This window comes from Manihot esculenta, chromosome 9, assembly GCF_001659605.2.
Source record: "Manihot esculenta cultivar AM560-2 chromosome 9, M.esculenta_v8, whole genome shotgun sequence".
Classification (NCBI taxonomy): Eukaryota; Viridiplantae; Streptophyta; class Magnoliopsida; order Malpighiales; family Euphorbiaceae; genus Manihot; species Manihot esculenta.
In genome coordinates, this window is record NC_035169.2 from 29,098,048 (window position 1) to 29,170,136 (window position 72,089).

The 72,089-nt window shown below is 40.5% G+C and overlaps 1 protein-coding gene and 1 pseudogene across 1 annotated transcript; both read right to left on the reverse strand.

The window, feature by feature from the left end:
- Nucleotides 1-5,379: 5,379 nt before the first annotated feature.
- On the reverse strand, nucleotides 5,380-6,042 carry LOC110623287 (annotated as a pseudogene).
- A 3,314-nt stretch (nucleotides 6,043-9,356) lies between these two features.
- Nucleotides 9,357-29,492, reverse strand: LOC110608437 (exopolygalacturonase). Its single transcript, XM_043960178.1, has 6 exons — nucleotides 29,306-29,492; nucleotides 29,013-29,245; nucleotides 10,690-10,752; nucleotides 10,310-10,609; nucleotides 9,675-10,190; nucleotides 9,357-9,584 (listed from the first exon to the last, which is right to left on the reverse strand). Exons 1-6 carry the CDS (start codon nucleotides 29,490-29,492, stop codon nucleotides 9,357-9,359), a joined length of 1,527 nt encoding a protein of 508 aa, XP_043816113.1.
- Between the last annotated feature and the right edge of the window lie 42,597 nt (nucleotides 29,493-72,089).

Below are 72,089 nucleotides of genomic sequence, written 5' to 3' on the forward strand. Positions count from 1 at the left end.
TTTTTACAGACCCAGACAAATATAAAAAATTAGTAGGTAAACTACTTTACCTTGGAGTTACCAGGCCAGATATTTCCTATGCAACACAGCATCTCAGTCAGTTCATGCAGCAGCCACAATAACAACACTGGGATGCAGCTCTCCATGTACTTTGTTACTTAAAAGGCTACCCAACATGAGGCTTATTCTTTCCAGCTCAAAATAATTTCAAGATCCGAGCATTTTCTCCGATGCAGACTGGGCTTTCTGTCCAATGACCCGAAAATCACTCACCGGATACTGCATCTTCCTCGGTCAATCATTGATATCCTGAAAAATAAAAAAATAAAATACTGTTAGTAGATCATCAGCAGAGGCTGGATACAGAAGCATGGCGATTATAGTGTGCGAACTGAAATGGATAACTTATATATTAAAGGAATTTAACATAGAACCGGAGCTTCCCATTCCTCTGCACTGCGACAACCAAGCAGCTCAGCATATAGCGGCCAACCCCATATTCCATGAAAAGACAAAGCATCTGGACATCGACTGCCATATTATACGTGACCAATTCTCCAGAGGTTTCATCTCAACAGTGCATGTGCCATTCCGATAGCAGATCGCCGATCTGTTCACGAAACCCCTCGATGCGACACAATTTCACAACCTCTTGTCCAAGATGGATTTACCCAAAAACTAGGGCATCTCCATCTTGCAGGGAGCTGAAGATATAATATACCCAAGCCAAATGCCACCGCAGAAGGGAAAGTAAGAAGCACGATCTCAAAGCCAAACAAAGTCATAAAGAAAAAAGTCAAACGACGCCATAAAGTAGAAACCAAAACTACACCATTTTATTTATAAATGTAGCATACCCTAGAAATTTCCATAATAGTATAGAGAACCCCAAGCTGTTAAAGTTTGCTAGTTTGTTGAATTTCATTTTTCCCTCTCAAATGAGTATATAAGCAAGAATCTCAATCAATGCAAATCATCCTTTCATTTCCAAACTACCATTGCTTTTCTCAACACCTAAGCCCAACCAATTAACCTTAACCCTAACTTGGTTTGGTCTCCAAACATAACTTGAAAATCCAAAAAAGCATAGAACACGCAAGATCCTACTAGTCCTGCCACCAACCAAAATCCCACTGCCAACTACAACTGACCTCAACCCACAATTGATGACGGAAAACCAAGCAATCTCACCTAAGCAAAACAATAACAGCCAGCCATCGCGCCATTCGTTGAACAAGAAACAAGTCAAGAAATGGATATAGCAAGCCCCATGCAAAACTAGAAGACAACCGAAAAGCTACAGTATCCAATGCTAACAACAGCTAAGACCATGGACCAGTCCATGGTGTTTCCGATCAAGCATAATTATGGAGCCACCTTAAGGAGTTATGTGGCACTGATTATCATTGGTCCATCCTTGCTCCAACGAAAGCCAGCCAGGCCAAGAAGACACTCTTTCCCAACCAAAAGAAACTCACTCGACCAAAACAAAAAAACAAACTAACAAAACCCAAAATGAATCTTGTACACATAGTAGGCATCCCCGTCGGACCAAAACTAACTAGAATCGTCCAAAACCAAGTTAAACTTATATTGAAGTGAATATTGATTTTATACTCATTTTTTAAATTTTCTTAGATATATTATAAATTGTAATAAATTATAATTATATTATAAACGATTAAAATTGTAATTTATATATATATATATTGGAATATATACAAACTATTCCTATCTTTTATGTATCTATTATTTTTAATAATTTTAGTTGAATACAATAAATCCCTTTATCATTATTAATTATAAAGTGCACTCCTATATTTTATAAATATGTCTAGTCTTTAAATCAAGGACAAAGCGATTCTGAGAACTTGTTGATCATTTTAGCCAGCTGCCATTGTTGGGCAAAGAAGAACCTGCACACTTTAGGATGAATTTTTAAATGGACATTTATTTTCCGTTTCACGGTATGTCTAATTTTAGTATTTCTAAAAATAGGTTAAAAATTTCTAATACCTCAAGCATATATTATATTTTTTTAGTTTAGATTTCATAGTTATCCTTATTAGCTTATTTCCCTTATTAAGATAAACTATTAAAATTTTGAAAGCAAATATTATTCTTAAGTAAGCTGATATTATTATCATGAGCAGGCTCGCGAATAAACTCGTTAACAGTCTCATTAAATAAGCTAAGATCATTATCATGAGAGAAATAAACTCAAACCCTACATATATTTTCATAAGCCAAACCTAAATTTTTTAAAGTTTAGCACTATATAGTTTAGTTACACTCTTAAACTTGCATATATTTGAATGGTTAAGATTTAAAAGCTCATCTTTATAAGTTTATGAGCTAATTTGTAGATGTACTTATTTAAATATAATTATTTTAGTTTTAAACTTATTAGTTTTAAACTAAAACTAATTATACATGTAAATAAATTAAACTACTCGTGAACTATTTGAGACTAAGTTTTCGATAAAAACTCGACTCGTCTAAACTCATTTGCTAAACGAGCCAAGCTTGAGTTTCTTAATACTCGATTAGAGTTCGAAATGAGTAAAGTACGAATTTGGCTCGAACTCGAAAAAATTTTAATGAACTAAATTTGAACTTTTCAAAACTTGCCTCGACTCGGTTCATTCAGACCCTCGACAAAACGGTCCACTGCTCCCACACAAGGTCGCAGTTGCATGATTTTCATGCAACTGTTCACCTCTTTTTTAAAATTATCTTTTATTTTTTTAATTAAAAATTTAAATAGGCACTCGAAGCTTAAACTCTAAATTTAGCATCTATTTCGACGGCGATTGGGCATCTAGTATTGACTACCACAATTCCGCCTTCAGGTATGCAATATTTATGGGTAAAAGCCTGATCTTATGGTTGTCCAAGAAATAAAAGATTGTTTCCGGCTACTCCTCTAATGCAAAATAACATGCAATAAGAATTGCTGCCACATAAATGATATGGATTCAATCCCTTCTTTGTGAGATCTCTCAACAGTCATCTGCCTTTCTTATATTGTGGTACATATATTGTGGTACAATGATGTATGATCTATTTGTCTTCATGCAAGCCTACTATTTTATGCACGCATGAAACACAATCCATTAGATTTTTATTATATTTGGAATTTGGTTGCTTCTATAGAGATTTTAGCTTGATTTATAAGCTCCAAATCTTAGTTACCTGACATTTTAACTAAGGTATCACCATGACAATGGTGTTAGCATCTTTTTCAATTTCTAATAATCCAAAAACGTCCTGGTTAAGGATTTGTGGGAGCCTATTAGTGATAAGGTGATGATAGAGTTTGCATAACTATCTATTACTGTAACTGATAAGAGTTTATCACCTTGATAGAATTTATTGCAATCTAGCTAGATAGACTTATCTCCAATATGAAAAATTAATATTTTGTGCAACTTTAAATATTTCGTGTATTGAAATAAATAAGAAACGTTTTAATCCATAAAAGAAATGATTGAAGGATAAATTTGATAAGAGATTTACAATATCACAACTATAGTGTTAGCATGATAATTTATAGGCTAAACACACCATCATACATGTAATTTTTATATATTTTTTCTTATATACCCCTATATTAAATTTGTGACTCACCAAACAATTATATTAAAAAGACATTATAATTAGACATTAATTTGCTCTGTCATTATGGTGGATGATTTCATTCAAAACCTAGCGAGTGAATGAGATTTTTACCGCATCATTGATTTCTATAATAATTAGTTGACAATTGTCTAAAATCCTTTTTTCCTCATCCCCTTCTATATATATATATATATTATTTTCGAGTGGATCGAAGTTTTGGACTTCATTAAACAACTTGTGGTACATGCAAATTATCATGGAAATATTGTTTTCTTTCTGCATCTTTATCAGCCACATACATATAAAAAACACTCCCATTATCACTTGATCTGTCAACTTTGTTATTTAGAATAAGGATAATTTACATGGACCTCCTTGAGGTTTGACAAAATCCACAGAGTAGTTCCTCATTAATTTTTCAATAACAAATTAGTCTTTAAATTTAATTTCTGCCTAATTAAATAGTCATTCCAATAATGAAAGTTACAAATTGCTGTTCGTTGACAATTCACTAGAGATTTTTAAGTGGTCAATATTTTTTTAATAAAAAGTTATTTTTGCTAATTATTTTAATAATAAAAAATTGAATGATTACTACTTTAATATTTGAAAATTGAAGAATTTATGATTTTTATCCATTATGATTATTTATTTATTATTATTATAAATAATTTTAATTTTTAAAAAATAAAAATTGATATTCTATAAGTATAAAAAATTTTATATTTATAAAAATCAATTTAGGCATATTCCAATTATAATATGTAAGTATAAAATTTAATTTTTAATTTTAGTTAAGTAAAAAGTTTATATGTATAAAAATCAATTTAGACAGATTTCTAAGCATAAAAATTAATTTTTAATTTTTTAATTAATTATAAAAAATAATATTTAATTTTTAAATCTGTTTTTTCTATACTTACATAATATAAAAATTAATTTTTAAGAAAAAAAATTGTTCATTATTAATTTTTATACAAAATACTAATTTTATACTTTAAAAATTAAAATTATTCAAGTAAAAGAAATAACGGATAAAACTCACAAATTCACCGATTTTTAGAAATTAAAATAGTAATTTTTCAATTTTTATTATTAAAATAACGAATAAAAATAACTTTTAATTAAAAAAATTGACCACCTAGCAGGGTATTTTGGTCATTAAAAAACATAAAATATCTAGTCATAGTCAACTAACAGAAATTTGTACACTTGATTAAGGGTAGGACTATTTGTTAGATGAAAATTGAACTTGAGAACTAATTTATTACTGAAAATTTAATGAGGGATTATTCTGTGGATTTTATTAATCCTCAGGGAGGTCTTTGTAAATTACCCTTAAAATAATTGCACTACATCAAAACTCACCTTTTTCCTTAATTCACTTGTCAGGACAATAGGGAGATACATGCACACGTGTTCAAACCCACATTTCTCATTAATAGATATATGCATATTTTTAATTATTTAATTACTTTAAATTAATCGTACTTAATTAACAATTATTTAGGCCAAGAGCATACGGAGAATGTTGGTCTATGATTCCAATCAGATGCATCTTTTTAGCTAGAAGATAGACATCAAATAGATGTTAATGAAACGACCTTCAATTTGGAGAGGAGGATTCAGGTGTTCCATAGTATATGTTAATTTGTATTATTTATTGGATTCTATAGGATGCAAGAAACTCAATATTTTTAGATGCCTAGAGATTTTTGTTCATTGTTGTATTTAGCAATCGGTAGAGCTACAATTCTCTTAAGAGAGACATGCATGGTCATTGAGAGCTTTGTAGCACGCAACAATAACTTGTTGGATGATTTTAGCACACTTGTCAGTGTCACGCGGTCCATTAACTAAGACCTCAGACTCCACAATAAGGACCAACCCATTTTTCTATCAAATTATGGTATATCTAGCCAATCCATTTGCATTCTCGTTGATGACAAGTTGGAATGGCTCACTGGGGCCAATCTTAAGCATAACACACCATTTAGTAAAGTGAGCACTAGCTTCATAGTACTTTTAGAATCATTGTGCAAGGCACCATCAAGACCCTAGGTTTTAGTCTCACCATGGGTTCCAACAAGCTCAAAATTATCCTTATCAACTTCAATAACACAGAGGATTCTACCTTCCTTCAAGATTTCAACAAAAACGCTTGCCTAATTTAGACTTTTGGTACATGGTTTCTTCAAATAGAATCACACCACTAAGTTTTTGGAGGGCACTAGGAGTGTTAAAGAGGAACTTATGAAGAACTCTTTTGTTGTCCTCAACATTCTCAATGTTAATGCTGGCTAGACACTTGCCAATGGTTTCATTAGACTCATTAGAAACAAGGATAGCCTTTCTAGAGGTGTTGATATAGGGAGCACTAACAATGCGTTGATCGATGTATTTGCCCTTAAAATAAGACATGGTTGAACAGTTAAACACTGTGAGAGAATTTTTCAGAGATGAAGAAAACGAGAAGTGGTAGGTTTTTTTTTTCCACTTATTTAGTTGAATTCTTATAATAAAGACATTACAGTTGAGTTATACTCCAATATTTTCCATACATTAATTTTGTGTTTGGATGTAAAGGTTTTTTTACTACAGGTTCTAATTGGTTATGATTCTACTACAAGGATTACGTGGCAAAAAGAAGATAGCACAAGTATGTGATGATATATTTAGCCTAATTAATTTATAAATAAAATTTATAGTTCTATTTATAGAAAAAAAATGGTAACAATTATATGAATAATCTCAAAATTTCACAAAAGTACAATATCAAGTCATGAAAATAAAGGTTATAAATCACTCATATATCCTTGATTAACTCAAAGTCTAGAAAATTCTTTAATAGAGCTAATCTTGAGCTCGAGACTCATAAAAAGCTATTAGAATTGAGATCAAATAACATGCAAATGGAACTTTTTATGATAACATGAAAAATACTATATGATTTGTACGCCATTATTATTTTAGAATTTTTTTTTTCAATTTACTACATGATATTAGACAAAATGATGTCAATAAATTATGGTATGTCAGTAACATAATTTTTTTGAAGTTTTGCTTTTGGAAATTCATCAAATAGGTTCCTTGGAGGAAAAAAAATTGTTGGTCCCACATAAAGTTAAATAATAATCTTAAATGTCTCACCTCTTTCTCAAGCTAGCCTACAAAGCACATAGAATTAAATCCATAGATGCCGACATGTGAGTACGATGAAATCACAAGCCATAAGCATTCAAAAACTCGAGTACTTTTCTATGACTTATTGCCTTTGAACAATGAATTTGGATGTTCGTACTATAAGCATGTAAAAAATCTATTTTATACAAGTCTCAACTTTTTAAATTTTAAATGTATCTAAATAATTTTTTGCAAAACAATCAAATTTATTCTAAATATATAAAATAGGATTAAAAATATTAAATTATATTTTTTTATTCAAATTTACTCTTGAAATATCATTAAACTACAAATAAGTCCAAATAAGACCAAATAGACTAAGTAGAGCGTAACTCGCACTTTAAACTATGATAAGGAATAACCTTATTTGACTTTTTAATGATAGATATAAGGTAAATTTGGATCGAAAGTTGAAATTTGGTATATTTATCCATCGTTGTATACTACAAGGATAAATTTGATATTTTTAGCCAATAATTTTTTTTGTCTTATTTGAACAAAGCTGAGAAAAAATAATGAACAAATTAACTTTATATTATTTTTCAGAGGAATCCTTAAGTAATGATGATAACATTTTCCGATTAGAAGCACAAGCCATCCACACAATAATTTATTCTCTCATTTAAATTTAGAATATGAAAAATATAAGAGAGAGATACAACTTTTATATTGTTTTTCCATAAACAATACTGATCAATGCAGATTGCATATATTTTTTTCCCTTTGAGTATGGGCCTGCAAAATAAGAGAAAGAATACTAGATGGACTGATTTGGTAACCTCTTTAATGTGCAAATTAGTATATGTACTAAGTTAGTAATAGAATTAATTATTGATAGAATATTATACCTGAATTTGGTGGCTATGAACGTATTATATAGTGCATTTTTATAGAGAGTGAAATATGCTGTGATAGAATAATAAAACCTATATAGATAATAATAAGGGTTTAGTCCCTCTAATTTAATGAAATATTTACTTTAGTTCCTGTGTTTTTAAAAACCTACAATTTAATCTTTCACATTTAAAAGAACTGCAAAATAGTCTCTATCATCGAATTTTCAGTTAACCTCCCGTTTATTTTAATGAAAATGACTAAACTACCCTTCAAATAAAAAAAATCTAATCAAACACTATTTTTCACTTCCAAATCAGCCCATCTCACTACCTCTCTTTCTTGATCCTCTTCTTCCTTTTCTCCTCATCCTTCTTCTTCTTCTTTTGTGTTTGATTTCATGCAATTGGAGAAGGGTGAATCAAAGATTCCCCATTGGCAATTAAGGAAGGGTAACATCCACAACTTCCTCTCCAGATTTATCTCCTCCTTTAACAAGAACATATCGTCTAAGCAAAAAAATACCACAATCTAAAATCAGTAACAACTTAAAATCACAAAGATAGATAAAATAGAGCATACCCTGCTTCAGTGGGATGGGATTCAAGTCAGAAAAGGTGACCATAGCCACTAATGGCAGTACCGCCTAGTCGCTTGGATGCGCTGAAGATGACATCGGCGGTGATTGGAGACTTCCAAGAGCCGTAAGGAGCAGTGACCTTATCTTGCATAGCAGCTGATTCTAATGGCTGCACTGAAGAAGTCATGGTTTTGGAGCTATGATGACGCTGACTCTTGGGCGAGATGGTAGCGGTGATTATACAAATATAGGTAAATTTGAAGAGAGAAGAAGAACAATGATGAGAATAAGATAGAGCAGATAAGCGAGTAAGGGCAGCTGCAACTAAGAAGAAGAAGAAGAAGAAGGATGAGGAGAAGAAGAAGGAGAAGGATGAGGAGAAGAAGAAGGAGAGAATTGGGGAGGTAGTGGGATGGAGTGAATAGTATTTGGTTGAGTTTTTTTACTTAAAGGGTAGTTTGGTCATTTTTATAAAAATTAACGACAAGTTAACTCTAATTCTAATGGTAGGGACTATTTTGCAGTTTTTTTAAATGTGAAAGATTAAATTGTAGGTTTTTAAAAACATAGGGACTAAAGTAAACATTTCATTAAATTAGAGGGACTAAACTATAGTTTACCCTAATAATAAAATCCTGTAATAGATTATATTCTATTTTGATTATAGCTCTACCACTTTATTAAGAGAGTTATATGTTGTACAATTTATAATACTTGAATTATTTGGATAGATTGAGATATTATATTAGCCAGATCAATATTTTGACCTGAACTATTGATGTGGTTAGGAACTAAGAATCGAGACCCAATTCTATCGATTTAAGTACTTAGAATTTTATGGATTTATATCAATAATGTTTATTATATGCTTCCTTTGGTTTAAGTGCATACTAGAAGAGGAATGTGCAATGTCTAAGACAATGTCGAGAAAGGCTCCAATATGGATCAACTCACTTTCTGGATATCATTAAAAGTCACTTTCATAAGACTAAAAAAATTATAACAACAAGATATCATTTAAAAAATAATAAATAAATTTTTTTCCTCAATAATTATTGAATATTAATAGTAGAAAAGTACTTTATGTTCCTCTATATATAATTAACTAAAAAAAATATGCAACATTAGATGTGCCTTTTTATTTGCATCCCTCTGGAATCATCTTTCCTGTAATTATTGGCTTAACATCAATGCATTCAGATTTTGCTGGGCCTTGAGGACCACTATATGTCAAGTCAATGTCCGTAAGTTCCACTTTTTCACATGGGATTCCACTGCTGCAAATAAGTTGAACAGCAAGAGCAGTTGCAGAAGTTCCCTTTATATTTTTGAAGCTAACATCACTAATCTTGACTTTAGATGGTTCCTGAAAAAAAAAAAAAGAAGAAGAAATGATTATTTATACATATAAAAATAATTATTATCTAATAATATGTTTTTTTGAAATGGTTATCACCTTTTTATTGCATTTATCCCATGGACAGTACACTTGATCTATAATAATAGGATTAGAGACATTTTCCATATTAATATCTTGGAAATGAATATCAGATGCACTATTAGGAAATAATGCAGGCCACGTTTTAATTCTAACACCATTAGTTGTACTTTTAAGGGTGCAATCGGCAACATTGATTCCAGAAACAGGTTCTTCATTCTCATACTTGCCCAAACTTCCTATGCTGATACCATGACCAGGTCCGCATGTAACTTTTGTAACTTTAAGATTTTGGGCTCCATCACCAATAGAGATACAATCACCACCAGTACCTATTTTTGTATTAGAAATAGTCACTCCCTTTGATCGCCCAATATGGATTCCATTCGTATTATCGCTATCTTCAGGTGCAGTGACTGTGAAGCCTTCAAATGTGAAGTTGTCACATCCCAATACAGTAACGTGAAAGCGCTTGCTATTGAGAGACGTTATGTCACGAACTAAGCTTTGGTTAAGATAGTTAAACCTGATATTCTGATGAAAAATATAAAGCAATAAAAACATTTTAGAGAAGTTTTGATAATTAATTACAATTTATGATAAATATAAATTAGTAACAATTTATAATATCATGCAAACTAACAAAAAAGTACCATAGGATTTTTCTTGCACTTTGGATCTTTGTCACAAGATTCTCCCTTCCATGCAACTTCTCCTTGACCATCTAAAGTTCCTTTTCCAGATAGTGTGAATTGATTAATATGGCTAAAACTAAACCAAGCATCTCCTCCAAGGTCTGGTGGGGCTTGCACGGTTCCTTGAACTTCAACCTCTATTGCCCCTTTGCAAGGACCTGTAACATTCACTATACCTGCCAAGAATTTTCCTGCTGGAATCAATATTTTGCTAGATCCAGCAGCTGCACAAGCCTCTTTCCAAGCATCCATTATAGCCTAAAAGATATAAAGAAAAAGGTAAGCATTTTAATTTTAATTAATATTCTAATATTCATGGGCGAAGTATATGTTTATACCTTGCTTGCATCAGCTTTTCCATCAGATGTTGCACCAAATTTTGTTATATCAAAAGCAGCTGGCTGTGCTTGAATAAGAGACAAATTTATGAACAATAGAAATATAATTGAGAAAATTATTTTAGTATCCATTCTTTTTTTTTTTTTTACTTCCTCCTTTCTTTTACTTTTAATAAAGTTTTTACAATGATGAATTGATTTATATTCTGTATACTGCTTTTATAAAGCTAAAGTTTACCAAATTTAACTAAATACTAATAATAGTTTATACATTTGGCATTTTGGCAATTTTTTTAGAATCTCTATTTTTGGAAACGTTGAATGTTCTAAAATAAATAGAGATTCCTAAAATATACCATGTGTTATATCATCCATATCTCATCTTGTAGTCATTATGATAGGTAGATAATTTTTCATGTAATTTTTAAAGATAAAAATGATTTGTTGGACAAAGTTGATAAAGAAAGAAAGGGATTGTTTCTTTGTTGTAAATCTAAATCCACGTTAAATACCCCCTTATTACTTCAAGAAAACACACAAAAAAGTGTGTGAATTCTTCCTTCCTATCAGTGTCTCTTTCTCGCTATGTTTTTTTTTTTCGGTTTCTTCTTCGTCTTCTTCTTCTTCTTCTTCGTATCCTTCTTTCCTTACTCATATTACTCTAAGACTCCTCCCCCATCTAAATATTGCAATAATCAATCTCATGGGCATGGTTTTGATCAAGGCAAGGTAGGACCAATAATTCATTTATGCATAATGTAATGACCAAAACAAAACTGTTATTGGTCCTGGGGTTCACGTCAACTTAAGGTTGTCAGATCTCGTAAGCCTAACATATATCATGTTTGTGTTATATTACACCAAAGGTTTCAACATACATGTATAAAAGTTTTAAAACTCAAGAATGTTGAAAAAAAAAACATAAATAACATTCACATAAAAAGCCCTCAATAACAAATTCTAAAATATATCAACATACAAGCTCTTGAGTTTGACCACTCATATATGGTTCAAACATATAAGAAAGTGCATTTAACCTTATGAAATGTATAACCAAACTACGATCGAAGCATAATATTTTGGCCACAAAATAGTATATGTCCACTATAAGAACATGATGCACTACCAAGTATTATATCTCATTTCGCACAATACTTTTTGCTCTACATTCTTACAAATCTAAACATAGGGATTGGCGGAAGGGAATAAGCTACTTGGAATAATATAATGACTAGAAATTAAAGTATATTTTTAACTTTTTAATTTATACATAGATGAATGCTGCACAAGACCAATAGTTCATAAAATAGTAGACGTGTTACCAATAGCTAGTCAAACATCTAGCATGTTCCATCCTTATTAGAGCTCCTTAATGCTTTCTCTTAAACCATACATGACTTCCACAATTCCAAGCATAGAATAGGCATGTATGGTATTTCCCTTAATAAAATGTGAATGTAAAATGGGTTAACCTGGTCTTATCATATTCATATAAGTAATTAAATAAAGCTGAATACAATATATTTTTGTTTTCCATATATAAATACCCTAATATATCATGACATTTATGATGCACGAGTATGTAATAGGCTTTGTTCTGCTCACCTCTTGTAGACTCAATACGCTCCTTACTCGAACAAGTTCCTCACTTTTGATCTCCTCGGTTTGCTAAGTCGGATTTTACATTGATGGACTTAAGTGAAAGACAAAATACAACTTTTAACCTTTCTAAAACTATCCTTAAATTCATAAAAATATTATAGAAAGTATATAAAAGAAACATTAAAAAAGGTAAAAAATATGTGATTTTCAATGGTACCTTCAATGATCTAAAGTCCCATAATAGAGCTGAAAGGTCCGGTTTGTGCCATATATTAGGTTGCCAAATCTGGTTTTTGAAAAATTTCGGTTCAAAAAATAAACTTGAATGTTTTCATGGCTTTAGAACTTGATTCTACAATAATCTTAGGCGAGCAAAATATAATGACAACAACATAAAACATAACCCAAAATGCTACCTCAACTATTCTACTAAAAAAACATAGAGGCTTACTTTTTTAAATACATGCAAGGCAAAGATCAAAATTCAATAACTTATCAACATAAATACTATGAATAACCTTCCAACTACATGTAGCACCATCAAAGATTATTGACTTTAAGTGTAACGACCTGGAAACTGGACCGCTACCGGCGCTAGGATCCAGATCGACTTAAGGTTGTCGGGACCCATAGCAAGCCTACTATACATCCTGTACACCTGATAAAATCTCATACATGATCATACATTTTCATAAAAACTTTAAACTTTTCGTATACCAAGCTTGACCTGTGCATGCACCATAACTCTATACATACAAACCCCATACTAGAGCCCTCATCAAATGCTCTAGTTGGGTCAACATTACATACATCAAGCTTGGTTCAACATATATCATCATTAAAAACATTTCATAAAGATTATGTACCAAAGGGATTAACCATACATTAGGGCCAAGCATAATACTAATCCTCATTACATCACTGTACAAAACCTTACATTACATCACATGTCATTTCATGTCCTCTACTAATCTATTACATATACAAAGCCTTTACCCTTGCTGACTTCTTGTGCTATCTCTGACCTGCAAACCTGGGGGTTAGGGGAAAGGGGTGAGCTATTAAAGCCTAGTGAGCAGAACAGTAAAAACAGTTAATAAATATATGCTTTCATGAAATGCATCACATCACAAACAATTCACATCACGAATGGACTTGTCACCAGTAACCCTCTACATATCCAATGCCCGGCCCACAACGGGGCTCCTCAGGACTTTTACTTAACATAATATGTCCAACTGTGCTAGGGGCGTAGTGCAGGCCACACCTGGTCTTCTCTTACATATAACATATCATAACATGTCCAACTGTGCCAAAGGCGTAGTGCAGGCCACACCTGGTCTTTCCATCTCATATCATATCATATCATATCGAGGGCTAATGGATCATCCAATATCCATCCACATCAATAATAAATAATGCAATGCGTCATATTCGTGAATTCTAATGCAACAACCTATAAACATGGCAATCGTGATGCATGAACATGCTTAAAAATTTTAGTTACTTTAAAATATAGTTCAGTTCTACTCACCTCTAGCTGACGCTTTACTGACTCCGTAGCAGCTAGCTCACTGCTGACCTCCTTGGTCTCTCAGGTCCGATCCTACATAGATGGACTCAAATGAGGGACCAAATATACTCTATAAGGACTCTAAACATCTCCCAAAAAACCCTCCTAAAACATCATAAACATGCATGGAAAAACAGGCAAAGGAAGGCTGGGCAAGGGACTTTCGGCGGTCGGTTCGGCGGCCGAAAGTCCTCCACAAATCCGAAAGTCACAACCTTTGGGGGCAGGTTCGGCGGCCGAAACTCCCCTCCAGAGCCGAAAGTCCAACTTTCGGGGGCGAGTTTAGGCAGTCAAAATTGCCTCCTCTAGCAGGTTCGGCGGCCGAACCTTGCTTCGGCTGCCGAAGCAAGGTTCGGCCGCCGAAGCAAGCTCCTGGGTGGCAGAACCCGATTCTACCATCCCACATCCAGCCATCCAAACTTCCCAACACACATCCACCTATTCTAAAACATGCATAAACACATTTTCAAGCATATAGGGGCATAAAACTAGCCTATACCCCAACAAACATCACATTTATCATACATTTAATATTAAACTAACATAAACCCTAACATTTTAGATCTACTCTAAAACATGCATCAAATACCCTTAACCTCTTTAAAAACTTACTTAAAACATATAAAAAGATGAGGATCTACACTTACCTCTTGAAGATCGAAGGTAGGCGTGACCTAACTTGGAGATGAGGAGAAAACGAGCTCCGAAGGTCTCCAAGCTCCAAAACTTTGATCTAAGCTTAAAAATCTTCAAAACAAAGTAAAACTCATCTAAAACTTGAAGGGATTGAAGGAAAACACAAAATCAACAACGGAAAGGCGAAATCTCACCTATGTCCAAAAATAGAGAGAGAAAACTCGCACATTTTTGGACATGGGGCCTTTTATAGGTGGCTGGCCAGATCACCTTCGGCGGCCAAAGGTGCTTCCGCAAACCCCCCATGTTCGACGGCCGAACTTGAGGTTTGGCGGCCGAACCTGGGTTTTTCCCTCCATGGCTTTTTCTTTCAAAACTCAATTTTCTTCTTTATTAAAACCATAAAAACATTAAAACATGATATGAAAACTTTCATTTCTACCCTTCTAAGGGTTTCTAACCTCGGGTTCCAGATTCCAACGGAGATTCCGCCAGAAAGTTGGAATTCTGATGCCGGAGCTTAGCCGGGTATTACATTCTTTCCCCCTTAAGAACATTCATCCCCGAATGTTCAACAAACAAGCATAGCATCAAGGGAAACACATAAAACCTAGAACACTCACTTTAGAAGAGATAAGGGTATTGCTGGAGCATGAACTCCCGGGTCTCTCAGGTACACTCTTCCATATTATGGTGATTCCAAAGGACTTTCACCATCGGGATTTCCTTGTTCCTCAACTTTCTTATCTACGTGTCTATGATCCGCACTGGCTGCTCAACATAGGTGAGATCTCCTAGGATCTCTACATCTGGCTCATTAAGAACCTTGCCCGGATCTGACACGAACTTCCATAACGTGGAAACATGGGAAACCGGATGGATTCTTTCCATGGAAGTAGGTAAATCTAACTTGTACGATACATTCCCAACCTTTTGCAAGACCTCAAAGGGTCCGATGTATCGTGAAGCTAGCTTACCTTTCTTCCCACAACGAACCACCCCTTTTCATGGGAGACACCTTGAGCAACACCATATCTCTGTAACGCCCCGGAAATCCGAACCGCTACCGGCGCTAGGATCCAGATCGGCATAAGGCCGCCGGGACCCGTAGCAAGCCTAACATATACCTGTAAACCTGCTTAATCCCATACATGATCAACCATCATACATAAAAATTAAAAACTTTTCTTTTTCTACATGTGATCAATCACCAACTCAACCTGTGCATACTCTAAACATATACATAAATGAAGTCCCTCTGTGGGATCTCATCAAAGCCTCGAAGGGCTATACATCATGTGTTGAGTTAGTTTTGCATAAACATCTTATCATAAGATCATGTACATAAAATAAAAGGGATTAGCAATACATTATGGTCAAGCACAACTCTATCCTCAATAACATAATTACACAACTGTTCAAAACTCTACATTACATTCTTATCATTGTCATGTCCACAAACTCTAACTATTACATACATATGACTTTTCTCTTCTTTGCTTCTCTATCAAACCCGTACCTGCAAACCTGGGGGTTAGGGGAGAGGGGTGAGCTAGATGCCCAGTGAGTAGAACTATATAAAAAAAAAATATTTAAAACATGCTATAATGGAATGCATCATTGCACAAACATTTCACATCATGGACGGACTGACTCAAAAATTCCTCAGCTCCATGCCCGGCCCTATTATGGGCACCACAGGACTTCGTATTGCCCGGCCCTATTATGGGCACCACAGGACTTCGTAACTCGGAGCTATTGCCCGGCCCTATTATGGGCACCACAGGACTTCGTACACAGGGCTAGTGAGTCGTGCAATGTCCATCCTCATCAACCACAATATAATAATGCAATGTAGCATATTCGTGATTCTAATGCAAACATCCTATATTATAGTCATGATGCATGAAACATGATAAAACATTCACTTTCTTAATTTAGAAAAAGGTTAAGTATAGTTCCACTCACCTCTGGCTGACTCTGTCAAACTCTCAGCAGCTGGCTCACTGCTGGGGTCCTTGGTTCCTCGGGTCCGAACCTACACAGGTGGACTCCAATGAGGGACCAACATATATAAACATAACTCTAATATATATCCCCCAAAAACCCCCTAAAACATCCTGAAAACATCACAGAAAATATGCATGAAATGGCTGAACAGGGCACCTTCGGCGGCACCTTCGGCGGCCGAAAGTCCTGGACAGAGACGAAACTCAGCTAGGTTCGGCGGCACCTTCGGCGGCCGAAAGTGCCAGACAGAGACGAAAGTCTCTTTTCGGGGGCACCTTCGGCAGCCGAAAGCTGCCTTCACAAGAGGGGTTCGGCGGCCGAAACTCCCTTCGGCTGCCGAACCTGGTTTCTGCCAAACGGCAGAAACTTGGTTCAAATGAACCTCCTGCCTCCCAAAACCACAGATCATGCATATTTCTCAACCAAAACATACATACAAGTTCCTAGGGGCCTCAAACATGCATATACCCCATCTACAACACTTCATACACACACAATCAAGCTACATTGCTCAAAAACTCAACATAACCCATAAACTCAACATATGTCCTAACATGCATTTCTACCCATAGATCTTACTTAAAACTTGTTTAAAACATAAAAAGGGTTCAAGATCGACCCTTACCTCTTGAAGAAACGAGAGGAAAGTGATCCTAGCTTGGAGATGGAGAGATTAAGCTCTTTGAACCTCCAAGCACTCAAAACTTGCTCAAAACTTGCTCAAAACTCACAAATCTTCAAAACGAAGTTATAAACTCGTTAAAACCATGAAAGATCTAAAGGAAACACTCAAGATCGAGGGAGGAGCGGTGGAGACTCACCTTGGCCGACAATGGGAGAGAAAAAGCTCGCCCGTGCGGACCTAGGGGACCCTTTTATAGTGGCTGGCCAGGCCACGTTCGGGGGCCGAATGTGCCTCCGCATCCATGCAATGTTCGGCGGCCGAACATAAGGTTCGGCGGCCGAACCTGCACTTCCCTCTCTTAGACTTTCGGGGGCCTAACGTGCCTCCCAAAGTCCATGCATGTTCGGCGGCCGAAAGTGAGTTTCGGCGGCCGAACCTGGATTTTCCCTTAAAGAAATTTTCATGCAAAAACTCATTTAAAATCATACTTAAAACATTAAAAACATGAAAACATTTTATAAAAACATGCTTTTACCCTTCTAGAGGTTTCCGACACCCAAATTCCACCGGACGGTAGGAATTCCGATACCGGAGTCTAGCCGGGTATTACATTCTCCCCCCCTTAAGAACATTCGTCCCCGAATGTTCCTCAACTAGCACATGCATAGCAAAACAACATAACATACATATAAAACACATAGAGACTAACCTTAAAAGAGATAGGGATATTGCTGGAGCATGGACTCCCGTGTCTCCCAAGTACATTCTTCCATATTGTGGTGGTTCCAAAGGACTTTCACCATCGGGATTTCCTTGTTCCTTAGCTTTTTGATCTGAGTGTCAAGAATCCGCACTGGTTGTTCAACATAAGTGAGATCCTCTTGGATCTCCACATCAGGCTCACTAAGAACCTTGCCCGGATCTGACACGAACTTCCTCAACATGGAAACATGGAAAACCGGATGGATTCTCTCCATAGAAGCAGGCAAGTCCAGCTTGTACGATACATTCCCAACTTTTTGCAAGACCTCAAAGGGCCCAATGTACCGTGGAGCTAACTTACCTTTCTTTCCGAACCGAACCACCCCTTTCATTGGAGACACCTTGAGCAATACTAGATCCCCCTCCTGAAACTCTACCTGTCTCCTGCGGATGTCTGTATAACTCTTCTGCCTGCTTGTGGCAGTCTTTATCCTTTCTCTGATCATGGGCACCACTCTGCTGGTGATCTCTACAAGCTCAGGCCCTGCTAAGGACCTCTCTCCAACCTCTTCCCAGCAAACAGGTGACCTGCACTTCCTTCCATACAAAGCTTCATATGGAGCCATCCCGATGCTAGCATGATAGCTGTTATTGTAGGCGAACTCCACCAAGGGTAGATGTTGCCTCCAAGAACCGCCAAAATCTAGCACACACATCCTGAGCATATCCTCTATTGTCTGGATGGTCCTCTCTGACTGTCCATCAGTCTGAGGGTGGAAGGCAGTACTGAAATCCAGCCTGGTACCCATAGCATTCTGCAGACTCCGCCAAAACCTGGAGGTGAACTGGGGCCCTCTATCTGATACTATAGACACTGGGACCCCATGCAGCCTGACAACTTCATCCATATAAACCTGCGCTAACTTATCCACAGAGTAGTTGCTCCTAACAGGGATGAAGTGAGCAGATTTGGTGAGTCTGTCCACAATCACCCATATGGAGTCTAGTCTGTTGGATGTTGCCGGTAACCCCACTACAAAATCCATAGCGATATTCTCCCATTTCCACTCTGGAATCGGCAGTGGGTTAAGCATTCCAGCCGGCTTCTGATGTTCCAACTTCACCCTCTGACATATTTCACAGGCTGACACGAACTGTGCCACTTCCCTCTTCATAGCTGGCCACCAATACACTCTCTTCAGATCTTGATACATCTTGGTGGCTCCAGGGTGAACACTGTATCTTGCATTATGAGCCTCTCTCATAATGTCTCCTTTTAGCCCGATGTCATCTGGTACACATAGTCTGTTCCCATAGCGGAGGATCCCCTTACTGTCGAACCTGAACTCACTGTTTTTGCCTGACTGAACAGTCCTGGCAACCTTTACTAACTCTGGGTCCTCATGCTGTTTCTGAGCCACCTGCTCCAGAAACACGGGTGTTACTTTCATCTGTGCAATCAAAGCACCTGTACCAGACAACTCCATCAGTAGACCCTCATTGATGAGTTCATAAAATTCCTTCACCACCGGTCTCCTCTCTGCCGTGATGTGGGATAGACTGCCAAGTGATTTCCGGCTTAAGGCATCAGCTACTACATTAGCCTTACCCGGATGGTACTGGATCTTGCAATCATAGTCACTCAACAGTTCTACCCATCTCCTCTGCCTCAAGTTCAGCTCTCTCTGGTTCAAGATGTGCTGCAGGCTCTTATGATCTGTGAAGATCTCACATTTTACCCCATAGAGGTAATGCCTCCACATCTTGAGGGCAAAGATAACTGCTGCCATTTCCAGGTCATGTGTGGGGTAATTCAACTCATGCCTCTTCAGCTGTCTAGAGGCATAAGCGATCACCCTACCATTCTGCATCAACACACAACCCAGGCCTACTCTGGATGCATCACAGAACACTGTGAAATCCTCATTGCTGTTTGGCAGAGCTAACACTGGTGCTGAAGTCAACCTCTTCTTGAGCTCCTCAAAGCTTTCCTCACATTGGTCGGTCCACTCGAACCTCTGATTCTTTCTAGTCAATCTGGTTAAAGGAGCTGCAATCTTAGAGAAGTCCTGAACGAACCTCCTGTAGTAGCCAGCCAAACCCAAGAAGCTTCTGATCTCTGTCACTGAGGTGGGTCTTGGCCAGTTAGTCACAGCTTCAACCTTCTTGGGGTCCACTTCTATCCCATTCTCTGACACTATATGCCCCAAGAATGATATGCTCCTTAACCAGAACTCACACTTGGAGAACTTGGCATACAAGCCATGTTCCCTCAAGGTCTGTAATATTATCCTCAGATGATGGGCATGCTCCTCTGCATTTCTGGAATACACTAGGATATCGTCAATGAAGACAATAACGAAGTGATCCAGGTATGGTCTGAATACTCTATTCATGAGGTCCATGAATGCTGCAGGGGCGTTGGTCAACCCGAACGGCATTACAAGGAACTCATAGTGCCCATATCTGGTCCTGAAAGCTGTCTTCGGTATGTCTTCTTCCCTTATCCTCAGCTGATGGTACCCTGATCTCAGATCTATCTTGGAGAAACAACCCGCTCCTGCTAGCTGGTCGAATAGATCATCGATCCTTGGCAATGGGTACTTGTTCTTGGTAGTGACCTTGTTCAACTGCCTGTAGTCGATACAAAGTCTGAGGGATCCATCCTTCTTTCTCACGAAAAGCACTGGAGCACCCCAAGGTGAGGTACTCGGTCGGATGAAGCCCTTGTCTACCAGATCTTGCAACTGTTCTTTCAGTTCCTTCAATTCTGCTGGTGCCATCCTGTAGGGAGGGATAGAGATCGGTCTAGTTCCAGGCATCAATTCAATCTCGAACTCTATCTCCCTAGCAGGTGGTAGTCCTGGAAGCTCTTCTGGAAAGACATCCAGAAATTCTCTGACAACTGGCACTGAGGCTGGCTCCCTGACCTGACTATCTAGCTCTCTCACGTGAGCTACATACCCCTGACATCCTTTCCTAAGCAGTCTACGAGCCTGTAGGGCCGATATCAGACCTCTAGGCGTACCCCTCTTGTCTCCTCTGAAGACAACCTCTGACCCGTTCTGATCTCTGAACCTGACTACCTTGTCCCTGCAGTCCAAGGTAGCACCATGGGTAGATAGCCAATCCATCCCTAGAATGACGTCAAAATCTGTCAAATCTAGAACCACAAGGTCGGCGGAGAGGCATCTTCCCTCAACAAACACTGGACAATACCGGCAGACTGACTCTGCCGCCGTCGGGTCACACTTGGGTCCACTGACCCATAGGGGACACTCTAACCCAGAGACCATCAACCCTAACCTCTCAACTGCCCTCGGAGAAATAAAGGAATGAGATGCACCCGGGTCCATTAATGCATACACATCAGAACACCCAATGATGAGATTACCTGACACCACGGTGTTGGATGTGTTCGCCTCCTGCTGAGTCATTGTGAAGATCCTGGCTGGAGCTGATGGACCTTCACCTCGGGAACCAGAAGAAGAGGCTGCCCCTCTCCCTCTACCTCTGCCACTGCCCTGTGTTGTGGCTGGAGTTGCTGGTTGTGCCACACTACCTGAAGCTGTCTGTTGGGGCTGGCCCATGAAAGGTGCTCTAGGACAATCCCGAGCTATGTGTCCCTCCTGGCCACATCTGAAACATGCATTGGTCCCCCATCGACACGCTCCCTTGTGTGGCCTCCCACACCTTTGGCATTCTGCACCATCTGAGCCTGAACTCGAGCCACCGCCAAAACCCAAACCGGATTTCAGCTTATTCCAGAACTTATTCTTCTTGGGCTTCTTAGTGCTACTCCATCTCTTACTACCTGAACTCTGAGTAGAGGGTCCTGGCCCTCCTCTGCCTGGGGTCTTAACCCCTGAAGACTGGGTCACTGACTGCTTCACTGACCCCTCAACTATGGCACTGGCCTCCATTCTTCGAGCCATATCTACCACTGTGTGAAAACTCTCCCTCTCAGCTGATTGAATCAATGAGGAGTACCTGGACTGTAATTTCATGACATATCTCCTGGCCTTCTTCACATCTGTATCTAGAGCTTGCCCTGAGAAGGGTAATAGCTCCAGAAATCTGTCTGTGTACTCCTCTATGCTCATGTCTTCTGTCTGTCTCAGTTGTTCAAACTCAATCATCTTCAACTCTCTGGAACTATCTGGAAATGCCCATCCAGCAAACTCATTGGCAAATTCCTCCCATGTCATACTGTCTAGTCTCGGGTCCACATAGCACTTGAACCATTCCTTTGCCTTTTTGCACTTCAGGGTGAACCCTGCCATCTCAATGGCTCTTCTCTCATCTGCCCCTAGCTCATCAGTGATCGTCTTCACTGCTCTCAGGTATTCAAAGGGATCATCCCCTGACTTATATTTAGGAGCATCCAGCTTAAGGTAAGCTGTCATTTTCACCTTACTCCCACTGGCTGAGCTAGGTCTAGGAGGTTGAGTATCTGGGGCTACTGGTTCTGTAGGAGGTGGAGGTGGGGATGCAGCATTCCCCGAGGTGGGGTTTGCTGGGTGAGGATGGAAGGATGAGGGTGGATAGGCTGGGTACTGTGGGTACGGTGGATAGAAAGGTGGATAAGGCATGTGAGTAGGGTAGGGATTAAAGCTGGAGTAATCCGACGTACTTCCCATCGGATACCCGGGACTCTGTGCATAGGGTGGGTAATAGGGTGGAAAACCATACCCCGAGGCCTGAGTGCCTCCTTGTGACTCCCCTGTCCCTTCTTCTGACATGCCAACATCCAGATTCCCATCCCTTCTCTGATCTTCTTCCATAACCTCCCTCACATCTGAAGAACTTCCTCCTCTTTCTGTCCCCCTTCTGCTAGTATCAAAAGACCTTCTAGGGTCCCTTGATACTCTTTCTCTGTTTGTTCTGCATGACATTGCCCTAGGCAATGTGGGAGGACGGGCGCTTGTGCCCTCATCCTCTGGTGGGACTCCTGTCAATCGTGCAGATCGACGAGTTCCTCTCATTCTGTTTCTGAAAAACAGCACATAACTCACAAGCATTAGCATCATATGGTTCATGTGGAGACACATGAACCTACATCACATACATGGCAAACATAGCATATCATTTATGCGCATGCATATTGTCATGGCATATCACATCATCATAGCAAGACAGGACTCTACATCCTATCCTAGTGGACATGACCTTTCCTATTGTGCTTGACCCTCTAATACTTCTATGAGCCCGACACGCTAGGTCCGACCATGTGAACCTAGGGCTCTGATACCACTATGTAACGCCCCGGAAATCCGAACCGCTACCGGCGCTAGGATCCAGATCGGCATAAGGCCGCCGGGACCCGTAGCAAGCCTAACATATACCTGTAAACCTGCTTAATCCCATACATGATCAACCATCATACATAAAAATTAAAAACTTTTCTTTTTCTACATGTGATCAATCACCAACTCAACCTGTGCATACTCTGAACATATACATAAATGAAGTCCCTCTGTGGGATCTCATCAAAGCCTCGAAGGGCTATACATCATGTGTTGAGTTAGTTTTGCATAAACATCTTATCATAAGATCATGTACATAAAATAAAAGGGATTAGCAATACATTATGGTCAAGCACAACTCTATCCTCAATAACATAATTACACAACTGTTCAAAACTCTACATTACATTCTTATCATTGTCATGTCCACAAACTCTAACTATTACATACATATGACTTTTCTCTTCTTTGCTTCTCTATCAAACCCGTACCTGCAAACCTGGGGGTTAGGGGAGAGGGGTGAGCTAGATGCCCAGTGAGTAGAACTATATAAAAAAAAAATATTTAAAACATGCTATAATGGAATGCATCATTGCACAAACATTTCACATCATGGACGGACTGACTCAAAAATTCCTCAGCTCCATGCCCGGCCCTATTATGGGCACCACAGGACTTCGTATTGCCCGGCCCTATTATGGGCACCACAGGACTTCGTAACTCGGAGCTATTGCCCGGCCCTATTATGGGTACCACAGGACTTCGTACACAGGGCTAGTGAGTCGTGCAATGTCCATCCTCATCAACCACAATATAATAATGCAATGTAGCATATTCGTGATTCTAATGCAAACATCCTATATTATAGTCATGATGCATGAAACATGATAAAACATTCACTTTCTTAATTTAGAAAAAGGTTAAGTATAGTTCCACTCACCTCTGGCTGACTCTGTCAAACTCTCAGCAGCTGGCTCACTGCTGGGGTCCTTGGTTCCTCGGGTCCGAACCTACACAGGTGGACTCCAATGAGGGACCAACATATATAAACATAACTCTAATATATATCCCCCAAAAACCCCCTAAAACATCCTGAAAACATCACAGAAAATATGCATGAAATGGCTGAACAGGGCACCTTCGGCGGCACCTTCGGCGGCCGAAAGTCCTGGACAGAGACGAAACTCAGCTAGGTTCGGCGGCACCTTCGGCGGCCGAAAGTGCCAGACAGAGACGAAAGTCTCTTTTCGGGGGCACCTTCGGCAGCCGAAAGCTGCCTTCACAAGAGGGGTTCGGCGGCCGAAACTCCCTTCGGCTGCCGAACCTGGTTTCTGCCAAACGGCAGAAACTTGGTTCAAATGAACCTCCTGCCTCCCAAAACCACAGATCATGCATATTTCTCAACCAAAACATACATACAAGTTCCTAGGGGCCTCAAACATGCATATACCCCATCTACAACACTTCATACACACACAATCAAGCTACATTGCTCAAAAACTCAACATAACCCATAAACTCAACATATGTCCTAACATGCATTTCTACCCATAGATCTTACTTAAAACTTGTTTAAAACATAAAAAGGGTTCAAGATCGACCCTTACCTCTTGAAGAAACGAGAGGAAAGTGATCCTAGCTTGGAGATGGAGAGATTAAGCTCTTTGAACCTCCAAGCACTCAAAACTTGCTCAAAACTTGCTCAAAACTCACAAATCTTCAAAACGAAGTTATAAACTCGTTAAAACCATGAAAGATCTAAAGGAAACACTCAAGATCGAGGGAGGAGCGGTGGAGACTCACCTTGGCCGACAATGGGAGAGAAAAAGCTCGCCCGTGCGGACCTAGGGGACCCTTTTATAGTGGCTGGCCAGGCCACGTTCGGGGGCCGAATGTGCCTCCGCATCCATGCAATGTTCGGCGGCCGAACATAAGGTTCGGCGGCCGAACCTGCACTTCCCTCTCTTAGACTTTCGGGGGCCTAACGTGCCTCCCAAAGTCCATGCATGTTCGGCGGCCGAAAGTGAGTTTCGGCGGCCGAACCTGGGTTTTCCCTTAAAGAAATTTTCATGCAAAAACTCATTTAAAATCATACTTAAAACATTAAAAACATGAAAACATTTTATAAAAACATGCTTTTACCCTTCTAGAGGTTTCCGACACCCAAATTCCACCGGACGGTAGGAATTCCGATACCGGAGTCTAGCCGGGTATTACAATCTCCCTCCTGGAAAACTACAAGCTTTTTACGGACATCTGCTTAACACTCCTGCCGGCTCACAGCAGATTTGATTCTTTCTCTGACCATCGACCTTCTCTCTGCTGCAATATGGTATAAACTGCTAAGTGATTTTCGGCTGAGGGCATCTGTCATAACATTTGCCTCACTCGGATGACATTGAATCTTGCAATCATAGTCACTAAGCAGTTCTACCCATTTTCTCTGCCTCAGGTTCAACTCTTTTTGACTCAAGATGCACTGCAAGCTTTTATGATCTGTAGAGATCTCACATTTTACCCCATACAGATAATGCCTCTACATCTTGAGTGCAAAGATCACAACTGCCATTTCTAGATCATGTGTAGGGTAATTCAACTCATGCTTCTTCAGCTGCCTAGAAGCATAAGCAATCACCCTCTCATTCTGCATCGACACACAATCTAGTCCCACTCGGGACATAACGCAGAACACTGTGAAGTCTTGATTACTGGTGGGCAGAGCTAACACCGGTGCTAACGTCAACCTTCTCTTTGGCTTTTTCAAAGCTTTCTTCACACTATTCTGACCAAACCGACTTCTGATTCTTATTGGTCAACCCGGTCATAGGAGCAGCAACTTTGGAGAAGCTCTGGATGAATCTTCTATAGCAATCTGCCAAACCCAAAAACTTTTAACCTCGGTCACTTTAGTGGGCCTGGGCCAGTTAGCTACAGCTTCAACTTTCTTAGGGTCCACTTCAATTCCTTTTTCTGACATATCATGACCCAAGAAAGATATGCTCCTTAATCGGAACTCACATTTAGAGAACTGGGCATACAAGCCGTATTCTCTCAGGGTATGCAAACCATCCTCAGATGATGGGCATGCTCCTCTACATTTTTGGAATACACTAAGATATCATCAATGAAGACAATAACAAAGTGGTCCAGAAATTGACTAAAAACTCTATTCATGAGGTCCATGAATGCTGCGGGTGCATTGGTTAGCCCGAACGACATCACTAGGAACTCATAATGCCCATATTTGGTCCTGAACGCCGTCTTTGGCACATCTTCTCTGATTCTTAATTGATGATACCCGGATCTCAGATCTATCTTGGAAAAACAACCGGCTCCTGCTAGCTGGTCAAATAGATCATCAATCCTAGGTAACAGATACTTGCTCTTGATAGTGGCTTTGTTCAACTGCCTGTAATCGATACAAAGCCTTAAGGATCCATCCTTCTTCTCATAAACAACACTAGAGTACCCCAAGGTGAGGTACTTGGTCGGATGAAACCCTTATCTACCAACTCTTGCCACTGCTCTTTCAACTCCTTTAACTCTGTAGGTGCCATCCTGTAGGGAGGGGTAGAGATGGGTCTGGTCCCCATCACCACTACAATTTCAAACTCTATCTCCCTAGCAGGTGGTAAACCTGGCAGCTCGTCTGTGAAAACATCTAAGAATTCTCTGACTGCGGGCACTGAAGCTGGTTCCCTGACCTAACTGCTATGCTCTCTAACATGAGCATGAGACCCTTGACAACCTCTCTTGAACAACCTATGAGCCTGTAGGACTGATATCAAACCTCTAGGTGTTCCTACTTTGTCCCCTCTAAAGACTACCTCTGATCCATCCTGATCTCTGAACCTGACTACCTTGTCTCTACTATCCAAGGTAGCACCATGAGTAGAAAGCCAATCCATCCCTAGAATGACGTCAAAATCAGTCAAATCTAGAACCACTAGGTCGGCTGGAAGGCATCTACGCTCAACACACACTGAATTGAACTGGCAGACTGACTCTGCCACAGATGGATCACACTTGAGCCCACTGGCCCAAAGAGGACACTCTAACCCAGAAGCTATCAAACCCAACATCTCTACGGCTTTCGATGCAACAAAAGAAAGAGAAGCATCAGGGTCCATTAAAGCATACACATCAGAACATACGAGAGTGAGATTACCTGTCACCACCATGTTCAATGTGTTAGCTTCCTACTGGGTCATGGAGAAGATCCGAACTAGATCTGATGGACTTTCTCCGCGGGAACCTGCTGAAGAAGGGGCTGTCCCCCTTCCTCTGCCTCGACCACTGCCCTGCGTCATGGCTGGAGCTACTAGTTGAGCTACACTGCCTAAAACTGTCTGCTGGGACTGTGTCAACAAGGTCACAGTGGGACACTCACATGCCATGTGCCCCTCTTGTCCGCACCTGAAGCATGCTGTTGTCCCCAACCGACAGACTCCCTTGTGCCAGAAATTGGGTCGTTACACTTAAAGTTTAACATTTTAGATCTACTCTAAAACATGCATCAAATACCCTTAACCCCTTTAAAAACTTACTTAAAACATATAAAAAGATGAGAATCAACACTTACCTCTTGAAGATCAAAGGTAGGCGTGACCCAACTTGGAGATGAGGAGAAAACGAGCTCCGAAGGTCTCTAAGCTCCAAAACTTTGATCTAAGCCTAAAAATCTTCAAAACAAAGTAAAACTCATAAAAAACTTGAAGGGATTGAAGGAAAACACAAAATCAACTACGGACGGGCGAAATCTCACCTATGTCCGAAAATAGAGAGAGAAAACTCGCCCATGTTCGGCGGCCGAACCTGGATTTTTCCCTTTATGGCTTTTTCTTTCAAAACTCAATTTTCTTGTTTATTAAAAGCATAAAAACATTAAAACATGATATGAAAATTTTCATTTCTACTCTTCTAAGGGTTTCTGGCCTCGGGATTCCAGATTCCAATGGAGATTCCGCAGGAAAGTTGGAATTCCAATGCCGGAGCTTAGCCGGGTATTACATTAAGTTGTAGTTCAACACTCCAAGAAGCCTCATTTATACTTACCTTTAATATGCATGTTCAAGGGACAAGAATTTTCAACCCGCACTCAAGGCATCATTTTGAAATTGGGGAATAAAATTTCAAAACTTAACATCTTAATCCAACTACAAGCAAATGTAAATTTTACCTCATTCAAACATATAAAATAAGAGCTAAGGGTTGAAAAGACACAAACTTACCTTTACACAACATATTTCATAAGGAAAAGGTAGGGTTTTCTTAACTTAGATGATTCTTGATGCGGAATCCCAAATTAACGATGCAATCTAAAACTCTAACACACAATAATATCAAGTTATATGCCAATGTTAACCCCTAATCATTCTACTACACTATTGAAAAATTAATAAATAAGAACACATATAATTGAATAAGAAAACAAAAATAGAATCGCCATAAAATTACTAACCTCGATAATATGCTAATTCTTGATGCAACATAAAGTTGAACAAAATTCTCACTAGAATGTTATTCACCCAGAAAAATAATATTATTTATAATCATCATGAATTTGTGGCTGCCACTTTAAAGGTGTTTTTATAGTCTCAAAACTCTAATTCTAGTTTAGGAAGGTTTAGTTTCTATGTAGGAAGAATATATAGTTGAACGGTCAAACCTAGATTACATTAAATATTCTTTTCCTAATTTGTGTTTGAGAAATCTTCTTCCTAAAGGAGTTGCACAAATTTGCTTCTGAAAATGGGCCAAAATAATTTAAAATAAGTCTAATAAAATATAAAAACTCTAAAATAACAAAATGAGCCTAAGTGCAATTTGAGCCCTACAAGCTATATGGCTAGAAGTATGCTGCAACCAATCAATGTGACTTCTCTTTTTAGCTCCATTACTCCTTTACTTCAATCATGTTCATGGATACTTTATCTATTGGATTTTCATTTGTCACAAACTTGGCCTTTTCTTCGTATGCGTTCATTCCTTCGCGAACAACTTGTTTCATTAAGTGTTGAAGCGATGCTTTGATTTTCTTTGTAGCTTCCCTTGCTATGGGTCCAGGAGGTAATGTGATATTCACGTCCATTCCATTGCTCACGTGCTTATCTCCCATATTCGCATCATCTCCTCCCTCCTTAAAAGGATTTGTCCTCGAATCTAAAACATAAAAAGGAAATAAATAAGAAATATTAAATGTAGTATAAACATAATAATCACCAAGTAAATCGATGCGGTAAGAATTAGTGCATATGCGCTCTAATACTTGGAATGGACTATCTCCTCTTGGATCTAAGTTAGATTTCCATTGCTTAGAAAACCTTTCATTACGAAAGTGTACCCATAACCAATCGCCAGGTTCAAAGATCGCTTGGTGCCTTCCACGCTTAGCTTTCTCGGTATACATCATACTTTTTGCTTCAATGTGCTATTTAGCTTTCTCATGTATAGAATGCATCAATTTTCCTTTGCCATCCCATCTAAGCTAGATATTTCATTCAAAAGAAGAGGTGACAAATCCAATATAGTTAGTGGGTTAAAACTATAAACAATTTCAAAGGGAGAATAACCTATGGAAGAATGAATGGATCTGTGATTCGCGGTTGTCGAAAATGGTAAAAAATAACCTTTCTGGTTATCAACAATCTTACAACTGTAGATAGTGGTGAAAGGATCGAATCCACAGGGAATTAAAAACTTACCTATTTTCCTTATTAAGACTAAGAGAATAAATTGAAAGCAAATAAACTAAAAGCAAAGTAAACTGAAAGCAAAAGTAAAAAGGGGGGGTTTGAGATTGATTCAGTTAAACTAATAAAGAAAGCAATTAAATAAGCGAATAATAAGAGTAAAGAGAAATCAATAATAAGAAAGCTCTAGTTGAAGAATTGGATCCACTTTAGTTGTTGGGATTGATCATTGACTCTTAGGTTCTTTTGATTGATTCAATAGATTAGTTATAGAGATGAAATACGCTTTTCACCACCATGTCTCTCCTTAATCATAAAACAATTAGGAAACATCCTCTAATTAATCACTAATCAACAAGTTGTCAAGGAATGTCCTTGGGCCTTAGGCATTAAAACAACTTTCAATTGCATTAAGAAATAGAGAGATCTAATCCTAGCTATCCAAACGTATGGTGATATTGCTAGATTATGCAATCTCCTTAGTTTTTACACCAAGTGTTCTTGTGTTTGAACAATCCAAGCAATTATGGACTCAAAATTATTCAAACTAACAATATATTACCTTGCAATCAAGAATCAACTGGACACATTGATCAAAATAACAAAGCAATAATGGAATCAAACATGAAATTGCATAAATATTGAATAAACCAAAGACAAACAATGTATGTTCAGATCTCACAATCCATAAAACAACCAAAGTTTCACCTAATCTTCAACTAGAATAAAAGGTTTCAGCCACTAATGGCTGAACCAAAACCAAAAAAAGAAGAAAAGAAGAAGAGAAGATGAAGAACCGAAGAGTGGAGAGACTTAGAGAGCGGCGGCCGAATGGTGAAGAGAATGGGGGGTGTTCAGCGCCTTTGAAGAGAGGCTTATATAGCCTTTGAGTGTTGCCCTAGCTGCTGCCCAAGTTGATGTCCTTGCTGCCCATGCCGCCCAACCTTGCATTGATGAGGTGGAGCCTCTCTTTTGAATTTTGAATTTTGACTGTGCAAGACTTGAGGTGGCATGTGTGTCTTCTTTGGATTCCTTGACAAGCTGAATTTGAATTTCAAATTTGAATGTGCATCTTCTAGAGATTTGGCTTCCTCAATAAGGAAAAGGCTTCTTGAATATTTGAATTTCAAACTACTCTGCACTTTCCTTGTTTGCAACTTTTCTTATTTAGCACTTTCCTTATTGAGCTGAATTTTGATTTTGAATTTTGAATTTCAAATTACTTTCCTTATTTGGCTCCTTTCAAGTTGCACTTGGCATGCTTGCTCTCCTTTGCTCCATTTTAGGCAGTTTTAGGGGCGTTTTCACCAAATTGTCTATTTACACCATTTTATGATAAAATGACCTAAATTATGCTCTATCAAATACCCCCACACCTAGCCTTTTGCTTGTCCTCAAGCAAATAAACATAGTCAAGCAAGCTCTCTTTGCTACTTGATCCTTTATTTCCACTTAAGTTCTTACTTTAGACCCTTACTTTGAATCATTGCATTGAAGAATGTATGCATCAAGGTTACTCACCTTCTTTTCTTGTTTCCCTTTACCTACCATGGCTAGTATTTGTTTTTCTCAAGAGAGAGATTACACATGCACATATGATTTGTTCAATTAAGACTTTTTCTAGCTTTCAGAGTGACTTGCCCTTACCTTGAAGTACTATATTCAGCTTTTTGCACTTTAATCTTGCTTGAAAAAGTCACCAACCTTTTGATGTGAAGGTATATATTTTCAGTTAGTCACCTGTCCAAGTAGCTACTAGCTCTGTTCATAGTCTTTCAACCATTGGAACAATTTTCAATTTGTGCTCATGAAGTCTAAACTTTTGCTGAATTTCTTATCTCAATGATTTGGGCAAATCAACACCAATTGCTAAAATAAGTCATGTTAAGTTCATTCACACATCTTTCAATTCATTCTCTCTAATGAGCAATATAGATTTTTCACCATGGCAAGCTCAAAGATTCAATTCAAAAGGCAATTCCCAAACATGAATATAACTCACTGCAATTGATTCAATTTAAGTTTAAAGAGTCATCACATCAATGGGGTCATAGAAAGAAAGCTCATTCAACATAGTCTATGAGTTTGAGTAAAGAAAATCAAAACAAAAAGAAAAACTGTGGCTATATGTGCGTGTTATTGAAAGCAAAAATAGACTAAAAATAAAAGTTCAAAGATATGAACCCCCGCACCTAAATCATGCATTGTCCTCAATGTATTGGAAATATTAGAATGCAAAAGAAACTGAGTACTCCCCTGGTGTGGTGTGCATGGTGCGATCACCTAGGTAGACTGAGTGACGAACATATGTTCGTCTGGGAAGTCTTCCTTGACTGGACATGGCGCAGAGCTAGAGGAAAGCCAGCTTAGGTGGTCAGCCACTAGATTCTCCTTCCCTTTCTTGTCTCGTATCTCCATATCAAACTCTTGTAATAGCAAAATCCACCGAATGAGTCTCAGTTTTGCTTCCTTTTTCTTGATCAGATATCGTAAGGCTGCATGGTCAGAATAGATGATGACTTTAGTCCCCAAGAGGTATGGTCTGAATTTCTCTAAAGCAAATACAACAGCCAAGAGTTCCTTTTCTGTTGTTAAGTAGTTGCTTTGGGCAGCATCCAATGTGCGAGATGCATAGTGAATCACGTGGGGTGAGTTCCCCACACGTTGTCCCAAGATTGCTCCCACAACATAGTTGCTTGCATCACATATGATCTCAAAGTGAAAGTTCCAGTCAGGTGCCTGAATGATTGGGACAGTCACAAGTAATTCCTTTATCAGATCAAATGTTGTCTTGCAATCTGTATCAAAATCAAATATTACATCCTTTTGGAGCAATATACATAATGGCAGTGTGATTTTAGAGAAATCTTTTATGAATCTTCTGTAGAACCCTATATGGCTAAGGAATGAGCGAATATCTCTAACATTTGTGGGATAAGGTAGATTTTTGATGGTATCTACCTTGGCTTTGTCCACTTCAATTCCTTTGACTGAAACAACATGGCCTAATATCGAACCTTGGTTAACCACAAAGTGGTATTTTTCATAGTTGAGTACAAGATTTGATTCAAGGCATCTTTGTAGGATCTTTTCCAGATTGTCAAGGCATTCTTCAAAGGAGTTACCATACATTGTGAAGTCATCCATGAAGACTTCAATGATCTTCTCAACATAATCTGAAAAAATGCTCATCATACAACGCTGGAAAGTGGCAGGAGCATTGTATAGTCCAAATGGCATTCTTCTAAAAGCAAAGGTGCCAAAAGGACAAGTGAAGGTGGTCTTTTGAAGCTACTACAATTTGATAAAAACCTAAAAAACCATCAAGACAACAATAGTGGGACTTACCTGCAAGCCTTTCTAGCATCTAATCAATGAAAGGTAGTGGGAAGTGATCTTTCCTAGTGGCTGCATTTAGCTTCCTATAGTCCATGCATACTCTCCACCCATTCTGAATTCTAGTTGGAACAAGTTCTCCTTCAGCATTTGGGACAATGGTGATCCCAGTTTTCTTTGGAACTACATGCACAGGACTCACCCATTTGCTATCGGATATTGGGTAGATGATACCTGTGTCCAAGAGCTTGACTATCTCCTTTTTCACCACTTCCATCATAGGCGGATTCAGTCTTCTTTGAGCATCTCTTACTGGCTTGCATTCTTTCTCCATGTGTATTTTATGCATGCATGTGGCAGGGGAGATGCCTTTTATGTCATCTATGGTCCATCCTATGGCTCCTTTGTGCTTTTTTAGTACTTTTATGAGGCTTTCTTCTTCATGTTGGCTTAATTGATTTGACACTATCACTAGATGTGTCTTGTCAGCTCCCAAGTACATGTATTTCAAGTGGTATGGAAAAGGCTTCAGATCTGCTTCTGAAATTTTCTAGTCTACAGTCTGCTGTCTGGCTGAACTAGATTCTACCTTCTCCTTCTGTGCAAGACCTGTCTGAAAAGGGTGTATCGCAGGACTGTCCTGCGATTCAAGCTGAGGTGGTTCGGTTGGAATACCCTTTGTCTGCGCAAGGCTCTTCTATGAACTGATCTGAAGAGGTGCGCTTGATCCCTTTCCTTTCTGCGCTTGGACACAGTCCATCTGCTGAATGCTACAGGCTATTTCTTTCAGTTCTGGCTCTTTTTGGCTCTCTTCCCTGCAAAGATCATTATTTAGCATATCATCGTGATTCATATCAAAAATTTCCTAGCTCAAACAATCAATGATACCTAAACCATAAATAGGGGACAAATCATGGGAATATTTCATGACATCATAAACATTAAATTTAATCACTTTCCCTTCAAATTCCATAGACAATGTGCCATCATGCACATCTATCTTAGTCCTGGCTATGCTTAAGAAAGGAAGTCCAAGTAGGATGTCTGAAGTAGTGTTACCATTGTCTTCCTTTGTATCAATCACATAAAAGTCTGCTGGAAAGACAAGTTCATCTACTTGTACTAGAACATCTTCTAGGACTCCTTTTAGATACACCACAGATCTGTCAGCCAATTGAATCACTACTCTAGTGTCTTTCAGTGCTCCTGCATTCAAAGAATTATAAATAGCAAGAGGCATAACATTAATGGATGCACCTAGATCACACATAGCTTTCTTTATCCCAACATTGCCAATTTTGCAAGAAATAGCAAACATTCTTTTATCTTTGCATTTGGTTGGGAGTTCTCTTTTTATCACAGCAGTAACAATCTCACCTACACTTAGTTTTTCTCTCTCAGCAAGCTTTCTTCTATTGGTACACAGTTCTTTTAGAAATTTTGCATACCTGGGAATCTGTTTTACTGCGTCTAGTAGAGGTATGTTGATTTCCACTTTCCTGAAAGTCTCAAGGATCTCCTTTTCTTCTTTTTCTTTTTGTGTCCTTTCAAATCTTTTTGAAAAAGGAGGTGGAATTTTGAAACTTACCTGTTGATTTGCATTTGGCTGTTGAACCGGTTTGGTTTGCTCATTTGGCTTGGAGAGGTGGTGCGTCGGTTGCTCTTCTAAAACACCTTGTTCTTGCGCCCTTGGCCTTTCTTCATCAATCTTGGTATCTTGGAGCTCTTTCCCACTTCTTAATGTGATAGCACTCACATTCTATCTAGGATTATCTTCAGTTTGAGAAGGTAACTTACCTCGGGATTCAAGCTTGCTTATGGAAGTGGCCATTTGTCCCATCTGCTGTTGGAGACTTTGCAAAGTCTTCACTACCTCATCAAGACTAGTATTGGAACTTGGAGGTGCTGGTTGGGCTTGATTTCTTTGATAGTTCTGGTAATTGTTAGCCCTTGCATAGCTGAAATTTGGGTGGTCCCTCCAACCTAGATTGTATGTGTTAGAGTTGGGATCATGTCTTACCTAGCTATTGTATCCTCCAATTGCATTCACTTGCTGGTCCTCGTCCTGAAGTGTAGGACACTGATAAGTTTGGTGTCCTACATGTGCACATATTCCACATGGTCTAGTTGGGGGAAGTTTTTGGGCTTGTTGAGCTTGACCTATGATAAGACTTTTCACTACAGAGGTTAGTTTAGAAATTTGAGAAGCTAGCACGGACGTACTTACCTCATGGAATCCTCTTTGCACTTGCTTTTCCTCTCCATATTGTCTAGATGAGGCTGCAAATGTTGAGATTAACTCTCTCATCTCCCTAGGTGTTTTGTCTGCAATGGATCATCCACATGCTACATCAATGAATCTCCTTTCGGATGGTAGCAAACCTCCATAGAATAATTCTATGAGTAACTTGTCTGAAATATCATGTTGAGGACAACCTGTACACAATCTTTTAAACCTTTCCCAATAGTCATATAAATCCTCAGATTGTTTTTGCCTAATGCTACTGATCTCTCTTCTTATGCCAATGGCTTTAGAAGTTGGGATGTATTTGTTCAGAAAGGCTATTACCATATCATCCTATGAAGTGATAGATCCAGGTGGTAAGTAAAACAACCAATCCTTAGCATAATCATCAAGTGAAAAAGGAAAAACTCTCAATTTAACATGTTCTTCAGTTATGCCTTGCGGCCTCATGGATGAATAGACAATGTTAAATTCTTTTAAGTGCTTGTGTGGATTTTCATTCTCTAAACCTCTAAATTTAGAGAGTAGATGAATCAAACCTGTTTTGAGTTCAAAAGGAATTGTCAGAGGTGGATAAGTGATGCAAAAAGGTGCTTGATCACCTATAGGGATTGCCAACTCTCTCATTGTTCTTTCTCTTAACATTGGGGCCCTCATGGCTAGATTTTCTTGTATTATTTCATAATGGACAGCATGTTCATTATGGAAAGCAGGTTGTACATTGTTTTCGGCCATCTCCGCGGCTTGATGGTGCGATTCAGGGGCTTCAGAAAGTGGATCTGCGATGGGTGGTTCTTTAGTGGGCGATTCGGCTTCAGTTGGCGATTCGGCTTCAGTTGTCTCCCAGAGTCGAGTTGCTTACTTCCCTAATCTCCTGATTGTGCGCTCAATTTCTAGATCGTAAGGCAGAGTCTCCTTGTGTCCAAATCTAGTCATGAAAGAAAAATAAATCAGTTAAATCAATTCCCCGGCAACGACGCCAATTTTTGACTCGCAGTTGTCGAAGCCAGTAAAAAATAACATTTCTGGTTATCAACAATCTTACAACTGTAGATAGTGGTGAAAGGATCGAATCCATTTGGAATTGAAAACTTACCTATCTTCCTTATCAAGACCAAGAGAATAAGCTGAAAGCAAAGAAACTGAAAGCAAAGTAAACTGAAAGCAAAAGTAAAAAGGGGGGGGGGGTTTGAGATTGATTCAGTTAAACTAATAAAGAAAGCAATTAAATAAGCGAATAATAAGAGTAAAGAGAAATCAATAATAAGAAAGCTCTAGTTGAAGAATTGGATTCACTTCAGTTGTTGGGATTGATCATTGACTCTTAGGTTCTTTTGATTGATTCAATAGCTTAGTTATGGAGATGGAAGACGCTTTTCACCACCATGTCTCTCCTTAATCATAAACCAATTAGGAAACGTCCTCTAATTAATCACTAATCAACAAGTTGCCAAGAAACATCCTTGGGCCTTAGGCATCAAAACAACTGTCAATTGCATTAAGAAATAGAGAGATCTAATCCTAGCTAACCAAACGTATGGTGATATTGCTAGATTATGCAATGTCCTTAGTTTTTATACCAAGTGTTATGTTTGAACAATCCAAGCAATTACGGACTCAAAATTATTCAAACTAATAATATATTACCTTGCAATCAAGAATCAACTGGCCACATTGATCAAAATAACAAAGCAATAATGGAATCAAGCATGAAATTGCATAAATATTGAATAAACCAAAGACAAACAATGTATGTTCAGATCTCACAATCCATAAAACAACTAAAGTTTCACCTAATCTTCAACTATAATAAAAGGTTTCAGCCACTAATGGCTGAACCAAAACCAAAAAAAAAAAAAGAAAAGAAGAAGAGAAGATGAAGAACCGAAGAGTGGAGAGACTTGGAGAGCGCCGGCCGAATGGTGAAGAGAATGGGGAGTGTTTGGCGCCTTTGAAGAGAGGCTTATATAGCCTTTGAGTGTTGCCCTAGTTGCTGCCCAAGTTGATGTCCTTGCTGCCCAAGTGCTGCCCATGCCGCCCAACCTTGCATTGATGAGGTGGAGCCTCTCTTTTGAATTTTGAATTTTGACTGTACAAGACTTGAGGTGGCATGTGTGTCTTCTTTGGCTTCCTTGACAAACTGAATTTGAATTTCAAATTTGAATGTGCATCTTCTAGAGATTTGGCTTCCTCAATAAGGAAAATGCTTCTTGAAGATTGGAATTTCAAACTGCTCTGCACTTTTCTTGTTTGCAACTTTCCTTATTTAGCACTTTCCTTATAATCTTGATTTTGAATTTTGAATGCTCTTGAGGATTTGAAATTTGAATTTCAAATTACTTTCCTTATTTGACTCCTTTCAAGTTGCACTTAGCATGCTTACTCTTCTTTGCTCCATTTTAGGCAGTTTTAGGGGCATTTTCACCAAATTGTCTCTTTACACTATTTTCTGCAGAACAAGGTCAAAACCACAAAATTAAGCAGAAGAAGTGTAAATTAACATCAATAACATCATGATAAAATGACCTAAATTATGCTCTATCAAATATTACATGAAAATTCTACGGAAGGCAAACAATCTTTCCAAGTTTTCAAGTTTTTACCCATAAAAGCATGCAATAAAGTTCCTAGAGTCATATTTACAACTTCAGTTTGGCCATCAGTTTGTAGATGACGTGTAGTATAATATAAAAGTTTAATTTCTAACTCCCCCTACAAAACATGCCAAAAATGAGTCAGAAACTTCATATCTTTATTAGAAATAATAGTGCTAGGGACTTCATGCAATTTAACAACCTCATGAGAAAATAAATCAGCAATGTCTGTGTCATCATGAGTTTTATGATATGTAATAAAGTGTCATTTTGCTAAACCTATCATAATGGTTTTCTTTTTTGAGGAAATCAATTATGTATTCATGCTTGTTTAATGTGTGAATTGCTTGTGCGTGAGTCTCATAGTGGTAGTCTATAAGGACATTTTAGGGTGCATAAGACTTTAGCTTTTTGATTTGAACATTGTTTACTAGCCTCATATATGAAAAGATGTTGAAAGAATATTTGCACAATGCATTGTATAAAGGCAAGCTATGTCTAAGTCTATGCCACATAGCCTACACACAACACTACCTTTACCTTCTGAACTGATATTTCTATAGATTTTGTATTGGAATTACCTAGGTCTAAAAAAGGAAGGATAGTGTATTTGTTATTGTTACTTATAAAACTTTTGAAAAACAACACATTCACATGCATCATACACGGTACTAAAGTCCACATCAGTAGCATATAACTCTTTCAATTGCTCAAATCCTACCAATTTAGACCCAAGAGTAGTGATAAGAGCATACCTACGAGATAGTGCATCAGCTACTATATGTTATCTTTGTCATGCTTGTATTGAATCACATATGGGAATGTTTTTATGAACTCTACCCATTTTGTGTGGCGTTTGTTTAGCTTTCCTTACCACTTTAAGTGCTTCAATGATTTATTGTTGGTATACATGACAAACTCTTTAGGAAGTAAATAGTGTTGCCACACATCTAAAGCTCTCATTGACACGTACAATTCCTAATCATAAGTGGAGTAGTTCAATTGTGCTTCATGCAGCTTCTCACTAAAGTACATTATGGGGCATTTCTCTTGCATCAAGACTGCGCCTATGCCAATACCTAAAGTATCACATTCAATCTCAAAAGCTTTTGAAAAGTCAGGTAAGCACAAAATAGGAGCAGTACAAAGTTTTTCTTTGAGAGTTTGGAATGCTTTTCCTATTCCTATTTAAACCTCACATTTTTCTTGATGATCCTTGTTAGCGGCATTGTAATTGATGAAAATTCCTTCAAAAACCTTCTGTAGAAGCTCGTAAGCCTATGGAAACTCCTTACCTTGGAAATGCTCCTAGGTGTCGGCTTTTTTTGGATAGCCTTAATCTTCTGTTGGTCTACTTTGACACCTATTGCACTAATTACAAAACTTAAAAAAATCACTTTTTTCATGCAAAAAGTACACTTTTTTAAATTACCATACAATTGCTCCTTGCGAAGCACAACTAAAACTGACTTAACATGCATTAGTTGTTTATCGAAAAACTTGTTATAAATCAAAATATCATCAAAATACACAATAATAAATTTCTCTATGAATTATCGCCAAAACTTGATTCATTAAATGTATGAAAGTGCTAGGTGTATTGGTTAGCCAAAAGACATGACCAACCATTCATATAAACCATATTTTGTATTAAATGTTGTTTTCTACTCATCACCAAGTTTTATCCTTATTTTGTGATATCCACTTTTCAAATCAATTTTAGTGAAAATATATGCACCATGCAACTCATCTAACATGTCATCTAATCTAGGAATAGGATGATGATACTTTATAGTAATTTTGTTAATTGCACGATAATGAATACAAATCATTCAAGACCCATCTTTCATTTGCACAAGTAGCACAAATATATCACATGGACTCATGCTTTCGTGAACATGCCCTTTTACCAGTAATTCTTCAACCTTTCTTTGTAGCTCATTCGTTTCCTCGGGATTGTTCTTATAGGCTGGTCGGTTTGGAATTGAAGCTCCTAACACGAAATCTATTTGATGCTTAATGCCTCGCAATGGCGATTGTAACGCCCCGGAAATCCGGACCGCTACCGGCGCTAGGATCCGGGTCGACCTAAGGCCGCCGGGACCCGTAGCAAGCCTGACATATAACCTGTAAACCTGTATAATCCCATACATGATCAACAACATGCATAAAAATTAAAACTTTTCTTCATACATACTGTCATCAACTAACTCAACCTGTGCATACTCTGATCATATACATAACATAGTCCCTCTGTGGGACCTCATCAAGCCTTAAAGGCAAAACAACCTGTGTTGAGTTAGTTTACATAAACATCATAACATAAGATCATGTATATACAAAAGGGATTAACAATACATTATGGTCAAGCACAACTCTATCCTCAATAACCTCATTACATAACATCCTGAATATTTTTACATTTCATCATAATACAATTGTCATGTCCACAAACTAACTATTACATACATATGACTTTTTCTCGTCTTGCCTTCTCTATCTATCCCGTACCTGCAAACCTGGGGGTTAGGGGAGAGGGGTGAGCTAGATGCCCAGTGAGTAGAACTGAAAAAAAAGAATATTTAAACATGCTATCATGAAATGCGTCACTGCACAATCAAATCACAACACGGATGGACTGATTCAAAAATCCCTCAACTCCATGCCCGGCCCTATTATGGGCACCACAGGACTTCGTATTGCCCGGCCCTATTATGGGCACCACAGGACTTCGTACTCGGAGTTATTGCCCGGCCCTATTATGGGCACCACAGGACTTCGTATTGCCCGGCCCTATTATGGGCACCACAGGACTTCGTATATAGAAGGCTAATGAATCATCCTAATGTCCATCCACTATCATCTATCACAACAATACAATGCGGCATAGTCGTGAATTCTAATGCAAACAACCTATAATATGATCATGATGCATGAAGCATGATAAAAGCATTTCATTTCTTAATTTAAAAGGTTAAGCTTAGTTCCACTCACCTCTGGCTGACTCTGACAAACTCTGTAGCAGCTGGCTCACTGCTGGGGTCCTTGGTTCCTCGGGTCCGAACCTACACAGGTGGACTCCAATGAGGGACCAAACATACATAAACATGACTCTAATATATTCCCCAAAAACCCCTAAAACATCCTGAAAATATCACATAGAGATATGCATGAAATGGCTGAACAGGGCACTTTCGGCGGCACCTTCGGCGGCCGAAAGTCCTGGACAGAGGCGAAACTCAGGTAGGTTCGGCGGCACCTTCGGCGGCCGAAAGTCCCAGACAGAGACGAAAGTCTCTTTTCGGGGGCAACTTCGGCAGCCGAAAGGCCTGCCTCCCCAGCCATGTTCGGCGGCCGAAAGTGCCTTCGGCTGCCGAACCTGGTTTCTGCCAAAGGGCAGAAACTCGGTTCCTTTGTGCATTTTCGCCTCAAAACTCACCAATCATGCATACCACTCAACCAAAACATGCATACAAGCTCCTAGGGGCCTCAAACAAGCATATACCCCAACTACAACACTTCAACCATACTCAAACATGCCACATTGCTCAAAAATCACATAAAACCTAACATTTACTTAAAAACTCATACAACCCTATACATGCCATTCTACCCCATAAAATCACTTAAAACTTACTTAAAATACATAAGGAGCTTAAGATCGGCTCTTACCTCTTGGAGATCGAGAGGAAGACGACCCAAACTTGGAGATCCACAAAAATGAGCTCCTGAGTTCCCAAAGCTCCAAAACTTGGTTTAAAAGCTCAAAACCTTCAATGCAAGCTTAAAACTCAAGAAAAATGGTAGAGATTTGGAGGAAGAACACAAGAGTTGCAAAAGGAAGGTCGGAAGCTTGCTGTGGCCGGAAATGGGAGAAAGCTCGCCCATTTCGGCTAAGTGCCCCATTTATAGGTGGCTGGCCAGGCCACGTTCGGGGGCCGAATGTGCCTCCGCATCCATGCAATGTTCGGCGGCCAAACTTGACTTTCGGCGGCCGAACCTGTACTTCCCTAACTCATGCTTTCGGGGGCCTAACGTGCCTCCAAAACGCATGCATGTTCGGCGGCCGAACTTGACTTTCGGCGGCCGAACCTGGGTTTTCCTCCAATGCTATTTTCATGCAAAACTCATTTAGTTTCATACTTTAAAACCATTAAAAACATGAAAACATTTTATGAAAGCATGGTTCTACCCTTCTAGAGGTCTCCAACATCCGAGATTCCACCGGACGGTAGGAATTCCGATACCGGAGTCTAGCCGGGTATTACATTCTCCCCCCCTTAAGAACATTCATCCCCGAATGTTCCTCGCTAGCACACATAGCATGGCAAAGAACATAACACACAGAACTAACCTTAAAAGAGATGAGGGTACTGCTGGAGCATAGACTCCCGTGTCTCCCAAGTGCATTCTTCCAAGTTGTGGTGGTTCCACAGGACTTTCACCATCGGGATTTCCTTGTTTCTTAACTTTCTGATCTGGGTGTCTATGATCCGTACTGGTTGTTCAACATAGGTGAGATCCTCTTGGACCTCTACATCAGGCTCACTAAGAACCTTGCTCGGATCTGACACAAACTTCCTCAACATTGAAACATGGAAAACCGGATGGATTCTCTCCATCGAAGCAGGTAAATCCAGCTTGTACGACACATTCCCAATCTTTTGCAAGATTTCAAAGGGTCCGATGTATCGTGGGGCTAGTTTACCTTTCTTCCCGAAGCGAACCACTCCCTTCATTGGAGACACCTTGAGCAATACCAGATCCCCCTCCTGAAACTCTAACTGTCTCCTGCGGACGTCTGCATAGCTCTTCTGTCTGCTTGCAGCAGTCTTGATTCTTTCTCTGATTATGGGTACTACCCTGCTGGTGATCTCTACTAGCTCAGGCCCTGCCAAGGCCTTTTCTCCAACTTCCTCCCAGCAAACAGGTGACCTGCACTTCCTTCCATATAAAGCTTCATATGGAGCCATCCCGATGCTAGCATGATGGCTGTTGTTGTAGGCAAACTCCACCAAAGGTAGATGCTGCCTCCAAGAACCGCCAAAGTCTAGCACACACATTCTGAGCATATCCTCGATAGTTTGGATGGTCCTTTCTGACTGTCCATCAGTCTGGGGGTGGAAGGCAGTACTGAAATCCAACCTAGTACCCATGGCATTCTGCAGACTCCGCCAAAATCTGGAGGTGAACTGGGGCCCTCTATCTGACACTATCGAAACAGGAATCCCATGCAGCCTGACGATCTCATCCACATATACCTGCGCCAACTTGTCCACAGAGTAGCCACTCCTGACAGGAATGAAGTGAGCAGATTTGGTGAGTCTGTCCACAATCACCCATATGGAGTCCACTCTGTTGGACGCCGCCGGTAACCCCACTACGAAGTCCATAGCTATATTCTCCCATTTCCATTCTGGAATAGGTAGCGGGTTAAGCATTCCAGCCGGCTTCTGATGTTCCAGCTTCACCCTCTGACATACTTCGCAGGCAGACACAAACTGTGCCACTTCTTTCTTCATCGCTGGCCACCAATAAGCTTTCTTCAAATCTTGATACATCTTGGTGGCTCCGGGGTGAATGTTGTATCTTGCATTATGAGCCTCTATCATAATGTCTCCTTTTAGCCCAATGTCATCTGGTACACATAGTCTGCTCCCATAGCGGAGGATCCCCTTACTGTCGAATCTGTACTCGCTATCGTTGCCTGACTGAACAGTCCTGGCAACCTTCACTAACTCCGGGTCCTCATGCTGTTTCTGAGCCACCTGCTCCAGAAACACGGGTGCTACTCTCATCTGGGCCACTAAGGCACCTGTACCAGACAACTCCATCTGTAGACCTTCCTCAATAAGCTTGTAGAACTCCTTCACCACTGGTCTTCTCTCTGCCGTGATGTGGGATAGACTGCCTAGTGACTTCCGGCTTAGGGCGTCTGCCACGACATTCGCCTTACCCGGATGATACTGAATCTTGCAATCATAGTCACTCAGCAGCTCCACCCACCTCCTCTGCCTCAGATTCAGATCCCTCTGACTCAAGATGTACTGCAGGCTCTTATGATCTGTAAAGATCTCACATTTCACCCCATAGAGGTAATGCCTCCACATCTTGAGTGCAAAGATTACTGCTGCCATCTCAAGGTCATGTGTGGGGTAATTCAACTCATGCTTCTTCAGCTGCCTAGAAGCATAAGCGATCACCCTCTCATTCTGCATCAGTACACAACCCAGTCCCACATGGGACGCATCACAAAAGACTGTAAAGTCCTCATCACTAGATGGCAGAGCTAACACTGGTGCTGAAGTCAACCTCTTCTTAAGCTCTTCGAAACTCTCCTCGCACTGGTCGGTCCACAGAAACTTCTGATTCTTCCTGGTTAGTCTGGTCAGAGGAGCTGCTATCTTTGAGAAGTCCTGAACGAACCTCCTGTAGTAACCTGCCAAACCCAAGAAACTTCTGATCTCTGTTACTGAAGTGGGTCTAGGCCAGTTAGCCACAGTTTCTGTCTTCTTGGGATCTACCTCAATACCATTCTCTGACACTACATGCCCCAAGAACGAAATGCTCCTCAGCCAGAACTCACATTTAGAGAACTTGGCATACAAGCCATGTTCCCTCAAAGTCTGCAAGACCAACCGCAGATGATGGGCATGCTCCTCTGCATTCCTGGAATACACCAAGATATCATCTATGAAGACAATAACGAAGTGATCCAGGTACTGGCTAAACACTCTGTTCATGAGATCCATGAATGCTGCAGGGGCGTTAGTTAACCCGAACGGCATCACAAGGAACTCAAAATGCCCATATCTGGTCCTGAAAGCCGTCTTTGGCACATCCTCATCCCTTATCCTTAGTTGATGGTACCCCGATCTTAGATCTATTTTGGAGAAACAACCCGCTCCGGCTAGCTGGTTGAATAGATCATCGATCCTTGGCAAAGGGTACCTATTCTTGGTAGTGACTTTGTTCAACTGCCTGTAGTCGATACAAAGTCTAAGGGATCCATCCTTCTTCCTCACAAACAAGACCGGAGCACCCCAAGGTGAGGTACTCTGTCGGATGAAACCCTTTTCTACCAGCTCTTGCAATTGCTCTTTCAACTCCTTTAACTCGGCTGGAGCCATCCTGTAGGGAGGAATAGAGATCGGTCTAGTTCCAGGCATCAACTCTATCTCGAACTCTATCTCCCTAGCAGGTGGTAAACCTGGAAGCTCATCAGGAAAGACATCCTGAAACTCTCTGACAACTGGCACCGAGGCCGGCTCCCTGACCTGACTGTCTAGCTCTCTCACATGAGCCAAGTACCCCTGACATCCCTTCCTAAGCAACCTACGAGCCTGAAGAGCTGATATCAGACCTCTAGGTGTGCCCCTCTTGTCTCCTCTGAAGACGACCTCCGACCCGTTCTGATCTCTGAACCTGACTACCTTGTCCCTGCAGTCCAAGGTAGCACCATGGGTAGATAGCCAATCCATCCCTAGAATGACATCAAAGTCTGTCAAATCTAGAACCACAAGGTCGGCGGAGAGGCATCTTCCCTCAATAAAAACTAGACTGTACTGGCAGACTGACACTGCCACTGACGGGTCACACTTGGGTCCACTGACCCATAGGGGACACTCTAACCCAGAGACTATCAGACCTAACCTCTCAACGGCTCTCGGAGCAATAAATGAATGAGATGCACCCGGGTCCATTAATGCATACACATCAGAACACCCAATGACGAGATTACCTGACACCACGGTGTTGGATGTGTTAGCCTCCTGCTGTGTCATGGTGAAGATCCTGGCTGGAGCTGATGGACCTTCACCTCGGGAACCAGAAGAAGAGGCTGCCCCTCTCCCTCTACCTCTGCCACTGCCCTGAGTTGTGGCTGGAACTGCTGGCTGTGCCACACTACCAGAAGCTGTCTGCTGGGGCTGGCCCATAAAAGGCGCTCTAGGACAATCCCGAGCTATGTGTCCCTCCTATCCACATCTGAAACATGCATTAGTCCCAGCTCGACACACTCCCCTGTGTGGTCTTCCACATCTCTGGCATTCTGTACCATCTGAGCCTGAGCTCGAGCCACCGCCAAATCCCAGACCGGATTTCAGCTTGTTCCAAAACTTATTCTTCTTCGGCTTCTTGGTGGTGCTATCCCACCTCTTCTTACCTGAACTCTGAGAAGAGAAACCTGGTCCTTCTCTGCTTGGGGTCTTAACCCCTGAAGACTGGGTCACTGACTGCTTCACTGACCCCTCAACTATAGCACTTGCCTCCATTCTTCGAGCCATATCCACCACAGTGTGGAAACTTTCTCTCTCAGCTGACTGAACCAACGAGGAGTACCTGGAATGCAGCTTCATAACATATTTCTTGGCTTTCTTCGTATCTGAATCTAGAGCTTGCCCTGAAAAAGGCAATAGCTCCAAGAATTTATCCGTGAACTCCTCTACACTCATGTGCTCTGACTGCCTCAGTTGCTCAAACTCAATCATTTTCAATTCTCTAGAACTGTCTGGAAAAGCCCATCCAGCCAACTCATTCGCAAATTCTTCCCATGTCATACCATCTAGTCTCGGGTCCACATAACACTTGAACCATTCCCGTGCCTTCTTGCACTTTAAAGTGAACCCTGCCATCTGAATGGCCCTGCTGTCACTTGCCCCTAGCTCATCAGTTATTGTCTTCACTACTCTCAGATACTCAAAGGGGTCATCCCCTGACTTGTATTTGGGAGCATCTAGCTTGAGGTAATCTGTCATCTTTACCTTGCTCCCATCGACTGAGCTAGGTCTAGGAGGTTGAGTAACTGGGGCTGCTGGTTCTGTAGGTGGTGGAGGTGGAGGTGCAGCATTCCCCGAGGCGGGGTTTGCCGGGTTTGGATAGAAGGGTGAGGGTGGATAAGCTGGGTACTGTGTGTAAGGCGGATAGAAAGGTGGATAGGGCATGTAGGTAGGGTAGGGGTGAAAGCTGGAGTAATCCGATGTGCCTCCCATCGGATACCCTGAACCCTGTGGGAAGGGTGGATAATGGGGTGGAAAACCATACCCCGAGGCCTGAACGCCTCCCTGAGACTCCCCTGTCCCTTCTTCCTGCATGCTCACATCCAGGTTCCCATCCCTCCTCTGATCCTCTTCCATAACCTCCCTCACATCTGAAGAACTTCCACCTCTATCTGTCCCCCTTCTGCTAGCATCAAAAGACCTTCTAGGGTCCCTTGACACTCTCTCTCTGTTGGCTCTACAAGACATTGCCCTAGGCAATGTAGGAGGACGGGCGCTCGTGCCCTCATCCTCAGGTGGCACTCCAGTCAATCGCGCAGATCGACGAGTTCCTCTCATCTTATTCTCTGAAAAACAGCTCATAACAAGCAAACATTAGCATCATATGGTTCATGTGGGCACACATGAACCCTCATCACATACATCACATAGCATAGCATGTCATTAATGCACATGCATAAAGTCATGGCATTTCACATCATCATGCAAGACAGGACTCAACATCCTATCCTAGTGGACATGACCTTCCTATTGTGCTTGACCTTCTAGAACATCTATGAGCCCGACACTCTAGGTCCGACCATATGAACCTAGGGCTCTGATACCATTCTGTAACGCCCCGGAAATCCGGACCGCTACCGGCGCTAGGATCCGGGTCGACCTAAGGCCGCCGGGACCCGTAGCAAGCCTGACATATAACCTGTAAACCTGTATAATCCCATACATGATCAACAACATGCATAAAAATTAAAACTTTTCTTCATACATACTGTCATCAACTAACTCAACCTGTGCATACTCTGATCATATACATAACATAGTCCCTCTGTGGGACCTCATCAAGCCTTAAAGGCAAAACAACCTGTGTTGAGTTAGTTTACATAAACATCATAACATAAGATCATGTATATACAAAAGGGATTAACAATACATTATGGTCAAGCACAACTCTATCCTCAATAACCTCATTACATAACATCCTGAATATTTTTACATTTCATCATAATACAATTGTCATGTCCACAAACTAACTATTACATACATATGACTTTTTCTCGTCTTGCCTTCTCTATCTATCCCGTACCTGCAAACCTGGGGGTTAGGGGAGAGGGGTGAGCTAGATGCCCAGTGAGTAGAACTGAAAAAAAAGAATATTTAAACATGCTATCATGAAATGCGTCACTGCACAATCAAATCACAACACGGATGGACTGATTCAAAAATCCCTCAACTCCATGCTCGGCCCTATTATGGGCACCACAGGACTTCGTATTGCCCGGCCCTATTATGGGCACCACAGGACTTCGTACTCGGAGTTATTGCCCGGCCCTATTATGGGCACCACAGGACTTCGTATTGCCCGGCCCTATTATGGGCACCACAGGACTTCGTATATAGAAGGCTAATGAATCATCCTAATGTCCATCCACTATCATCTATCACAACAATACAATGCGGCATAGTCGTGAATTCTAATGCAAACAACCTATAATATGATCATGATGCATGAAGCATGATAAAAGCATTTCATTTCTTAATTTAAAAGGTTAAGCTTAGTTCCACTCACCTCTGGCTGACTCTGACAAACTCTGTAGCAGCTGGCTCACTGCTGGGGTCCTTGGTTCCTCGGGTCCGAACCTACACAGGTGGACTCCAATGAGGGACCAAACATACATAAACATGACTCTAATATATTCCCCAAAAACCCCTAAAACATCCTGAAAATATCACATAGAGATATGCATGAAATGGCTGAACAGGGCACTTTCGGCGGCACCTTCGGCGGCCGAAAGTCCTGGACAGAGATGAAACTCAGGTAGGTTCGGCGGCACCTTCGGCGGCCGAAAGTCCCAGACAGAGACGAAAGTCTCTTTTCGGGGGCAACTTCGGCAGCCGAAAGGCCTGCCTCCCCAGCCATGTTCGGCGGCCGAAAGTGCCTTCGGCTGCCGAACCTGGTTTCTGCCAAAGGGCAGAAACTCGGTTCCTTTGTGCATTTTCGCCTCCAAACTCACCAATCATGCATACCACTCAACCAAAACATGCATACAAGCTCCTAGGGGCCTCAAACAAGCATATACCCCAACTACAACACTTCAACCATACTCAAACATGCCACATTGCTCAAAAATCACATAAAACCTAACATTTACTTAAAAACTCATACAACCCTATACATGCCATTCTACCCCATAAAATCACTTAAAACTTACTTAAAACACATAAGGAGCTTAAGATCGGCTCTTACCTCTTGGAGATCGAGAGGAAGACGACCCAAACTTGGAGATCCACGAAAATGAGCTCCTGAGTTCCCAAAGCTCCAAAACTTGGTTTAAAATCTCAAAACCTTCAATGCAAGCTTAAAACTCAAGAAAAATGGTAGAGATTTGGAGGAAGAACACAAGAGTTGCAAAAGGAAGGTCGGAAGCTTGCTGTGGCCGGAAATGGGAGAAAGCTCGCCCATTTCGGCTAAGTGCCCCATTTATAGGTGGCTGGCCAGGCCACGTTCGGGGGCCGAATGTGCCTCCGCATCCATGCAATGTTCGGCGGCCGAACTTGACTTTCGGCGGCCGAACCTGTACTTCCCTAACTCATGCTTTCGGGGGCCTAACGTGCCTCCAAAACGCATGCATGTTCGGCGGCCGAACTTGACTTTCGGCGGCCGAACCTGGGTTTTCCTCCAATGCTATTTTCATGCAAAACTCATTTAGTTTCATACTTTAAAACCATTAAAAACATGAAAACATTTTATGAAAGCATGGTTCTACCCTTCTAGAGGTCTCCGACATCCGAGATTCCACCGGACGGTAGGAATTCCGATACCGGAGTCTAGCCGGGTATTACAGCGATAATCCTACGGACATCTCTTTAGGGAATACATCATTGAATTCTTGAAAAAGTGAAACAAATACACTAGACAAATTTGGGTCAAGGTCAGTAGTAGAAAACAAGCTTTCCCTAAACCTAATTAAGAGGTCACTAGACAAATACACCAGTGATTTTTGGCCAATATAGGCTCTTTTTTGCTCTCTTTCTTTTGCAAAGCAACTTGCCTTCTTTAACTTGCCATCTTTAACTTGCCAAAGTACTTTCTTTTGCGCTCAATTCTTTTTCTGTGCAATTACTCACTTTTGGGCCTTTTGATTTATTCTTTTCACTCATGGCCTCTTTCTTTTCTTTTCTTTACACCTCACTTCCCAGAGTTCTAAATTGAGATTTTATCATTTTGAGTTGGTTTCATAGACTTCACTAGGAGATAAAGGTGCTAGAGTATAGTTTTCCCATTTAAGAGGAATAAATACATTGCAGTACCCATCGTGCAACACTTTTCGATCAAACTGCTATGGTCTCCCTAGCAAAAGATTACCAACATGCATTGGAACTACATTGCACTTTACCTCATCAACATATCAATCTATGGAGAAATGCAAAACTTGCTTTGTGACTTTAACTTTTCCACTATCATCTAGCCATTGCAATCTATACGGCTTGGGATGCTTTTCACACTTCAACCCTAGCTTTTCTATTAAGGTCATAGTAACAACATTAGTGCAACCCCTTCTATCAATAGTTATACACATACCTTTCCACCTATAAGGCATCATATGTGGAAGATATTTTCTTTTTGCTCCAAGCCTTAATTTACATGCATGTTCAATGGATGCTTGGCAATAAGTGACTGATCTTATACGACATACTCAATGTTTTCTTCATCAGAATAATCTTTTAAAGAAGGCATGTTGTCACTGTTAGATTTTGACAAAAATAATTTCAATAAGAATAATCTTCTAAAGAAGGCATGTTGTCACCGTTAGATTTTGACAGAAATAATTTCACCATCGCCTCGCAAAAGTATGTTCTTGCTATTGGGACATTGAGGTGCAAGATGGTGTTTCAGTTGTCACTTTAGAGTAGTGCTTTAGGACTTACTATTAAAATTCTTATCTTTGATTTTAGAAATTTTATCCTTGCTCTTCCCATCTTTCTTGGACCATTTTGAAGTCCCAGTATTGTTTTTGAATGTTTTGACACCACCTTTCCCTTTCTTCAGCTACTTCTCTATCTTCATCGCTACGCTCACCATATCTTCAAGTTCTACATAATGGTGTAATTCAATGATGTTGGTAATCTCATTGTTAAGTCTGCTAATAAATCTAGCCATGATTACTTCTGAGTCCTCTTCCACATTAGCCCTCATCATTGCAATTTTCATCTCCTTGTGGTAATCTTTAGTGGACATGGAATCTTATGTTAATCTTTACAACTTTTGGTGTACCTAGCATTAATAATAGGATGGAATAAATTACTTTTGCATGATGTGCTTCATCTCTTCCTAAGTGGCTATTGGTTCTTGATTTCTACGCCTAGCTAAAAGCAATTGATCCCACCATACCAAGACGTAGTGATAGTGTTGTTTTGGAATGTTTTGGTACCATCTTTCCTTTTTAGCTGCTTCTCTACCTTCATCATAATGCTCACCATATCTTTAAGCTCTACATAATGGTGTAATTCGATGATGTTGGCAATTTAATTATTAAGTCCGCTAAAAACTCTACCCATGGTTGCTTCTCGATCTTCTTCCATATTAGTCCTTATCATTGCAATTTCTATCTCCTTGTGGTAATCTTCAATAGACATGGAATCTTGTGTCAATCTTTGCAAATTTCGGTATATCTCGTAGTAGTAATAGGATGGAACAAATCACTTTCACATGATGCGCTTCATCTCTTTCCAAGTTGCTATTGGTTCTTGATTTCTATGCTTAGCTAGAAGCTGTTGATCCCACCAAACCAAGTCATAGTAAGTAAATTCAACAGCAACTAATTTTACCTTTTTCTCTTTGGAGTATACCTTTTTCTCTTCAGAGTAGTTGTGGCACTCAAAAATTATTTTCACCTTCATCTCCCATTCAAGATAAACTTCAGCATCATTTCAACTCTTGAATTGAGGAATCTTCATATTGATGGGATTGATATTGCTATCTTTTCTTTCAGTTCTCGCCTCCCTCCTTTGCCTCCTTCTCACAGATTATGCGTCCTCTTTGTGTTTATAAGCTGATTTACCTATTCAAGAGAGGGTCTATTTCATATCTATATAATTTATAGGAAAAATTATAATAAAATATTTCATAATTTTTTTCATTTTCACTCTAAAATTTATAATTCAATTTATGTTAAAATAGTATTTTATAGTATCACATCATTAACAAAGAACTACAATTTCATGACGTCGTAAAAAAATGCTGATATAATAAGTACAAAATAATTATTAATTAATATTTTTAAAAAATAAAGTATAAAAAATATCATATGATTTTATTTATTTTCACTTTAAAATTTATAATTTAATTTGTATCCAAGTAGTACCTCGTTATTTATTTGTCATATTAGCATTTCTTGACCGTATTTAAAAATTATGGTGTTTGTTAATGTCGTGATATTATAAAATAATATTTTGATACAAATTGAACTCCAAACTCCCAAATAAAAAACCAAATGATACGTTTTTTTGTACTTTATCATTATTTATAATTAACTAACGATTTTATAATTCAAAAGCAGATATAATATATTTTATATTATTTTCATAAATGATTATATTTATATTATATAATTAAAAATTATATAATTAAAAAAATGATTTAAATGTATAATATGACAAAATATATTTAATAATCAACTTTAAAGCTTAAAATGTAATTCAAGTATCACTTTTGTTAAAAATAATCACTTAAAAGTATTTTAACAACTAAGACCTAAATTGAAACAATACTAAACTATAGCAAAATTAAAGAATTACAAACCAAAATCAAACTGATATCTAGATAGACAAGAATGATACTAAATCGATCATACCTTTCATTTTTGTGTAGATTTTGAAGTGAAATAGAAACTGTGCACCCCCTAATGATTTTTATCCATAATATATAAATTTTGAGGTTAGTAATAATGAATTGCATCAACTTTATTTTTTTTTTCTTTCACTTAAAATCTCGTACACAACAGATAAATAATATAAATTTCATATTATATAGAATGTCTGATTTATGAGTGCTTTAATGACATGGTCAATCATTGTATAATTTTAAAGGAAAAAAAAAAGAAAATAAGTTTGATTAAATTATTTTTTTTAATAGTTAAATAAGCTAAATTTAATATTTTTAATTAATTAAGCGCTTATATTATTATTTAAGAGCGAAATAAGTTTTCATCTAATAAAATATTATTTTTTATATTTAAAATATAAAAAATTTAGTATTTTAATTAATATAAAAATTAAAAAAATATATAACAATAGTAAATAATTTTATACATCACAAAAAGAAAATATTTATTAATAAAAAATAATATTATATTAAAACAGAATTTATTTAATTTTAAGCAGTACATGAATTTAGTTGACTAAACAATTAAATTTAAATTTATTTAACTCTTAAATAATAATATAAAAATTTAATTAGACTTTATCCAAAAAAATTATTGTATAATTTAAAAAAGACTATCTAATTTAATTTAATTTAATTTAATGAATAAAAAAATATTACTCGCCTTAAGGTTCAAATCCTCCACACTCAATCCCTACTAAAAAAAGAGACCATTAATTAAATCCTTACCATTATTATTATTGAGTAATTGTCATTTCAAGTTCGTGAAGTGGTACTGCAGTCTTACAGAATAATTTTTAGGTTAATTAGTCTTTTTTTTTTTTTTTATTTGCTTCTTTTCATTTGTTTGGAAAACATTTTATCATGATTTTTAGATACAAATCAGTCTAAAAATCGATAAAAATAAAGGGTTAAAGATTTAACATTTAATTGGGTGAATTAAAATTTAATCGGTGTTAAATAAATAATAAAAAATTAATAATAATATTTTTATATATTGATTTAAATAATTAATAAAAATTATACTTAAAATTTTAAGATTTAAATATTTTTAAAACATAATTTAAATTTTAAATAAAATATTTACTTTAAATTAAAATTTTATAATAATAACTGAAAATAAATATTATTATATTTATATGAAATAATGAATCTTTATGTACTTTCTTGTTTAAAAAAAATAAAGTAATAATTTAACTTAACTAATAAATTAATTTATTAGTTAATTGATAATTATTTTATATTAATATAATTTAATAGAGCACATTTGAGTAATATATATCTTTAAGTGGAAAGAAATCATAGTGAGATTAATTGATTTAATTGATTAAAAAAAGTTTCCCTGGTGTGTGGTTGGGATCAATTTCTAATTAGAGCAAATACAATTTTTTTCAGGCAACCGGTTTAAAACCCAGCCGATTTACACCAATTTACTCCAATTCGAGCAAATAAAAGGTTAATCGCTTAAATCGATTCGAATTATGGGTGGTGGTTGGAGTGAGGAATGTTCGGCGGCCGAAGGTGGATGGGTTTCGGCGGCCGAACGTTGGGCAGAATGCTTGGCAGTTTGCTTCCCTAATCTTCTGATGGTGCGTTTTAATTTCTGGATCAAAGGACAGTGTGTCCCTGCGTTCAGATCTTGTCATGAAAGAAAAAATAAACAAGTTAAATCAATTCCCCGGCAACGATGCCAATTTTTGACAGTGCAGTTGTCGAAGCCGGTCAAAAATAACCTCTACGGTTATCAACAATCTTACAACTGTAGATAGTGGTAAAGGATCGAATCCACAGAGAATAGAGTACATGTCTATTTTCCCAAACAAGATCAAGAGGATCAACTGAAAGCACAATTGAAGGCAAACAAATCAAGAGTAAAGTGCAATAAAGTAAAAAGGGGGTTTTTGAGATTGATTTTCACTAACAATTATTGAAAGCAATTAAAACAGCACGTAATTAAAATAAAAGAAGAAATCAATATGAGAAAAGATCTAGTTGAAGATATGGATCCACTTTGGTTGTTTGGGTTGATCATTGAAACTTAGGTTTTCTTGATTCATTCAATAGATTAGTTATGGGGGTGGAAAACGTTTCTCACCACCATGTTTCTCCTTATGATTAAATCAATTAGGGAACGTCATCTAATCAATTACTAATTAACAAATTGCCAAGGAACGTCCTTGGGCCATAGGCATCAAAATAATTGTCAATTGCATAAAGAATGAGAGAGATCCAATCCTAGCTACTCAAACGCATGAGATGTTGCTAGATCATGCAATTCCTTAGTTTTTACACCAAGTGTTCTTAGGTCAGAATATTTCCAGCAATTACGGACTAACAAATATCCGAACCAACAATCAATTAACTTTGCAATCAAGAATCAAGTGGCCAATTTGATCAAAACAACAAAGCAATCTTAGAATTAAGCACTCAATTGCATGAATATTGAATGAACCAAAAGCAAACACTTTATGTTCAGATCTCACAACCCTTTAAACAACCTTAGTTTCAACCAATCCTCAACTAGAATAAAGGGTTTCAGCCACTCATGGCTGAACCAAAACAGAAAAATAGAAGAGAAGAACAAAAGATGAAGAACCAAAGGTGGAGGAAGAAGGAGGTGGTGCGGCTACCCTTGCTAGGTGATGTCCAATCTTCAAAACCTTGCCTCTTCTTGCCTTCATATGATGTTTAAATATGTCTTGAGAGGCTGCCTAGGGTTTCTTGGGTGTCCATTGACAGGAGCGGTTGTCGAAGCCGGTAAAAAATAACCTTCTTGGTTACCTACAATTACAACTGTAATACCCGGCTAGAGTCCGGCACCGGAATTCTTGTCGTCCGGTGGACTCCGGGATATCAGAATCCTCTAGAAGGGTAGGAGATATGATTTCGAAAGAAATGTTGTGTGGTTTAATGTGTTAAAGGTAAATGGAACCAAGTTTTGAGTTGAAATGAACCAAGGCAGAGGAGCCAAGTTCGGCCGCCGAAAGTGCCCAATGTTCGGCTTCCGAAATTCAGGTTCGGCCCCCGAATGTTGCATGGTTTGGCATGCGATTCGGCAGCCGAAGCTGAGTTGCTTAGCCAGCAGTTTTGTATCCCTTAGTCAACATTTTGGACAGGTGTTATCACCAGATCATGTCCAGAAGTTGGCCACATCTCCCATGATTTATCTGCAAGCTTTTAGCTGTTCAGGCTAAGGGTTTCAAAGTTTTTGAAGGTGTTGAAGTGAAAAAGCTTAGTTTTGAGTGTGTATGAGTTTGAAGAGAAGGTGATCCATTTTCTTTGTTCAGATCGGTCATCTTCTTGTTTACAGGAGGTAAGTGAAGATCGTGAACATGTTTTCCTGTTTGACGTTTTCTGAAGGTTTGGGTAGAGATGCATGCTTAGGTGACAAAGGGTGTTTTTGATGGTTTAGCTTGTAAGCATGATTATGTGTTCTGTTTGATGTGTTTGTTGGGGTTTTTTAGGTAGTTTTGGACCCCTTTGTACATATACATGAGTATATGTGTGTTGAGGAGTTGAAGTTTGCATGTTTTGCGAGATTGAAGGGATGGAGGAGCTTGTTTGCCGTCGGGGCTGAGTTCTGGATGAACTCAGGTTCGGCAGCCGAAGGTTCATTCGGCCGCCGAACCTCTTGCATGGTGGCTTAGGCTACCACAGCTTGCCCCCGTGAGTTTTGCATGTTCGGCTCTGTTTGGGGGATTCGGCCGCCGAAGGTGCCACCGAAGGTTAGAGACTTTCGTCTCTGGAGTGCCTTTTGGCCCCCGAAACTTGCCCCCGAAAGGGTTCGGCCGCCGAAGCTTGAGATTCGGCCACCGAAGGTGCTTGAGTTTCGTCTCTGGAGAGGACTTTCGGCCGCCGAACCTGCCGCCGAAAGTGTCTTGTCCAGCTTTCTTTTGCATGCTTTGCATGGGTGTTGGGGATTCTTGGGCAGTTTCATAGAGTTGTTCATAAGCTAGTTTGGTCCCTCATTTCAGTCTATATGTATAGGTACAGACCAGAGGAACCAGAGAGAGCAGCAGTGAGTTCTGCTCCAGAGTTTTCCGAGCCTGCAGAGTCAGTCCAATTAGCCAGAGGTGAGTGGAACTCAACTTACTTCTTTTACTTGCAAAATGGAATGTTTTAGCATATCTCATGCATCATGATTATGCCTTAGGTTGATTGCATTAGTATCCATGAATATGTTGCATTGCATTATTAGTTGTTGATGTGGGTAAATGCTGAATGATCCCATAGTCACAGACAGGAAGTCTAGGAGCCTTTGACTACGCCCTGGCAGGTATAGAGAAGTCCAGGAGCCTTTGACTACGCCCTGGCAGGTATATAGTAAAGTCCAGGAGCCTTTGACTACGCCCTGGCAATGGTAAGTACAGAGGTGTTATATACACATATATCTATATGACAGGAAGACCAGGTGCTCGATTCTACACCCTGGCACAGAGTTACTGGGACTATGTGGTGACAGGTTTACTCTTGATGTGGCTTGTCTGTGCTATGGTGCATTCCATGAGACCATATTTTACTGAGATGTTTTCCTGTTCTACTCACTGGGCTATAGAGCTCACCCCACTCCCTTAACCCCAGTTTTGCAGGTTCAGTGTACAGTGTACAGGGACAGTCCAGCAGAGTACAGAAAGAGTAAAGAGATTTGTAATAGCTTAGAGTGGACATGTAATATTAAAGAGATGTAATAGTTGTGTATACAGTTAGAAATGTGCTTGACTTAGTGATGTATGTTTTGTACATGATCTGTATATGTATATGTTTTCCTGTATGTGAAAACCAGGCTTACCTGAGTTAACCCATCTAGAGTAAGCTCTAGTCAGGGGTACAGAGTATAGAGTACAGAGTACAGAGTACAGAGTACAGAGTACAGAGATAGTGCATTCACAGGTTAAGCCTTGGTTCGGAAAAGAATTTTTATTTTTCACAGAAAATGTATGATCAAGTATGAGTTTTACAGGTACACAGAGAGTATAGCAGGCTTGCTACGGGTTCTGGCGGCCTTAAGCCGACCTGAATCCTAGCGCCGGTGACGGTCCATTTTGGGGTCGTTACAAATTGGTATCAGAGCCCTAGGTTCACATGATCGGACCTATAGAGACAGTGTCGGGCTCATACAGGGTAGAAGTGGTCAAGCACAATAGGAAATCATGTCCACTAGGATAGGGTATTGAGTCCTATCTGCTATGCTATGCCATGAGTTTTGCATGTGTATTATTGATATGTGATGTTTATGTGCTAAAGTGTTATGTTATATGTTGTGTTTCCAGAGAGTAACGATGAGAGGAACTCGTCGATCAGCTCGATTGACTGGAGTCCCACCAGATAGTGAGAGACCAGCTGCTCGTCCTCCTGCATTGCCAAGGGCAAGGTCGCAGAGATCTAGCAGGGAAGGTACGTCAATAGACCCTAGAAGGTCTGTCGACGAGAGCAGAAGAGGAACAGTGAAGGGAGGAAGATCAGAGGAAAGGAGGGAAGCTATGGAGATTGATCAATCTAGAGATGACAACATGGGTATAGGCAGCTTTGAGGAAGGTATGGGAGAGTCGCAGGGAGGCGCTCAGACCTCAGGTTTTGGTTATCCAGAGTATCCGATGGGAGGTATGTCGGAGTACTCGAGTTTTGTGCCATATCCTCCTTACATGCCATATATGCCTTATCCTTACTATCCACCATATCCTATGTATCCATCGTCCCCTACCCATCCAAGTGCAGCATACCCAGAGCCAAATGAACCAGTACCACCACCAGAACCAGTAGCCCCTGTTGTTGACAGACATCAGCCTAGCTCATCTGGAGGTAAGGTGCAAATGACGGAGTACTTGAAATTGGATGCTCCTAAATACAACACGGGAGATGATCCATTTGATTACCTCAGAGCAGTTAGGATGATAACCAGTGAATTGGGAGCAGATGATAGGAGAGCCATTGAGATGGCAGGTTTCACATTAAAATGCAAGAAAGCCAGAGAATGGTTTAAGAATTATGTGGAGCCTAGAATGGACAGCATGTCATGGGGAGAGTTCGCCAATGAGTTTGCAGGGTGGGCTTTTCCTGATAGTTCTAGAGAGATGAAAGTAATAGAGTTCGAACAGTTGCGACAGACAGATGAGATGAGTGTTGATGAATTCACAGATAAGTTCCTGGATTTGCTTCAGTACGTGGGTCAAGCCTATGATACTGATCAGAAGAAGGCAAGGAGATATACTATGAGACTGCATCCCAGGTATGCTTCCTTGATTCTTCCAGCAGAAAAGGAGAGTTTCCACACCATAGTGGACGCAGCCAGGAAAATGGAAGCTAGTGCCAATATGCAGAAACAGTCAAAGGCACAGGCTTCGGGTTCTAAGGCCCCCAGTGCAGGCACTTCAGGCAGTAAAAGATGGGATAGAGCAAAAGGAACAAAGAGTAAGTTCTGGAGTAAAGTCAAGTCAGGTCTGGGAATAGGTAGTGGCTCAAGCTCTGGCACAGCTTCAGTCTGCAGAAGATGCGGAAAACCACATGGAGGAGTTTGTCAGTTGGGATCTACAGCTTGTTTTCGCTGTGGACAGGAAGGGCATATCGCTCGGAATTGTCCGCAGGTGACATTTGCACCATCCCAGCAGATGAGTTCAGGCAGTGTGGTACAGCCAGTTGTACGGCCAGCAGCTCCAGTCATGCCTCAGAGTAGTGGCAGAGGTAGAGGGAGAGGGGCAGCCTCTACGTCAGCAGCAGGTTCCCGAGGTGGAAATCCGGTAGCCCCAGCATGGATTTTCACAGTGACACAGGAGGAGGCTAACACGTCGAACACAGTGGTGTCAGGTAATCTCATCATTGGGTGTTCCGATGTGTATGCTTTGATGGACCCTGGTGCTTCTCATTCCTTTATTGCTTCGAGAGCCATAGAGAGATTGGGTTTGATCAGTTCTGAGTTAGAGTATCCTCTCTGGGTCAGTGGACCTAAATGTGACCCATCAGTGGCAGTGTCAGTCTATCATTTCAGTCTAGTGTTTATAGAGGGTAGATACCTTCTAGCTGACCTTGTGGTTCTAGATTTGACGGATTTTGATGTCATTCTAGGGATGGATTGGTTATCTACATATAGTGCTACTTTGGACTGTAGAGAGAAGCTAGTGAGTCTCAGAGACCAGGATGGGTCAGAGTGTGTCTTCAGAGGAGACAGGAGAGGTACACCCAGAGGTATGATTTCAGCCCTTCAGGCTCGTCGTTTGCTTCGGAGGGGTTGTCAGGGGTTTCTAGCTCATGTGAGAGAGCTAGACAGTCAGGTGAGGGAACCAGCCACAGTACTAGTCGTCCGAGAATATCTCGATGTTTTCCCAGACGATTTGCCAGGACTACCACCTGATAGGGAGATAGGGTTTGAAATTGAATTACTGCCAGGTACCAGACCTATCTCTATTCCTCCCTACAGGATGGCGCCAGCAGAGTTAAAATAGTTAAAAGAGCAGTTGCAGGACTTGGTAGATAAGGGTTTCATTCGCCCTAGTACCTCACCTTGGGGTGCTCCAGTGCTCTTTGTTAGAAAGAAGGATGGAACCCTCAGACTTTGTATCGACTACAGACAGTTGAACAAGGTCACTATCAAGAATAGATATCCCTTACCTCGGATTGATGATCTGTTTGACCAGCTAGCTGGAGCAGGTTGTTTCTCGAAAATAGATCTGAGATCCGGGTATCATCAGTTGAGAGTTAGAGAGGCAGATGTGCCTAAGACAGCTTTCAGGACCAGATATGGGCATTATGAGTTCTTAGTGATGCCGTTCGGGTTGACTAACGCCCCTGCAGCATTTATGGATCTCATGAACAGGGTATTCAGTGAGTTTCTGGATCACTTTGTCATTGTGTTTATCGATGATATCTTAGTGTATTCCAGAGATGCAGAGGAGCATGCCCAGCATCTGAGGATCGTTCTGCAGACACTGAGAGAGCATGGTTTGTATGCCAAGTTCTCGAAGTGTGAGTTTTGGTTGAGGAGCATTGCCTTCTTGGGACATGTGGTATCAGCCGAGGGTATTGAGGTAGACCCCAAGAAGATAGAAGCTGTAGCTAACTGGCCCAGACCCACGACAGTGACTGAGATTAAAAGCTTTCTGGGACTGGCAGGTTACTACAGGAGGTTCGTTCAGAACTTCTCAAAGATAGCGGCTCCTATGACCAAACTGACTCAGAAGAACCAGAAGTTTATCTGGTCAGACCAGTGTGAAGAGAGCTTTGAGGAGCTCAAGCGGAGATTGACCACATCACCAGTGTTAGCTCTGCCTGTGAGTCATGAGGACTTCACAGTGTTCTGTGATGCATCTCAAGTGGGATTGGGTTGTGTATTAATGCAGAGTGAGAGGGTGATAGCTTATGCTTCTAGACAGTTGAAGAAGCACGAGTTGAATTACCCTACCCATGACCTAGAGATGGCAGCAGTTATCTTTGCACTTAAGATGTGGCGGCATTACCTATACGGGGTTAAATGCGAGATCTTCACTGATCACAAGAGTTTACAGTACATCTTGAGTCAGAGAGAGCTGAATTTGAGGCAGTGGAGATGGGTAGAATTGCTCAGTGATTATGATTGTAAGATCCAGTATCATCCGGGTAAGGCGAATGTTGTGGCAGACGCCTTGAGCCGAAAGTCACTAGGCAGTTTATCCCATATAGCAGTAGAGCGGAGACCAGTTGTGATGGAGCTTTACAAGCTCTTAGAAGAGGGGTTACAGTTAGAGTTGTCTGGTACAGGTGCGTTGATAGCACAGATGAGAGTGACACCTGTGTTTCTGGAGCAGATAGCTCAGAGACAGCATGAGGACCCTGAGTTGATGAAAATTGCCAGGACTGTTCAGTCAGGCAACAGTGTAGAGTTTAGATTTGACAGTAAAGGGATCCTTCGCTATGGGAGTCGACTTTGTGTACCAGATAGGGGCAGTGTGAAGGAAAACATTATGAGGGAAGCTCATAATGCGAGGTATAGTGTTCACCCAGGAGCCACCAAGATGTATCAGGATCTGAAAAGGGTCTATTGGTGGCCAGCCATGAAGAAAGAAGTGGCACAGTTCGTGACAGCCTGTGAGGTTTGCCAGAGGGTGAAACTAGAGCATCAGAAACCAGCCGGAATGCTTAACCCATTACCGATTCCAGAGTGGAAATGGGAGAACATAGCTATGGATTTTGTAGTGGGTTTACCAGTAGCGTCCAACAGGATAGACTCGATATGGGTGATTGTGGACAGACTCACAAAATCTGCTCATTTTCTTCCAGTACGGAGTAACTATTCTGTGGATAAGTTGGCACAGGTCTATCTGGATGAGATCGTGAGATTACATGGAGTTCCAGTGTCTATAGTTTCAGACAGAGGACCTCAGTTTACCTCCCGCTTTTGGCGGAGTCTGCAGAGTGTGATGGGCACGCGATTGGATTTTAGTACTGCTTTCCACCCACAGACTGATGGACAGTCAGAAAGGACCATCCAGACCATAGAGGATATGCTTGACTATGTGTGTTAGATTTTGGCGGTTCTTGGAGGCAGCATCTACCTTTGGTGGAGTTTGCTTACAATAACAGCCATCATGCTAGCATAGGGATGGCTCCTTATGAAGCTTTGTATGGGAGGAAGTGCAGATCACCTGTTTGCTGGGAAGAGGTAGGAGAGAAGGCTCTTGCAGGGCCAGAGTTAGTAGACATTACCAGTAGAATGGTGCCCATGATCAGAGAGAGAATCAGAACAGCGCAGAGCAGATAGAAAAGTTATGCAGACGTTCGCAGAAAGCAGTTAGAGTTCCAGGAGGGTAATTGGGTATTGCTGAAAGTGTCTCCAATGAAAGGAGTAGTTCGTTTTGGGAAGAAAGGTAAATTAGCTCCACGGTACATTGGACCCTTTGAGGTGTTGCAGAGGATCGGAAATGTGTCGTATAAGCTGGATTTACCTGCTTCTATGGAGAGAATTCACCCGGTATTTCATGTTTCTATGCTACGGCAGTTTGTGTCAGATCCGAATCAAGTTCTAAGTGAGCTTGAGGTGGAGATTCATACGGATCTCACCTATATAGAGCAGCCAGTGCGGATTCTGGACACGCAGATCAGACAGCTAAGGAACAAGGAGATTCCAATGGTGAAAGTTCTATGGAACCACCATAATCTAGAAGAGTGCACCTGGGAGACGCGGGAGTCTATGCTCCAGCAGTATCCATATTTGTTTTGAGGTTAGTTTCCTCCGTTTCATGTGTTAATTGTGTGTTTTAGGAACCTTCGAGGACGAATGTTCTTAAGGGGGGGAGAATGTAATACCCGGCTAAAGTCCGGCACCGGAATTCTTGTCGTCCGGTGGACTCCGGGATATCGGAATCCTCTAGAAGGGTAGGATATATGATTTCGAAAGAAATGTTGTGTGGTTTAATGTGTTAAAGGTAAATGGAACCAAGTTTTGAGTTGAAATAAACCAAGGCAGAGGAGCCAAGTTCGGCCGCCGAAGGTAAGTTCGGCCGCCGAAAGTGCCCAATGTTCGGCTTCCGAAATTCAGGTTCGGCCCCCGAATGTTGCATGGTTTTGCATGCAATTCGGCAGCCGAAGCTGAGTTGCTTAGCCAGCAGTTTTGTATCCCTTAGTCAGCATTTTGGACAGGTGTTATCACCAGATCATGTCCAGAAGTTGGCCACATCTCCCATGATTTATCTGCAAGCTTTTAGCTGTTCAGGCTAAGGGTTTCAAAGTTTTTGAAGGTGTTGAAGTGAAAAAGCTTAGTTTTGAGTGTGTATGAGTTTGAAGAGAAGGTGATCCATTTTCTTTGTTCAGATCGGTCATCTTCTTGTTTACAGGAGGTAAGTGAAGATCGTGAACATGTTTTCCTGTTTGACGTTTTCTGAAGGTTTGGGTAGAGATGCATGCTTAGGTGACAAAGGGTGTTTTTGATGGTTTAGCTTGTAAGCATGATTATGTATTCTGTTTGATGTGTTTGTTGGGGTTTTTTAGGTAGTTTTGGACCCCTTTGTACATATACATAAGTATATGTGTGTTGAGGAGTTGAAGTTTGCATGTTTTGCGAGATTGAAGGGATGGAGGAGCTTGTTTGCCGTCGGGGCTGAGTTCTGGATGAACTCAGGTTCGGCAGCCGAAGGTTCATTCGGCCGTCGAACCTCTTGCATGGTGGCTTAGGCTACCACAGCTTGCCCCCGCGAGTTTTGCATGTTCGGCTCTGTTTGGGGGATTCGGCCGCCGAAGGTTAGAGACTTTCATCTCTGGAGTGCCTTTTGGCCCCCGAAACTTGCCCCCGAAAGGGTTCGGCCGCCGAAGCTTGAGATTCGGCCGCCGAAGGTGCTTGAGTTTCGTCTCTGGAGAGGACTTTCGGCCGCCGAACCTACCGCCGAAAGTGTCCTGTCCAGCTTTCTTTTGCATGCTTTGCATGGGTGTTGGGGATTCTTGGGCAGTTTCATAGAGTTGTTCATAAGCTAGTTTGGTCCCTCATTTCAGTCTATATGTATAGGTACAGACCAGAGGAACCAGAGAGAGCAGCAGTGAGTTCTGCTCCAGAGTTTTCCGAGCCTGCAGAGTCAGTCCAGTTAGCCAGAGGTGAGTGGAACTCAACTTACTTCTTTTACTTGCAAAATGGAATGTTTTAGCATATCTCATGCATCATGATTATGCCTTAGGTTGATTGCATTAGTATCCACGAATATGTTGCATTGCATTGTTAGTTGTTGATGTGGGTAAATGCTGAATGATCCCATAGTCACAGACAGGAAGTCCAAGAGCCTTTGACTACGCCCTGGCAGGTATAGAGAAGTCCAGGAGCCTTTGACTACGCCCTGGCAGGTATATAGTAAAGTCCAGGAGCCTTTGACTACGCCCTGGCAATGGTAAGTACAGAGGTGTTATATACACATATATCTATATGACAGGAAGACCAGGTGCTCGATTCTACGCCCTGGCACAGAGTTACTAGGACTATGTGGTGACAGGTTTACTCTTGATGTGGCTTGTCTGTGCTATGGTGCATTCCATGAGACCATATTTTACTGAGATGTTTTCCTGTTCTACTCACTGGGCTATAGAGCTCACCCTACTCCCTTAACCCCAGTTTTGCAGGTTCAGTGTACAGTGTACAGGGACAGTCCAGCAGAGTACAGAAAGAGTAAAGAGATTTGTAATAGCTTAGAGTGGACATGTAATATTAAAGAGATGTAATAGTTGTGTATACAGTTAGAAATGTGCTTGACTTAGTGATGTATGTTTTGTACATGATCTGTATATGTATATGTTTTCCTGTATGTGAAAACCAGGCTTACCTGAGTTAACCCATCTAGAGTAAGCTCTAGTCAGGGGTACAGAGTACAGAGTACAGAGATAGTGCATGCACAGGTTAAGCCTTGGTTCGGAAAAGAATTTTTATTTTTCACAGAAAATGTATGATCATGTATGAGTTTTACAGGTACACAGAGAGTATAGCAGGCTTGCTACGGGTTCTGGCGGCCTTAAGCCGACCTGAATCCTAGCGCCGGTGACGGTCCATTTTGGGGTCGTTACAACAACTGCAGATAGTGGTGAAGGATCGTATCCACAGAGAATTGATTATCTATTTATTTCTCTCAATCAAGACCAATAGAACTAATTGAAAGCACAAGTGAAAGCAAGTAATCAAAGAGAAATAGAAACAAGTGCAAGAAAAGTAAAAAAGGGGAGTTGTGAGATGATTTGATTAACAACTATTGAAAGCAATTAAAACAGCAAGTAATTAAAATAAAAGGGGAAATCAATATGAGAAAAGTCTAGTTGAAGATATGGATCCACTTTGGTTATTTGGGTTGATCATTGAAACATGGTTATCTTGATTGAATCAATAGGTTGGTTATGGGAGTGGAAGACGCTTCTCACCACCATGTCTTTCCTTATGAACAAACTGATTAGGGAACGTCCTCTAACCAATTACTAATCAACAAATTGCCACGGAACGTTCTTGGGCCATAGGCATCAAAACAATTGTGAATTGCATGAAGAACAAGAAAGATCCAAACCCTAGCTACTCAAACGCATGAGATGTTGCTAGATCATACAATTCCTTGGGTTTTTACACCAAGTGTTCTATGGACAGAATATTTCCAGCAATTACGGACTAACAAATATCCTAATCCAACAATCAATTAACTTTGCAATCAAGAATCAAGTGGTCAATTTGATCAAAACAACAAAGCAATCTTTAGAATTAAGCACAATTGCATGAATATTGAATAAATCAAAAGCAAACACTTTATGTTCAGATCTCACAACCTTTTAAACAACCTTAGTTTCAACCAAACTTCAACTAGAATAAGGGTTTCAGCCACTCATGGCTGAACCAAAACAGAAAATAGATGAAAAGAAAAAGAAAAGATGAAGAACTAGGTGAAGAGAGCCTTGGAGAGGCTGCCGAATTTTCTTGAGAAGAGGTGGATGAAAATTCTCTTTTCTTGTCTTCTTGAAGCCTTTAAATAGATCTTGGGAGGCTGCCTAGGGTTTCATGGAAGTCCAGGAGACTTTTAGAGGCTGTCCAAAGTGTCCTTGGTGTTGCATGTGCCTTGTTTGTGCATGAGTGAGGGCAAAAACGAGTCACATGTGATAGAAGGCAAGTGGGGGCACTTTGGTCTTTTTATAGCTGTCCAAGATCCTCAAGATGCTGTACATTAAGTCCAAGAGATTGCCCATGCACTAATGAGGAAGGTGGATACTCCTTTTGAAATTTGAATGTGCATGGCACTAAGTAGGAAACATGTGATCTTTGGATTTTCTTTCCTTAATAAGGGGGATCTTGAAATCCAATAATTGAATGTGAATATTGAAGATTTGGATCTCAAGATTCTTCCCTTATTTGGCTCCTCAAATATGGCAACTTGGGATATGGTTTCTTGAACAAGGAAAGAATGCATTAGAGCGCATTTTCGGCTGCCTAAATTGAGTTTCGGAGGCTGGGCTTTCAGTTCTGGTCTGAAGGTTCGGAGGCCGAATGTAACGACCCGAAATTCGGACCGCTACCGGCGCTAGGATCCGGGTCGACTTAAGGCCGCCGGGACCCGTAGCAAGCCTAACATACATCCTGTGAACCTGCTTAATCCCATACATGATCAACAACATACATAAAAATTAAAACTTTTCATTCCATGAACATCAACCAAACTCAACCTGTGCATAAACATAAACATAACTTTGATCCCTCTGTGGGATCTCATCTGTGCCCTCCAATGGGTAACATAACATCTGTTGAGTTGGTTTACGTAAACATCATAAAGATCTCTAAGATCATGTATAAAAGGGATACAACAATCTATGGTCAAGCACACCACTAACATCCATATACATAACTATATGATTAAGACTTTACATTACAATATGATCATGTCCATAGCTAACTATTTCATAAGCATGACTTCTTTACTCTATCCGGACTCCCGCACTATACTGTACCTGCAAGCATGGGGGTAAAGGGAGAGGGGTGAGCTAAAAGCCCAGTGAGCTGAACTATAAAACATATTAACACTATGCTCTATGAAATGCATCATAACACAAACAATTCACATAAGGGTTGGGTGAACTTGTCACCAATTAGTCCAAGTTAACTCTGTGCCAGGCCTGTAGAATGGGGTCCTGGTCTTTCCTGTCAGAACATACTTTACTTACCATTTCCCCAGGGCCTCCTCTGAGCTCCTGGTCTTCGAGTCCCGTGACCGTGCTAGACCATAGGATAGGATCCTGGTCTTTCCTTACTCTGTGCCAGGCCTGTAGAATGGGGCCTGGTCTTTCTTACTCTGTGCCAGGCCTGTAGCATGGGGCCTGGTCTTCCTGTCATGGACTAACTGGGTCATCCGACATTCACCCACAACAACAACAATTTATGCAATGCGGCATATTCGTGAATACTAATGCAATCATCCTACTGCATAATCATGATGCATGAAACATGATAAAACATTTAATTTAAAAGATTGAGTTTAGTTCCACTCACCTCTGGCTGACTCTGACAACACCGAAGCAGCTGACCTCACTGCTGGGGTCCTCGGTTCCTCGGGTCCGAACCTACACAGGTGGACTCAAATGAGGAACCAATCATACTTGAACACAACTCTAAAATATTCCCCAAAAACCCCCTAAAACATCCTGAAAACATCACATAAAAACATGCAAGAAATGGCTGAACAGGGCACTTTCGGCGGCAGGTTCGGCGGCCGAAAGTCCCGGACAGATCCGAAAGTCAGGCACTTTCGGCGGCACCTTCGGCGGCCGAAAGTCCCAGACAGAGATGAAAGTCTCTTTTCGGGGGCAACTTCGGCAGCCGAATGCTGCCTCCACAAAGGGGGTTCGGCGGTCGAAACTCCCTTCGGCTGCCGAACCTGGTTTCTGCCAAAGGGCAGAAACTTGGTTCAAACGAACCTCTTGCCTCCCAAAACCTCCAATCATGCATAAATCTCTACCAAAACATGCATACAAGTTCCTAGGGGTCTCAAACAGTCATATACCCCAACTACAACACTTCAAACACACACAATCAACACACATTGTTCAAAACATCAAGATTAACCCATAACTCAACATATAACCTAACATGCATTTCTACCCATAGATCTTGCATAAAACTTATTTAAAACACATAAGGATCTTAAGATCGGCTCTTACCTCTTGAAGATCGAGAGGGAGACGACCTAAACTTGGAGATCCACGAAAATGAGCTCCTGAGTTCCCAAAGCTCCAAAACTTGGTTTAAATGCTCAAAACTTGCAATGTGAGTTTAAAACTCAAGAAAAATGGAAGAGATTTGGAAGAAGAACACAAGAGTTGCAAAGGGAAAGTCGGAAGCTTGCTGTGGCCGAAAATGGGAGAAAACTCACCCATTTCGGCTAAGTGCCCCTTTTATAGGTGGCTGACCAGGCCACGTTCGGGGGCCGAATGCGCTCCTGCATCCATGCAATGTTCGGCGGCCGAACTTGACTTTCGGCGGCCGAACCTGAACTTCCCTAACTCATGCTTTCGGGGGCCTAATGTGCCTCCAAAACGCATGCATGTTCGGCGGCCGAACTTGACTTTCGGCGGCCGAACCTGGGTTTTCCTCCAAGGACTTTTCATGCAAAAACTCATTTAATTTCATACTTAAAACTATTAAAAACATGAAAACATTTTACAAAAACATGATTTTACCCTTTTAGAGGTCTCCGACATCCGAGATCCCACCGGACGGTAGGAATTCCGATACCGGAGTCTAGCCGGGTATTACATTCTCCCCCCCTTAAGAACATTCGTCCCCGAATGTTCCTCAACTAGCACATGCATAGCAAACAACATAACATACACATGAAACACATAGAGACTAACCTTAAAAGAGATGAGGATATTGCCGGAGCATAGACTCCCGTGTCTCCCAAGTGCACTCTTCCAGATTGTGGTGGTTCCAAAGGACTTTCACCATCGGGATTTCCTTGTTCCTTAGCTTTCTGATCTGAGTGTCTATGATCCGTACTGGCTGCTCAACATAGGTGAGATCCTCTTGGATCTCCACATCAGGCTCACTAAGAACCTTGCCCGGATCTGACACGAACTTCCTCAACATAGAAACATGGAAAACCGGATGGATTCTCTCCATTGAAGCAGGTAAATCCAGCTTGTACGACACATTCCCAATCTTTTGCAAGACTTCAAAGGGTCCGATGTACCGCGGAGCTAGGTTACCTTTCTTCCCGAACCGAACCACTCCTTTCATTGGAGACACCTTAAGCAATACCAGATCCCCCTCCTGAAATTCTACTAGTCTTCTGCGGATGTCTGCATAACTCTTCTGTCTGCTTGCAGCAGTCTTGATTCTTTCTCTAATTAAGGGTACCACCCTGCTGGTGATCTCTACTAGCTCGGGTCCTGCTAAGGACCTCTCTCCTACCTCCTCCCAGCAAACAGGTGACCTGCACTTCCTTCCATATAAAGCTTCATATGGAGCCATCCCGATGCTAGCATGATGGCTGTTATTGTAGGCAAACTCCACCAAAGGTAGATGCTGCCTCCAAGAACCGCCAAAGTCCAGCACACACATTCTTAGCATATCTTCTATGGTTTGGATGGTCCTCTCTGACTGTCCGTCTGTCTGTGGATGGAAGGCCGTGCTGAAATCCAACCTAGTACCCATAGCATTCTGCAGACTCCGCCAAAATCTGGAGGTGAACTGGGGCCCTCTATCTGACACTATAGAAACAGGAACCCCATGCAGTCTGACTATCTCATCAACGTACACCTGCGCCAACTTGTCCACAGAATAGCCACTCCTGACAGGGATGAAGTGAGCAGATTTGGTGAGTCTGTCCACAATCACCCATATGGAGTCCAACCTGTTGGACGCTGCCGGTAACCCCACTACGAAGTCCATAGCTATATTCTCCCATTTCCATTCTGGAATAGGTAGCGGGTTAAGCATTCCAGCCGGCTTCTGATGTTCCAGCTTCACCCTCTGACAAACTTCGCAGGCTGACACAAACTGTGCCACTTCTCTCTTCATAGCTGGCCACCAGTAAACTTTCTTCAGATCTTGATACATCTTGGTGGCTCCGGGGTGAATGTTGTATCTTGCATTATGAGCCTCTCTCATAATGTCTCCTTTTAGCCCTATGTCATCTGGTACACACAATCAACTCCCATAGCGGAGGATCCCCTTACTGTCGAATCGGAACTCACTGTCCTTGCCTGACTGAACAGTCCTGGCAATCTTCACTAACTCTGGGTCCTCATGCTGTTTCTGAGCCACCTGCTCCAGAAACACGGGTGTCACTTTCATCTGAGCAACCAAGGCACCTGTACCAGACAACTCCAACTGTAGACCTTCATCAATGAGTTTGTAAAACTCCTTCACCACTGGTCTCCTCTCTGCCGTGATGTGGGATAGACTGCCTAGTGACTTCCGGCTTAGGGCGTCTGCCACGACATTCGCCTTACCCGGATGATACTGAATCTTACAATCATAGTCACTCAGCAGCTCCACCCATCTCCTCTGCCTCAGGTTCAAATCTCTTTGACTCAGGATGTACTGTAGGCTCTTATGATCTGTAAAGATCTCACATTTTACCCCATAGAGGTAGTGCCTCCACATCTTGAGTGCAAAGATTACTGCTGCCATTTCTAGGTCATGTGTGGGGTAGTTCAACTCATGCTTCTTTAGCTGCCTCGAAGCATAAGCGATCACCCTCTCATTCTGCATAAGCACACAACCCAATCCCACTCGGGACGCATCACAAAAGACTGTAAAGTCTACATCACTAGATGGCAGAGCTAAAACTGGTGCTGAAGTCAACCTCTTCTTAAGCTCTTCAAAACTCTCCTCGCACTGGTCGGTCCACAGAAACTTCTGATTCTTCCTGGTTAGTCTGGTCAGAGGAGTTGCAATTTTCGAGAAGTCCTGAACGAACCTCCTGTAGTAACCTGCTAAACCCAAGAAACTTATGATCTCTGTCATTGAAGTGGGTCTAGGCCAGTTAGCTACAGTTTCTGTCTTCTTGGGGTCCACCTCAATCCCATTCTCTGATACTACATGCCCCAAGAACGAAATGCTCCTTAGCCAGAACTCACACTTGGAGAACTTGGCATACAAGCCATGTTCCCTCAAGGTCTGTAGAACCAACCTCAGATGATGGGCATGCTCCTTTGCATTCCTGGAATACACCAAGATATCATCTATGAAGACAATAACGAAGTGATCCAGGTACTGGCTAAACACTCTATTCATGAGATCCATGAATGCTGCAGGGGCGTTAGTTAACCCGAACGGCATCACAAGGAACTCAAAATGCCCATATCTGGTCCTGAAAGTTGTCTTTGGTACGTCCTCTTCCCTGATCCTCAACTGATGGTACCCCGATCTCAGATCTATTTTGGAGAAACAACCCACTCCTGCTAGCTGGTCAAATAGATCGTCGATCCTTGGCAATGGGTACTTGTTCTTGGTAGTGACTTTGTTCAACTGCCTGTAGTCGATACAAAGTCTAAGGGATCCATCCTTCTTTCTCACAAACAAGACTGGAGCACCCCAGGGTGAGGTACTCGGTCGGATGAAGCCCTTGTCTACCAGCTCCTGTAACTGCTCCTTCAACTCTTTCAATTCTGCTGGCGCCATCCTGTAGGGAGGGATAGAGATCGATCGGGTTCCAGGCATCAGTTCTATCTCGAACTCTATCTCCCTAGCAGGTGGTAAACTTGGCAGCTCGTCTGGGAACACATCTAAGAACTCTCTAACCACTGGCACCGAGGCGGGCTCTCTAACCTGACTATTAAGCTCTCTCACATGA

Bases quoted from the DNA above. Each gene is read 5' to 3' on its own strand.
- LOC110608437 (XM_043960178.1), bottom strand. From the start codon at position 29,492: ATGTATACCGAGAAAGCTAAGCGTGGAAGGCACCAAGCGATCTTTGAA. The intron at 10,610-10,689 runs GTATAAACATAT...TATATCTTTTAG, and splicing joins GAAAAGCTGATGCAAGCAAG to GCTATAATGGATGCTTGGAA. The intron at 9,585-9,674 runs GTGATAACCATT...TTTTTTTTTCAG, and splicing joins GGGATAAATGCAATAAAAAG to GAACCATCTAAAGTCAAGAT.